General features: G+C 32.2%; 8 protein-coding genes and 1 pseudogene across 12 annotated transcripts; 6 read left to right on the forward strand and 3 right to left on the reverse strand.

Moving 5' to 3' along the window:
• Nucleotides 1-4,601: 4,601 nt before the first annotated feature.
• LOC107931561 (non-specific lipid transfer protein GPI-anchored 16) lies at nt 4,602-6,369 on the reverse strand. Its single transcript, XM_016863484.2, has 4 exons — nt 5,929-6,369; nt 5,777-5,803; nt 5,016-5,081; nt 4,602-4,916 (listed from the first exon to the last, which is right to left on the reverse strand). Exons 1-4 carry the CDS (start codon nt 6,257-6,259, stop codon nt 4,723-4,725), a joined length of 618 nt encoding a protein of 205 aa, XP_016718973.1. The 5' UTR covers nt 6,260-6,369; the 3' UTR covers nt 4,602-4,722.
• Nucleotides 6,370-7,108: 739 nt separating this feature from the next.
• LOC107939463 (non-specific lipid transfer protein GPI-anchored 15) lies at nt 7,109-8,074 on the forward strand. 2 transcript variants are annotated; one of them, XM_041082383.1, is made up of 3 exons: nt 7,109-7,535; nt 7,607-7,711; nt 7,834-8,074. In XM_041082383.1, exons 1-3 carry the CDS (start codon nt 7,223-7,225, stop codon nt 7,947-7,949), a joined length of 534 nt encoding a protein of 177 aa, XP_040938317.1. In that variant the 5' UTR covers nt 7,109-7,222; the 3' UTR covers nt 7,950-8,074. The 2 variants fall into 2 exon arrangements, with proteins under 2 accessions (XP_040938317.1, XP_016728289.1); XM_016872800.2 differs by having other exon boundaries at nt 7,114-7,535; nt 7,828-8,074.
• A 4,539-nt stretch (nt 8,075-12,613) lies between these two features.
• On the forward strand, nt 12,614-13,513 carry LOC107931580 (non-specific lipid transfer protein GPI-anchored 5). 2 transcript variants are annotated; one of them, XM_041082384.1, is made up of 3 exons: nt 12,614-12,981; nt 13,065-13,178; nt 13,276-13,513. In XM_041082384.1, exons 1-3 carry the CDS (start codon nt 12,657-12,659, stop codon nt 13,404-13,406), a joined length of 570 nt encoding a protein of 189 aa, XP_040938318.1. In that variant the 5' UTR covers nt 12,614-12,656; the 3' UTR covers nt 13,407-13,513. The 2 variants fall into 2 exon arrangements, with proteins under 2 accessions (XP_040938318.1, XP_016718991.1); XM_016863502.2 differs by having other exon boundaries at nt 13,068-13,178.
• A 767-nt stretch (nt 13,514-14,280) lies between these two features.
• Nucleotides 14,281-19,422, forward strand: LOC107931570 (tRNA (guanine-N(7)-)-methyltransferase non-catalytic subunit wdr4). Its single transcript, XM_016863492.2, has 10 exons — nt 14,281-14,568; nt 14,915-15,079; nt 15,166-15,346; nt 15,463-15,519; nt 17,434-17,504; nt 17,811-17,889; nt 18,001-18,060; nt 18,355-18,452; nt 18,548-18,608; nt 18,833-19,422. Exons 1-10 carry the CDS (start codon nt 14,372-14,374, stop codon nt 19,220-19,222), a joined length of 1,359 nt encoding a protein of 452 aa, XP_016718981.2. The 5' UTR covers nt 14,281-14,371; the 3' UTR covers nt 19,223-19,422.
• Nucleotides 19,423-21,587: 2,165 nt separating this feature from the next.
• On the forward strand, nt 21,588-23,138 carry LOC107931584 (FCS-Like Zinc finger 8). 2 transcript variants are annotated; one of them, XM_016863516.2, is made up of 2 exons: nt 21,588-22,779; nt 22,858-23,138. In XM_016863516.2, the coding sequence occupies exons 1-2, from the start codon at nt 22,124-22,126 to the stop codon at nt 22,913-22,915; spliced, it is 714 nt and encodes a 237-aa protein (XP_016719005.2). In that variant the 5' UTR covers nt 21,588-22,123; the 3' UTR covers nt 22,916-23,138. The 2 variants fall into 2 exon arrangements, with proteins under 2 accessions (XP_016719005.2, XP_016719013.2); XM_016863524.2 differs by having other exon boundaries at nt 21,598-22,736.
• A 1,382-nt stretch (nt 23,139-24,520) lies between these two features.
• Nucleotides 24,521-27,875, forward strand: LOC107931598 (NF-kappa-B-activating protein). Its single transcript, XM_016863535.2, has 2 exons — nt 24,521-26,381; nt 27,600-27,875. Exon 1 carries the CDS (start codon nt 24,590-24,592, stop codon nt 26,372-26,374), a length of 1,785 nt encoding a protein of 594 aa, XP_016719024.2. The 5' UTR covers nt 24,521-24,589; the 3' UTR covers nt 26,375-26,381; nt 27,600-27,875.
• An 83-nt stretch (nt 27,876-27,958) lies between these two features.
• On the reverse strand, nt 27,959-28,727 carry LOC107931608 (photosystem I reaction center subunit II, chloroplastic-like; annotated as a pseudogene).
• A 2,221-nt stretch (nt 28,728-30,948) lies between these two features.
• Nucleotides 30,949-36,604, reverse strand: LOC121210797 (protein TIME FOR COFFEE). Of its 2 annotated transcripts, none has more exons than XM_041082386.1 (12): nt 36,235-36,604; nt 35,789-36,127; nt 35,529-35,686; nt 35,138-35,420; nt 34,726-35,059; nt 34,582-34,633; nt 34,395-34,481; nt 34,093-34,312; nt 33,912-33,957; nt 33,738-33,804; nt 33,277-33,642; nt 30,949-33,144 (listed from the first exon to the last, which is right to left on the reverse strand). In XM_041082386.1, exons 1-12 carry the CDS (start codon nt 36,317-36,319, stop codon nt 32,611-32,613), a joined length of 2,571 nt encoding a protein of 856 aa, XP_040938320.1. In that variant the 5' UTR covers nt 36,320-36,604; the 3' UTR covers nt 30,949-32,610. The 2 variants fall into 2 exon arrangements, with proteins under 2 accessions (XP_040938320.1, XP_040938319.1); XM_041082385.1 differs by having other exon boundaries at nt 34,395-34,499; nt 36,235-36,593.
• Nucleotides 36,605-54,472: 17,868 nt separating this feature from the next.
• On the forward strand, nt 54,473-56,354 carry LOC107930466 (probable inactive patatin-like protein 9). The gene is made up of 2 exons (XM_016862140.2): nt 54,473-55,711; nt 55,911-56,354. Exons 1-2 carry the CDS (start codon nt 54,782-54,784, stop codon nt 56,124-56,126), a joined length of 1,146 nt encoding a protein of 381 aa, XP_016717629.2. The 5' UTR covers nt 54,473-54,781; the 3' UTR covers nt 56,127-56,354.
• Nucleotides 56,355-70,788: the final 14,434 nt, after the last annotated feature.

Genomic DNA, 70,788 nt, shown 5'->3' on the forward strand with positions numbered 1-70,788 from the left:
CACTTCAATCTAGTGTCGTTACTATGTCAAGCAGCATCAATAAAAAATTACTTTTTTGAAAACCATAATGGTGCCATCAACCAGTCGCATGCCATCGATATTCACTATAGAAAACATCTCATTTTCATAATGAAAATGTTTCCTATACCATTTTTGTATTTAATTATTTTTTAATACTATTTTTATTTTAAAAAAACTCTTCAAATCAAACATTGACAAAAATAAAAAGTCACTTACTCAAGCAACGAAAATCAGTCATTGAAGGCACAAGATTCATAATGTATTTCACATTTCAATGATACAAAGATATCATTCTGATCCCTCCCATGTGATACCCATAGAAATGATTTAAGTACAACCTGATTTAACCTACGAGGAAAAATCAGTGAAAATCTTAGCTCGAAAAGTAAAATAATTAAGAAACAAACACATGTCGTTAGTGAAACTGCTATGGTGAAACCTAGCATTGAAGATGCCACTTGGCAGCCAGAAGAGATGATGAGATCATAATATCCCCACCTCTTTTCAGATAAATTTTGAGGATGAAATTTCTTAAAAGATGGGAGAATTGTAACGATCCAATTTTAGCTGATATCAAAAATTACGGTTTCAGAAGAGAGTTTCATAAACCGAAAATCAGTGAAATCATGAATAGTAAAACCTACGTATTTAATTTGAAAATATATTATTGGACGGTTGAGAAATTAAATCGAGGAAATGAATAATTACAGTAGAGGGACTAAATTGTAATAGTACAATCTTTATTGATTTTTAAATTATGAAATGCTTGATGGATTAATTAGCAATTATGCGAGGGACCTAATGGTTATTTAATCATTATTAGTCATGAGTTAGTGGATGAGAACAAATCATTCCATCCATTTCCACTAACTAGTTTAATATATAATTATAATCATTCATTTGTAATTAATTAAGTTTAATTAATCCCCTAACCTTGAATATAAATATAATGTCAGGGGGAGAGAGAAGAATACTCATCTCCTCCATCATATTGTCATGTTGTACAAAAGAAAGAAAGAAAAAAATTGTTAATTTTTGTAACAACTTTCATCCGACTTGAATGTCGGGTCTGAGCTACCGAATGTTATAACCGTTGTCGGAGCAACTACCATTAAACATACCATAATTATATCATTTAAACAAACATTTATGTCTTAAGCACCTTCATAATATGATATACAACTAAATTCAAACCTTAATTGAGCTTATGAAATCTCTTTTATTAACCCGAGCACGAAATAGGACCAAATTGTAAAGTTTTAAAAATTCAGGACTGATGTCATGACGTCACCTTCTCCATGTCGTGACGTCACCAAACTGTAACACCCTTCACTTATCTCCATCACTGAATTAGGATTACGGGATGCTATAGCACTTAACAAAACAGAATCATGCTATATCAATTCAAAAATTATTAAAATATTCATTAATCATAAGACATTTAGTTAAACATGTTATTCATGCATTTTCAGGGGTTAAATTGAGCTTACGAAAGCTCTAAAACAATCCAAAACTAAACAATGACTAATTTGAAACATTTTAGAAAAGTATGGCAAAAATACAAAACAGGGTCACACAATCGTGTCGCCAAGCCGTGTAACTCACTGTGGTCGTGTGAACCTAATTGCCTTCTAAATCAACATACCACATATCCGTGCCATTTATCCATGTATGGCACACAGCCATGTAACAAGTTGTGTATCAGGCCGTGTGTACCTATAAGAGCCTTTTAGATCAAGTTATACATCCTTAAGATCATTACCCTAGAAACAAGCATTGAATTATACTTCAACCAATTCAAATACATAAAAAATGTGCTAAAACACAACTCAAATCACCCTACCTAAGTGCCTAACCAATGTACCAATATGGCACAATCACAACCAATTCAAAATATACAACCTAACCATTCATACAAGCATATATTTAAACACCAATATGCATTTTATCATAAATACCTCTTAAACCATACCATTCTATCAACTTAAAAACATGCCTAACTTTTACCAAAGTAAACCATACACAAAACTCAATCATACTATTACTTTAGTACCTACCAAAGCTTACCCTATGCATGCAACATCTTATTAACATGATTGCATATATCACAACAATCAACTAACACATATACCCAATATTTCATCCAAGTTTAACCATTTCCAAACAATCTCATAATCTAAGATCAAACATACCATTTCCAAACATGATTTCATCATTTACCATATATGCATACCATAATAATCTTTAAATTCAACCTATTACATGATTACATTAAAATTTCATTACAACTTTGACTTAGAACTTCAAAACCATCAATCCAAGATAACCTATATACATAACATATAGTCATTCAAAACTCAAACAGCAATCAAGAACCATAATACCAGCATTTAAGATTGACCAAAAACAAATCACCTATATACATGCCACAGAACCAAGTTTTAAATGATAGAAAGACTACTAATTCAACACCGGGATAGTGTGAGCTTCTCGACAATCCACCTGACACATTCCGCAAGTTGACACTACAGGGGAAAAGGAAACAAGGGAGTAAGCATTACCAATACTAAGTAAGTTCACAAGTGTTACAACCAAGTAACTTACCTCTAGTTATAATTATACACTACATGCTACTTAACTTCGTAAAGTTCGTCTATCATGGCTAATTAAACATCAAAAAGGTGAGTTCAACATTTATCATACTATAAACTAAATCATAAAACATTTTGATTCACTTAATTCAACATTTCATTATCGTTCATAAAACAAATAATCATTTAATTAATTCACTATCTTAATCATATTATACAATATATTTAATTGCAATACATCCCATTTTAAATTAATGCAAAACATTATTTTTCATTTCATAGTTTAAATTCTCAATCAAATTCATATTAAATCATCTAAACTTCATTCCCATTTCATATCAATTCGTCCCTATACCAAATATATATATCGATTTCTAATTTAATGTCAATTATTACTTAATTTCATAATATTAATTCCAAATCACATTCCATCTCAATTTCCAAATTCATGGTTTCATTGAATATAATCAATCAACGTTCTCAACTCATTCTACAATTTCATATTTTATTTCACATTTCACTTCCATTTCACATCATTTGCCATTTCAAATATCAAATTTTTTTATAAAAAAAATTAAATCCTTCTGATTTTATCAACCTTTCTAAATTTCTAGGTGATCGGAAAATCTAATCAGCTACAATTGATTGTAAAATCTAATAATATCTTAATGTTGTGAAATGAAAATTTGGCATCAATGTATCTACGGCGTGATCTGTATCACTCTAAATTGAAAATCAAGTTGGTCTGTATAACAGTTCTAGTCAAGGGAGAAGAGGATTGAATTAGGCATCTCATTGGAGAAACAGCAAATTGGATTTATATGTGCAAAAATGTTGATCATATATGAGCGGGGATAGCTCTGTTGGGAGAGTGTCAGACTGAAGATCTGAAGGCCATGTTCACCACATTTTTAATTGTTGGTGATTCATGAAGTCAATTCGGAATTGAGTTTTTTTGGGTTATATCTAAGGGTATGAAAACAAATATTTAATTGATTAGTTAATATGATTTTCTCGTTTCGTATTTGATTGACTATTTATTTGTGTCAAATTATAAAATATAAATTCGAAAGTTAAATTATATTTTAATTTTATTTTTAGTTTTAGTTTTAGTTTTTGAAATTTAGAATCTCTATTTCTTGAATTTAAAAATTTAGGTCTAATGTAACAATAAAAATAACATTAAAAATGTTTATGTGGATTAAGAAAAAACCATTGATTTGAACTCATCGTGATAAAATAATTTTTTTGTTAAAATATTGTTCTTAAGAAAAATAAACGTAAACATTTTAATCGAAATAGTTAACAATATTATATATTTAAACTAACTAATAACATTATAAAAATAGAAAGATCAAATTATGTCAAAAAAAATAAAATATGTAAATTAAATTAGAGAGTAAATTGGTCATTTCTGTTAAAAATTTTATCCATCTTTACTATTAAAAACTATTGTATTTGACAAAACAACTAAAAACAGAAACATATAACATATCACATGTACCTCATACTAATATATTTGCACAAGATAATAAAATATTATCTTTGAATAAAATCTATTAATTATTTATAATGATAATTTTTTTATTAAATTTGCTTAATTTTTAACATTATTATCAATTATAAAAGTTAAAAAAAAATTCCTTCATTTATTACTTTGTCCATATCCTTTTGGCAGGCTATGGCAAGTCCCTATTACACTGATTACATGCATCACCATTCTTCACAAGATTGATGAGGGTGGGGTGCATTTGGTTGTGGATATCGATAGAAGAAACCATATTATTTGTTTGATAAATGCATCATGGAGAATTATGTCCCTATTGTCTTAAAATCTTTTTCTTTTTTCTAAGGGGATTGTTGGATAATGTGACAACTCATCATCACCATTGAATCTATTCATATCCCTCCAAGTTAAGTACTTAGGTTGTGCCATAGTGCATGGATTGTTTCCCAAGTAATATTGTTTAATTTGACTAGGCGTTCATGTTCCTTAATGCTAAATATATTTATTTAATGTTGAAGATACAATTCAAATGAATGTCAAATAAACTCACGTACAGAGAAAGGGACTTTAAAACAACAAATAATGCAGAACACAATTTGGACTTTAATTGAACTTGAAAATTGTGGTACCAATCAATAGTGTGAGTACCAATGGAAGGGAAACGTAAGATGGAGTAGATGCCGATGGCTGTAATACTGGTCTAATCCCAGGATTCATTGTGGCCGAGGGAGCTTCTGGTGGCGATGCAGGTGCTAGGTCCAGGGGAGTGTCAGATTCTGGTGTTGAAGCTTTGGAAGCTGTGATGAAACAACAATATTTTCCTTTTAGAAAAATAAATTCCTTGTTTCTTAAAATGTGGGATTATGGTAATGAAAATACTTTGATTAGATATTCACCTTCTGGACTTAAGGGAGATGCGGCTGTTGGTGCCAAAGTTGGTGGAAGTAGAAAGGGAACAGGGCCTGCCAAAAATGCTATTCGGATTAGTTTATGTTAATGTAGCCAATGAATACGTGATTGATTATAGGTGAAAGCATTCGTTGTTAATACACTTCACAATATTGTTTAACCTTATGTGTTACACTCCTCCGGGTGGCTAAGTCCCCAAGCAGTACGAATAGACCACCAAGCATTTCTTTAAAAAAAAATACCCATGAGTAGTACATGCAAATCTTTAGAGGAACTCTTCGTAAGAATCCTTTGCCTTATAACTTACTTAACAAGCAGAACACATTCATTAACTATCATATTATATCTCAACTATTACGATGTACTATTTAAGATGACATAGAACATGTCATAGCGCCACTTTACCTAAGCCTATGACACTAGACCATTTGACTACTTGCCCTTGACTCACCAATAGTGACCCGACATGTTGCGTCTCGAGACAAGGGACGACATGGATATAAGACTCAGGGCCTAAGGTCAAAGCCAAGCAATCTACATCTCCTCTCTTACTACCTAACTCCAAGCACTATCTTCCCCTTCCTATCTCCTACTTTGACCACCCTACTAGACAGCTCTCCGCCCTGTCCTACACAGGGTGAACCACTCATCTTAGTCACCTATCAACATCCTCGTTTGATGCATATTTAAAAAGGGGTATTAGAACATGATCCTGTAAATATGTAGAAGAAAACTTCAAAAACGTTACCTGGAGCTGGTAGAGGAGTGCCAGAAGCTGCAAAATGCAAGAAATGAGGTGTTAGAGAGTCACTGATCTCATTAAAAATTGATGGATTTTATATGAGGCAGACTAATTAGTCGAAGTTATAATATAAAACCAAGAGAAATCAAGCTCTGCACCTTTACACTGCACTGGTACACCACCCATGTTACAAGCTCGAGGCAGACTAAGTGCCAGGGTTCTATTTATGGGCAATTGAAAAGGTACACTAGCAGTAATAATAAGACAAGCACAATCCATGCTAGTACTCATAAGCGACTTCAATGAACTACAACAGCCTTGTGTTGGTGATGATGAGCCATTCCCACTGCTCCCAGTAATAAAATTTAAGCATGGGGTGAAGCTGGAGATCATTGAGGCACTGCAGGCTGTAGAAATCTGTCCATTAACCGAAACCATCGAAAGGGTTGATAGTATTGCAATGAGGTGAAGAACCTTGAAACCTTCCATGACTTTCTCAGTGATTTTGAAAGAGCTTGGAGTAATGGTAAAGCCATGGAATTAGGAAAGATTTATAGTTTGAACCTTTGAGACGGTTCAAGCAGAAAACAGGCAGTTTTGAAGTGGGTTTTGGAGTTCAACTACTTTAAACTAATTTCATCAATGAAGTAATAATTTTTTTTATGATATGATGAAACCAAAGGCAGCTCATGGTAGGTAGTTTTACGTGTTAGTTGTAACTCTTGGATTTTTGCCATTATATTTTTCCTCTTTTTATTATTTTTTAATTATGTTCATCAACAACTCGGTTCATTTTGGCTGCCATAGCAGCCCTTTCTTCCTACCATCACATAAAACAGGGGTAGGCATGTTATCGTCACCAATGGTCAAGCAGTATATGGTCCATTTGAAATGCTTTTTGTTTTAATGGTTAGTAGTATACAAGTAAACCATAACAATCTCCCACAATCTTTCCAAGGTTTCATGAATTAATTTTAAATATGAGTCTTAAATTTAAATTTTAGTTTATATATTTTTAAAATTTTAAAATTTAGGTTGAATTATTAATTTTACTTTAAAATTATTCTATCAAATCTGATAGTGTGATATTTTAAAATTAAAAAAATATATGCAACAAAAATAATAAAATTATAATAAACATGAAAGAAAATTTTTAACAGGATTTCAACCTAGTTTAACTCCATTTTAGTTGAGTTCATTGTAGTTATAGAAGGTTTTTAGAAAGAAAATAGGAAAAATAGATTGGTTTAATTGGTTATGCTTCTGAATAATTAGTAAGAGTTGGTCATCTGAATATACCAAATCCATTTGTTATTTTCCTCACTTTATTATATAACCTTGGTTTGTTTCTTTTTTGTTCACTCAAGAAGTAAACCCCAAGTCTCCAAATCCAATCAAACAATTTGACTTTCGCCAGTGTCTATACGCAGACAAAAGTTGTAACACCAAGCAATGGCTTCAATAGGACTTCAAATGTGTCTAACTCTAGCCCTCATGGGAATGCTATGGGCAGGAGCCAATGCTCAAATCTGCACTCCGGCACTCACCAACTTAACCCCATGCCTTAACTACATTACTGGAAATACGTCCACCCCATCATCTGCTTGCTGCTCGCAGCTGAAGACGGTCGTTCAATCATCTCCTCAATGTGCTTGCTCCATGCTCAGCATGGGGGCTTCATTGGGGATTACTATAAACCAAACCCTTGCTCTAAAACTCCCTGGTTCTTGTCAGGTTCAAAATCCATCACTTAGCCAGTGTAATGGTAAGCTCTTCATTAACTTTTGGTTTATGCTTATATGATTAATACAATACCAACTATATAAATTTTCCCAGGTGGAAAATCTGGAATACGTTCAACTGCACCAGCAGCATCTCCTTCTGGTTCACCATCTGAGGACGCCAGTGCCATTACACCATCGGCATCAGACATTCCTTCAGGTACACACATTTGTATTGTTCTGGTCATCAATTAACTATACCAAGAAAACAAAAGTTCATATATTGTGACATGATTAAGGGACTTGTTTTCATGTTATTGCTTCATAAATATGTAGGAACAGGATCTAAGTCTGTCCCATCGATCGACGTGGGATCGTCGGATGCAAGCATAGCAAAAGCCTCCCTTCATTCAGTTATCTGCCTTATCTTTTTCATTGCAACCGTGGCCAAATTCTGAGTTACAGAGTTGATTGATGGTTGATGTTTTTTTGGGGGGTATGATTATTGTTTTCCAATAAGAAGAGTGTTGCTGTATTACATTGCTTGAATTTGATTAATCAATAAGAATCAATGGAAGGACTCTCCCAGTCTCAGTTTCCTTAATTGTTTCTTGCAAAATATTAGCTTAACTAATCCAAATCAAGTATGGAAGAAGAAAAGCTCTCATCTAACTCAACAGCCAAAACAAAAATAATTACTTTAGTTAAACCATACAATGACAATGTTAATTGAGCAGGTGTACAGACATTTGTTGAAAGTTGGTCAACCATGCAGCATTACGGATAGTCCAAAGTGTAAGCCAAAGTGGCAGACTATCCAAAGTGCAAGCTAAAATGGTAGTCAGTCCCAATGTGACAGACAGTCAAAGTGTAAGCCAAAAAGGTGAACTATTAGCTGGTGAATTATTTGGCAGACTGTCCAAATATGAATAGACTCGCAGACATACAAGATGCGACACACAAGATGCGAGCTATCTTGACACGCGAATTACGATGTGAGCTATCTTGACATGTGAACTACGATGCTGTGAACTGTCCTAAGTTGTCAGCTTATTTAGGGTATTCTCATTTTTGGGATGAATTTTTGTTAAAAAAAATATTTTTCTCTTAAAAGCAACGAAGAATACATATCATTGGGTAACTTTTTTTAACTTTTGGGATAAGCTTTTTTAGAGATGAAAAAGCAATAAATTTTAGCTTTTTCAGCCAAAAAACATTTTTGGCTGTTATTTTACCTTTTTAACCTTACTTTTTGACTTAAAATGTGTTTAATGCTATTATTTTGTGTTTTCTTTCTTGGTTATTTAATATGAGTTTTACAAATGTGTTAAAAGCATTAATTAAAAATAAAAATATTTTTTAAAATAATACAATTGTGCCAATATCTAATTACAAATATTTAATTATTATATTTAAATATTTAAATATAGTTTATATATTCTAATTAAATTTAATAAATAATTAATATTAATTACTTAGAAATATTTAAAATTAATATTATATATTAAAATATTAACAATAAGTTATAATAAATTATTTTTTTATATTTTTACTAAAATATCATAATATTAACTAATTTGAACATTATTTAAATACATATTTGTTACTTTATAATATCATGTCTAAAATGGACATTTTACTTTTCAAAAAAACTTTTTGACAACAATATCAAACACTTAAATTTTTCCAAAGCACTTCTCTAAAGTACTTTTTTACCGCACTTTTCAAAAGCACTTTTCAAAAGCAATGAAAAATTGGCCCTTAGAAAAGTTATTAAATTATTTTATTTAATCTTTAATTTGATAGGTTAATATAATCGATGCTGATTAAACAAAAATTAACTAATGAGTGAATTCATGTATCTAGACTTGTCAACTTACCGTTGATAATTTTTCTTATTTAAAGTTGTACTTTGTAAGCAAAAAGTAGACAAATGAAATAGCAAGTTAGATTTGATTGTTAAATTTATTCATTTTTTTCTTTTCTTTCTCTGTAAAAAAAAACACAACAATTGATATTTACAGTCAATCATCTTTGAGGGCCTTTTTTTAAAAAAAAAAAAGAAAAGAAAAGAAAAAACCACCTCTTTTTACTTGTTTTTTGTAAAAATGTCTTTAGCTAGCTTTACACCTCCTCCACCACCATCTTTTAACAATGAAAACTATCATATTTGGATAGTCAAAATGAAGATCTATCTTCAAGCTTATGATTTATGAGAGATTGTGAATGTGGATATAGAGCCATCACCATTGAGAACTAATCCAAGGTAGCACAGATTAGGCTGCATAGTGATGATCATTCTAAGAAATTCAAGGTGATGTCATGTCTTCAAAATGATGTTTTTAATGTAATATGCATTAGAATTATGACTTGTGAGATTCCAAAGCAAGCTTGGGATAAACTAAAGGAAGAGTTTCAAGGTACAGACAAGACAAGTCGGCAGAAATTATCAACTTGAGGAAGGATTTTGAGAACCTAAAAATGGAGGAGTTTGAAACTGTCAAACAATATTTTAATAGAATCATGGCCATTGTTGATACATGCATGAATGAAATGAAATCTATTAAATTCCATTCATCGAAGATGTCAATTTTCAAATTTGGGAAATTAACAAAATTGCAATGACTTTTTGGATGGAATCCAAATATTTCTAGCTTGAGATGTCTTCATGACATTCGAAGATCTATCTCTTAGCTTTGAAACGCACTTTGAATCACTCGATTTCGAGTTCGGGAGCTTAAATTATGATCGTTTTAATAAAGACTACTCGAACAGGATTTCTGAATGTGATTATGACGAGAAATTTTATTATTTTATTATATAGGAGCCCAATATTATATTTATTAGCTCTTGTTATTTTATTATTTTATTATTTTATTATTTTATTATTTTAAATTTTTAATAATTATTAAGTAGTTTAAGCTATTTAGGAGTTTTATGTCAACAAGAAAGTTTAATTTAAAACTACTCTTATTTAGATTAATTAGAGTTCTAGTATACTTAAGAGTTTTATTTAGCTAGCCTATATATAGGCCTTTACATTGTACACAAATCATACAAATCATTATTATTTAACTTCTCTTTTGAATTAATAAATTATTTTTGAGTTTTTTTTTTAAGAATTTCTCTTAAGTTTCTTTTAGAAGAGTTTTCTTGTCAAGTTTTCTTTCTTAGAGGGGAAATTAGAGCCACTTGTTTTCTTTTCTTCGTCTGTGAAAAAAACCCAACAACATTTCACAAAAACATGATTATATTACCATATTGACCTAATAATGAAACCTTTGAAGTATATTTGAAAACTTAGGGTTAATTTGTATGGCAGTGAAATTAGTTTCGATGATATTGAAAACAATGATAACAGTGAGATTAATTACTATAACAGTAGTAAGATTAAAATTAATAATGTGATATGTGTTTGGATTTAACCGATGAGATAAATTATAATGAGAGGAATAAATTGACCATTGAAAACATTAGAATAATGTTTGTATGTAATGGAATTTATAACATATTTGGAAATTTAACAAATAATTAAAAATATTAAAATTACTAAAATATATGTACGTTATTCATATATATATATATTTAAATATGTTGATTAATTAATATATAATTATATAAAATTTTTATTATTAAAGGAAATAAAAATATTAAAAACATTTATTCAAAATATTAAAAATTAAAATAATTAAAAATTTTAGTTGTAAAAATAAAATACATATTGAATTTGATAATATGATAATGTATTAAATTAATAAAGTTATTTGAAATTTTTAAGTAATAAAAAAAACCTAAATATTTAGGTGCTATTTGATAAAATGAAAAATTAAATGTTAAAAAAGTAAGTATTGAAAATTGACGTAATGAATTTAAGTTTTAAAATTTATTTGATATATTCCTTAAAATTAATTAGACTGTTGGATAAATATAGATATTAAATTATAAAAAAAATTCTACATTTTATTCTTAATTTTTAAATATTTCACTTTATTTTAAACAAAAAATCAAAATTTAAATGTAATTTTTTATAGGATGATATAATATTAAATTAAATTAAATTAATATATTTTTTATTAAGTGATAAGTAACTCTTATTTACTTATTATTTTCTATAGTTTTATTTTAAAAAAATTATCAAATTATTTTAATTTTAAATTATCAAACTTAAAAAATTCATTGCATTGGAGTTTTTTGAAATCTCAACGAGCTTATTTTAAATTATTTATAAAATTTAATTAGAATATATAAACTATATTTTAAATAATTAAATATAATCATTAAATATTTGTAATTAGATATTAACATATTTGTATTATTTTAAAAAAAATTATTTTTAATTAATAATTTTAACATATTTGTAATTAAACATCAAAAGTGTTATAGATACCAACCCCAGTTGAATTTAATATTAAGAAATAAGATTTTGAGATGAAAAAACTATTGTGAGAGCTTTACCTCCTATTAATTAAATAAGTTATTAAAAAATTAAAAAATTAATTCAATTGATTTCTTTAATTCGGTTTCAAGTGACTTAGGGATCAATTAATTTAATCTTTTTTTCTTTGGATCAATTTAATCAATTGAATTAATCAATCCGAGGTTAAAACATTGTAACTCTCTTTTTTATTTAACTTTTTCAAAAGTGTAAAATTTACATTCATCTAAGAAGAAAGCTTTTAAATATGAGTCACATAAAAACCATGAGTTTTTTCTTCTATTTGATATGTTGGGTAACTGGGGAATGGGATTGAGGATTAAGGGATGATCTTAACAAGGTGTCAATAGGCACTCTTCTAAACATTTCCTTTAAAAGTGATATGGTTCTGAAGACATCACTTTTCCCTGGAAAGTGGAAAATTTTTTAACGTCAACCATTCTGGCCAACTGATTCAAGACTTGGGCTACCATGATTTCCCCTTCTGTTTAAGAAACTAAAGCTTAGCTGTTTAAGTAGCAGTGTAAATATATTCCTAGTCTAAAGACTTGCCATGTAAGTATGGTTGAGGTTCTTAAAACTGTTAAACCAAATCACCCTATTTAGAAAAAGTTGGCCACCCGAAATGCAACTAATAGTATGATCTTTTGCCATGAAAGGTGCTATATATGTGCTACCATTCCCTTTTGGGAAGACACAAACATCTCCTTGCTACATACTGAACCTCCAAATGGCTTTAAAAAATGTCGAGTTGGGTCTTGCCCTGGTTTTTGTGACCATGCTTTGTGGTTATAAAGCCATGGCTCAGTCAGGTTGTACCAGCGTGCTCTTGGGTTTAGCCCCGTGTTTAAACTACATTACGTCGAACTCGACGACGACCCCATCATCGACTTGCTGCTCTCAGCTTTCGAGCGTAGTTCAATCGCAGCCTCAGTGTCTTTGCTCGGTGCTCAATGGTGGGGCCTCATCGCTTGGTGTTACCATCAACCAGACTCGAGCCCTGTCACTCCCTGGTGCTTGCAATGTGCAAACACCACCAGTTAGCAGTTGTAACGGTAAGGTCAAGTTTAACATAAAAGTATTCCCGAAGAAAGATAACATAAAATATCTTTGACATTAGTAAATTTCGGTTGTTTAGCAGCTGCCAACGGTCCAGCATCTCCCCCTGTGAGCTCTGCAGTAAGTCCTTCTTCAGCTGATAGTTCTGATGAGACGCCTGACACATCGGTTACATCATCGAGCATTCCTTCAGGTAGATAGAACTTAAAGCTTGTCACATTATATTCATCCGCTTAATCTCTATGCTTTGGTGGTAATGGTATCCTATGAACACATGAAAAAATATGCAGGAACTGGGTCTAAAACAGTCCCTACAACAGAAGGCAGCATATCAAATGGAAGTATCATGGACAAGCCGCTTGCTCTTACTCTTTTCACTCTGTTAATTGCTTCATACGTATCGATTATCGTCTTATATTAAGCATTTTATGTGAACCAGGAGCTTCTTTACCTACTAGTAGACAGTAGCCATTTGTATTCCTGCTTTCTGATGTATGCTTAATGGAAATACGAGACTCCATTGCTATATGACTACAGTTTTGTTCCCATTCACTAAAAGAAATCATTCATGAATGATATAAAATGAAACCCAACCCTAATCAACATGACAACATCACATTCACAAACGATTTATGGATTCTGAAACCTGTAGCCTTCCACCTCTTTCCATCAATACAGTTTTCAATAAAAAATTTTGTACCTTTTGTAATTCTTTTATTCTTTTATGTTTATTAATGCTATTTATTAGAAAATATATTATTTTAGGGTAATTTTAAGTTTTTTTTATTACTAGTTTAAATATTAATTTTTATGTATTTTTTTTGTTTGTTTTAAGTTTAGATAAAATATACAGATAGTCACCCAACTATAAAAAATTTTCAATTTAGGCACCCAAAATAAAAAATTTCCAATTTAAGTTTCACGTTACATAATTCTATCATTTTGGTCATTCCTGTTACACGTTTAGAATTTTAAAAAAAATTAGACCTTTTAATTTGATGAAAGATATTTTTAATTTTTTCCACATATATATTTTTTTACTTTCTGGCTATAAATATTTTTAAAAATAAACTTTGTAAACTATATTCTATAAAAAAAATTGAAAAAACAATTTATATGATGAAGAAATAAAAAAATTTATTTCTCTAAATGACACATCCAAAGAAGAAATTTCAAGATTCATTCTCTTAAAACTTAATTCTAAAAATAGTTTGAAATTTAATATTTTAAAATATTAATATTGTAAAAATCTCCGAAATTTGAAAACTTTGGTCACAGTCGGGCCCAAGAAAAACCAAAAAGCCCAATAACTTGAAATGCCACTGGGAACCTTAAACCGTTTAGCCGGCATTAACTAAAACCCTAAAAAAAACAAGAAACCTTTCAATGGAAGGAGCACAAATGGAGGATTTTCGGATCGAAGAGTGTGAAAATGACAACAATACACACGAAGATTCTCAAATGGAAGAATCTGAGCAAAACAATAAACACATGGAGGTCGCACCCGCCGTTATTTCCGTCCACCCGACCCGGAACTCAGTTGCAGTCGCTGTCGGGTCGGACCTTCGTGTCTTCAATCTCCTGTAAGCCTTTCATCTTCCCTTCTCTTATCTTCCTGCTTTCATATTCAGTTGACTTTTTGCTCACTCAAATAGGTAGCGCTCGAAAAGTTGAATTTTAGAATTTAGAATTTAATTTCAAAATAGTGTAAATTGAGCGGCAGAATAGTTAGCAATATAATATTCACCATAATTTCTCAAATATGTAATATATTGAATCTCAACTAATTTCCCTATAATATATGCATTACACTCTTGCTATTTCTATAATAAAATGAAATCCAAATCCAAATTTTAAAACCTATGTTTCCAAAAGGAACATAAAGAAATGAATATTGTAGTTTTAAAAGAAAATATTGAGCGTTGGCAGAGAAGATTGTGCTGTGATTTTGGTGGATGAGGCAGGCGGGGCTTCACATAATGATTCAATTAGAGGTATTAAATATGGAGCAAATGGGAAACTCTTTGTATCTGCTGGAGATGACAAGCTTGTCAAGGTTTGGTCTACCGAGTCTTGGCGCTGTATTGCTACTGTGTAAGTTCATAAACACTTAACTTTCCTTTTTGGGGGGAAATTTTTGCTTCATTTTAGTGAGGCATTATGAATATGATGTATGACAGGTGTTCTGAGAAGAGAGTGAGTGCAGTTGCTATAAGCAATGATGGTCTTCATGTTTGTTTTGCTGACAAATTTGGAGTGGTTTGGGTAGTGGATCTTCCAGGGGTTGATGAAACTCAAGCTCCTCTTAACAAGAAGGCAGTGCCATTGCTTGCTCATTATTGTAGTATCATTACTAGCCTGGTAATTGATTAGCAATCTTATTCTTGATATCCACCGTTTTTCGTTCTTACCCCTTTAACTGGCTTTAGCATGGTTTGCTTGTTAGTTACCAAATTATTATCCTGTCTTATTTGCAGGAGTTTTCACCTGATGGACATTTTATTGTCAGTGCTGACAGAGATTTTAAAATTCGTGTAAGCATCATGCCTTAACCTTTCTAGTTTCTATAACCATGATAGTTGTTCGCTTGATAAAGCACCAATGTGATATGGACGCTTTAATTGCAATAGGAGTTTTTAGTTTTATTTATTTATTATATCAGGTTTTACTAATAGTTTTAGTTTTACTTATTTTATCTATTATATTAGGTTTTTATTTCCTTCATAAACTCTAAGTTAGTGATTCTATTTTATGTCAATTAGTACTCTTTCCTTTGTCATTAACAGTCTATAAAAGGCTGCCAATATGAAATAAAGAGGTAAGCAATTATTTTATCAGAAGAAACGTTATTTTGAGAGGGGGTTCAGTCAAGGACGAATTTACCTTTTGAGTAACCATAGGTCAAAGCAAGAATTCTTTCTCGTCTAGACCTGTGACTAGATCCTACGCCAAGGCGCATAACAACTTGGTATCAGAGCTAGCTATCGTGGGTGACGAAAAGACTTTGACAGCCAAGCTGGAGGTTTTCATGGAACAAATGGCTACAAGGCAACAAGTATTAGAGGAGCAGAGGGCGATATTATCTCTTTCGGTCCAAAAGATAATGAAAGGAGATTCAGAGAAGAATAATGAAGAATAGGGCAGTAGCGGAGGCAGGAAAAGGAATTTAGACTTGCAACACGGTGGGTGCATGGTGCCACGATACTCTAAGATGGAATTTCCCACTTATGATGGTGTTGGAGATCCTTTAGGGTGGTTGAAAAGATGCGAAAATTTTTTTGGCAATCAACGAACCAACGAAGAAGACAAAGTAAGCTTAGCATCATTCCATCTTTTAGGAGAGGCACAATTGTGGTTTGATCAAATGGAAGAAGAGGATCTTGATTGGAGGCGCTTCAAAGAGTGTCGTCATGTAAGGTTTGATCCACCTATGAGTAATAATCCCTTGGGAGAACTTGCCAACTTGAAACAAACTGGGACTATAGAGGAATATCAACGTCAATTTCAATCACTATTGGCTAGGACTACTGATCTTAAACCTCAACAACAAGTAAATCTCTTTACTGCCGGGGTGATAGAGGAACTTAAAATTGATATTGAGATGCAACAACCAGAAAACCTTGGAGTTGCAATGAATATGGCTCGAACATTGGAACGTAAACAAAATGTCTCTTCCAAACTGTCATCTCGAGCCATCCTGAATTGGCCAACTTCCCAAAACACTGATAGCAATTCAATCATTCCAACAACTAAGAACATTGCAAAGGGAGGGGGACAAACAATAAAACCAATAGGGAACAACGGCAAAATAGGTTCTTCCGCACCATTTATTAAGAGATTGACACGGATAGAAATGGCGGAAAGAAAGGCTAAAGGGCTGTGTTATAATTCTGACGAGTCTTATTCCATGAGACACAAATGTAAAAGGTTATTTTGGATAGAAGTGCCAGATGTTGAAGGCAAGCAAGATGATGATGAGATAGATGATTTTGGATAAGTTCTGAAGTTTATTCTGAATTTGAGCTTGAGGACAAGCTCAATTTCGAGAAGGGGAGTAATGATATGGACGCTTTAATTGCAATAGGAGTTTTTAGTTTTATTTATTTATTATATCAGGTTTTACTAATAGTTTTAGTTTTACTTATTTTATCTATTATATTAGGTTTTTATTTCCTTCATAAACTCTAAGTTAGTAATTCTATTTTATGTCAATTAGGACTCTTTCCTTTGTCATTAACAGTCTATAAAAGGCTGCCAATATGAAATAAAGAGGTAAGCAATTATTTTATCTAAAGAAACGTTATTTTGAGAGGGGGTTCAGTCAAGGACGAATTTGCCTTTTGAGTAACCATAGGTTGAAGCAAGAATTCTTTCTCGTCTAGACCTGTGACTAGATCCTACGCGAAGGCGCATAACACAATGTTACATGTTCACTTTGTTATCGGCAGGTTACAGTGTTTCCCAAGAAGCCATTAGATGGAGCTCATGAGGTTCAAAGCTTTTGTCTTGGTCATACGGAGTGAGTGAGTTTTTACGATTACATGTTTCTGTTGCATAGCTTTGATATTGTACATATTAAACGGTACTATATACCATTACTTGGTTTAAAACACTATCTTTGAAGAAAAACTTGTGCGGAATTAAGAAGCAATAGTATGCTTGAATTTACTTGATTCCTAGTCAAGGACTCGTAGGTTGATTTTCTACCCATTTACTCTTTTGAGTAATCACAATTTACTTAAATGTCCATTTTTTTATCTGAGAATATATAAATCTCTATTTCCATAATCAAAGGTAGGTGCTCATTTAACTTGAATGCGTACAGATTTGTTTCCTGCCTTGCCTTCATTTGCACTCCAGATTCTCCGCAGGGTAGTCTTGTGTCTGGTGGCGGTGATTCCACTGTGAGTATTAAGAATGCTGTTTGAGTAATCTGTGAAGTTGTTTTTTCTTTGTCTTCTTCTAAGTTTTCAAGTTGAAATTTCAGCAAACAATCAACTTGTATTCTTCTTCAGGTTCGCATGTGGGATATTATATCTGGATCCCTCCTTGATACTTGTGCAGTTGGTGCAAAGGTATCTCTCATTACTGATGATGTTTCGGGGAAGGAAAATATCATTCACCTCTGTTGTTCATAGATCCCTTGGTCTCTCTTTCCTTTTCTCTTGCACAAAAAATAACATTTAATGTTTGCATTAACTTAATGCTTTTCCATCTTCCAAAATATATCAAAAATTGTCTAGTTTCACAGTTTTGGGGTGCCATTCATTAGAAGGAAAAATGATTTTTTGAAAGTTTGAGAATACTGTTTCTAATTTTAGTTTTGCTGTTAACCCCTTTATCTTTGTTTTTTTACTTCTTTACTGAAGGCTCAGTTTGAGTCTGATACTACAGAAGGAAACTGTTCAACTGTTACTGACATATGCACAATTCCCGGTTGTACCCTTATTGCAGTAGCCATTCAAAGGTCAGGTTCTGAGTATCCTATATGCTTGTTAGTCTTCTCCTTCAATGGTCCAAACATTCAGTTAATTATCATAACAGTCATTCTGTTCTTTGTAGTCTGCGAGGAATAATGTTGTTGAACTGCGACCTTTCATCTCGGACTCTTTCTGTTATGAGGGTAGAGACTGCAACTTTAACAACAATATACACAAAAGAAAACTTGCATGCCTCGGAAGACCGGTTTCATTACTTTTGCTTGACATCATACTAGCACACATTTTTCTTATCCATCTCAGCTTTGTTATAATATGATACGGATATTCTCTGAATGTATCCGAACTTTCTGGTTTAGTGAAATGCACAGCTAACAATTATTTCCTGGATTACTTCCAATTTTGGCAGGTGGTCTCGATCATTGGGGAGAATTTCGTTCCTACAAGCCTTGGTAGTAGTATATCTGGAGGATTATTATGGATGGTAACAGGTGCCTCCAAGTTGCGAGGTTCTGACGTTTCATCTTTGTCTCGAGTGAAAGTCATCTCTGGTTTTGAGAAAAGCAGTCCCGACGCTTCAGAGCAGGAACCAGCTGTGTTGGTGGATAGTGAAATACCCGGTGGAGCTAAACTGCTAGAGAAGTTGCAGGGAAGCATTTCAGTTGATGAAAAGGTGTTCTTGGCAGCGGCGGATGCTGTAAAAACAGCAATGTGCAATTTGTTAATTAAGAAGCAATATTCTGATGAGAAACGAGAGTTCAGAAAGCGAACAAGAAATGATAGGAAAAGCAAGCAGTGATTCAGTGTATTGATTGACAATGTTGGTACATGTAACATTAGTTATATGGGAATCTCCCAATCTATTTAAGGCATTGCAAAAACTTTCCATTATAGCTTTTTTTGGTTGATGGATGTCTAATCTAACAAATATACATTTTAGTAATAAGTAGGGACATATAGTTATTTTATGGCTTAAATGCAAAATTGATGTGTTTTTTACATTTACCAGTTGGTTTCGTTCGCATGTGACATTTATTTTTAATTAAAGAGTTTACACCAACAGTCATTCAACTTTGAGTTAGGTGACAAAACAATCACTTAGTTAGTTGATAAAACAATCACTCAGGTTTTAATTTAGTCGCTTAACTTTTAAAAAATAACAAAACAGTCATCACTAGTTATTCAAGTTATTCATGCTATAGTATCTTTTTATTATTATTTTGCTTTGAAAAAGTTTTTAAATATATATTATTTTAAATTTATGTATTCTAATATGTAATTAGTTATATTGTAACAAGATTTTAATTTGATATGTTTAATTTTTTGAAGTTAACTTGAACAAATTTCACTCGATTCTACTCAACTTGAATTTCATTTCACTCAAATCGATTCAAAAAAAATAAAATCGAGTTAGTATGATAAAATAGGACTCTTTGACTTGATTTATTGAAAAACTTTTACTTGATTCGATTTAACGGTCATCCCTAGAGTTAATTTTACAGAAAATTACATAAAACCCCAGCTTATAGATAATAGGGATTCCTAACGGATAATTTTCAAAGGGCCCACCTCCTACAGAAATGGGCCCCATTAGACAAAAGACCGAATTATTTTCTTGGATGATGTTTGATGAGAATGTGGGCCTCTGCTTGTCTTGTTCTCTGGACATTTCATGCTTTTGCTTATGCTTTTCATTTTGTGTGTTTTGATGTGAAGTGCAATTTGGGGACTGATAATATTTAAAAAAAAAAATCTTAAATAATATAAATATTTGAATATATCAAAATATGTATACAACACCTTACTTCCCCGTCTTACTCTATCAGAAATCAACATGCAAGTCCATAATACGTATTCGAAATATGAAATAATCTTCTGCATGAACTTTGATCCTTAGTTTTAATTCAACAATAAAGATTCCTAATCAGTTCCAAAACAAGTTAGCAATGTTGTTTTCAAACAACTCCCCCTTTTCTTAGAAAATTCTTATCAATATAAATGTAAAACTCATGTTCTTATAATGAAACTTGACACGTGTTACTAATTTTCAAAACTGCATTTATTAATAACTTACAACAATAGAAAAACATATACAAGAATCTAAAATCTTTACGTAAATTCAATTATAACGAGACATTAATTAACTCTTTTTAAGTTTGGTAATAATTTAAATAATAACCACATTTATATCCCAATAATAGAGAGGGATTAAGATTTAAGAAAGTTACTTTAAAAATAAATGCATAAACATAGGCAAAAACAAAGGCATGTAATAAATTAGTCACACTCCTATTCAACATTTCTTGGATCACCAATCAAATGAATGCTTTCAACATGGTACTCTAAAACCCCTTGATTTAAATTAGATGGAAAGAATTTTTAATTTCTTTCTCATAAAATTCAAATAAAAATTCTATTTGAAAGGTATTTTTTAATTAAAAAAATACTATTAATATCCGGGTTTAATTTCATTATAAGGCTTTAAATTATGGACTAAATTTTAAATTAATTTTTAAATTTCAAAACTTTCTAATTCTTCATTTGGGATTTTAGTTTTAACGAGTAAGAACGAAAATGCATATATTATGTATATAGGGGCGAAGCCCAAAATTTTTTTACCTGTATTTACAAATATGTTCCAGGTGGTACTCAAATTAGCAACTTGAAAATTTAAGCCGACCAAATGAGGACCTAAATGATAGAATACTTTGAAAACTAAATTAGAATTTAGAGACGTATTTGATGTAATTAATCCTTAAAAACCTGCACTTAGAATTTGAATAGGAAACGACAAGAACCACTGCAGTTCTTTTTATATACAACACAGAGAGACAAAAGAAAAAGGAAATTGTTGCAGGCTTTTACTGCAAAGAAGGCCATTAATTATCATGCATAGTTGCATTCACCTCTCCTTCTTTCTCTTTTAAAAAGGCTCTACGCAAGGACAAAACCCTTACCCTTTTAAGCTAAAGGCTTTTTCCTCCTCCTTTCTCACCTTTTCTCTCTCTTTTGCAAAGTTCTGCATATTTTCGTGCCGGTTTTGCAGGGTTAAATCCATGTCAAGAATGAGAGACAGCCCCATTGCCACTAACTGAAACTAAAAGTTCAGAAATAAGGGAGAGAGAGAGAGATGCTTATAATCTTTCCATTTACTTGGTGATGGCTTCCATTTCATAGGAATTGCAAAAAGTTTCTCATTTGAAATAAATTTTAAATTATTCAATATAAATATTAGATTATAAATAAGGTAAAACCACTTATGGTTTCATGATATATATATATAGTAAAATGGCAGAGCAGTGAACAGTTGATCGTGCCTGTTCTTAACCATGTGCTTTGCACGTTGGGGTATTATTATGATGGGTATTGATTCTTGTCATTGTTGAAGGCAGTTTGATCGAAGAAACTGAGGAAAAAATAAAAATAGGAAAACCAAGTCCTTTCTTTTCTTACAGTTCTGTCATGGAGGCTACAAAGATTTAGGAAGCATTTCAATTTCCCATAATTCGAAACTTAAAAATAACTTGCATAGATTTGTGTGTAAGGCTTGAAAGGGATTTGCAGTAAAGTTTTCACCAGAAAAAAGAAAAAGAAAAAAAAAAGGAACAGAGAGGAATTTGCAACTCATGGTGGGGTGTGTGTGTCATTCATTATTTCCAGTTAAATTTTTTTCTTGACTTTTTCCTTATAAGTGATAGTTATGCTGAGGAATAGGTCCAAATCAGTGACCAGCAAGCAAGCTTTAATGGCAACATCACCTTCCCAAAAGAATTTCATTGCCCAAATCCCATCTTTCATTGCAAAAAAGCTCAATGAAACCGAAGCTCTCAACAGCCCCAGTTCTACCCTCGATAACAAATCATCCTTTCACTACAATATAAACCAACCAAAATCCCCAAAACATTCCTCAGCTGTAAAAAATATAGAACCAAAAGGTATCGGCCTTGCCGTCATCGACACACACAAGAGTTGTAAGGTTTTGTTTGGGACAGAACTCAGGGTTCAGATTCCACTAATCCCACCAGATTTTGGGACCAAAACCAAGAATCTTCATACACTATCTCCACCATTTACCTCTCCCAAAACTAGTGTTCATATGAAGGATCCTCCTATGGTCTTCAATGGGTGTTTTCCAGTTAAAGAAATTATGGAGCTATCAGAGGATTATACATGCGTGATATCTCACGGTCCTAACCCCAAGACCACCCATATTTTCCATGACTGCGTCGTGGAGTGCTGTTGTAGTATATCGAATACTCAGCCCAAGTCTGCACCATCAGAGAGTAATAATTTCCTCAGCTTTTGTCACACATGTAAGAAGAATCTTCGACAGAAAATCGACATTTATATTTACGGGTTCGTTTTCCTTGAAATCCAACTTTGATTTAATGCATAAATAATTGGGTCATTGTTGTATCTACTTTGTTAATGCAGAGGTGACAAAGCATTTTGCAGTCAAGAGTGTCGATACCAAGAAATGGTTTTAGATTGAGAAGAGAATTGAGGATTTTCATTTGATAAATTATATTTCAATTACAAAAATGATTGAATTTCATAAACCAAACATCGCCCTGTTCTTGTTTTCTTTGTAGTTTTCAGGGTTTTGTTTTTAATCCTCACAGCCCTGCAGATAGAGACATAAGAGAGGATGAGATAATGTAGACTTAATTAAATATTAATTTTGTTGATGATAAATGATTGAAAATCTTGCCTTTTATCTCTCTTTTTTCTTTATCATCTACCTCAATCATTCTTCATAAATATGAATGAAATTTATTTAATTATTAAAAAAAATCACATAATTTGAAAAAGGGTAGGCTAATTCTTTCACTTATGATTTATTGATCTATGAAGATTGCTAGATTGAAAAAGAAACACGTTCAAAGATATTTTTTTGGGTTTGGATAAGCAGTGTTATGCATTTAGCTTAATTTTAATATGATTCAACCAATTCAATAAAATTTTTAATTTGATTCAACTAGTTTGATGTCTATCTCCAAGCAAATATCATAAACAACCAATCCGATTCGATTCAAGCATCATTGTATTTCACCCTAAACATGACATTACTCCAAAGAAACCGTAATCCCGAAAGACAAAAAAAAATTTGTGCTTTTCATTTCGGGTAAACTACTAAAATAATCACTTTTATTTATCTCAGCTTATATTTTAGTCACTTACGTTATCGCATTGTAACATTTTAGTCAATGAGCCGTTAATTATCGTTAACGGTGTAACGATAAGCTGACGTGGCACGTTAAATTATCATTTCAAACAAAAATTTTAGGTTAATTTTACAACCAGTCTCCATATTTTTTTCGTTTTGAGCAATTTAATTTTTTTCTTTTATATTCTTTTAATTTTCATTTTTTTCTTTATTTTCTATTCTCTTATGATTCTTCTTTTATTTTCTTCCTTTCTCCATTTCTTTTAACGTAATTTTTCTATATTTGTCATTTGTTAAAACTATCACCTATACTTAATTTTTTGAACAATTTAATTTTTTCGAGTGAGGCAAACTTGTGGATTAGCTTTAACAAATGGAAAACATAAAAAAACTACACTAAAAGAAATGAAGAAGGGAGGAAAACAGAGAGAGAAACAGAAGAGAACGAAAAATAAAGAGGAAAAAAAAGAAAGTTAAAAGAATATAAAAGAAAACAATTAAATTGCTCAAAAAAAAGTATAGGGACCAATTGTAGAATTAAACCTAAAATTTTTGTTTGAAATGGTAATTTAACATGCCACGTTACACCGTTAACAGTAATTAACGGCTCAGTGACTAAAATGTTACAATATGATAGCATAATATTTTAAACATAAGTGACTAAAATATAACCAGTGGCAAACAAAAATGACTATTTTAATAGTCTATTCTTTATTTAAAATATGTGGTAATCCTGGTTAGTAGCTCCTTTTGAATAGTAATAAAGAAGGGTTCATTAATGGGGCTATGGGCCCATATCGAGCCTGCTTTTATAAGAATTGGGCTAGTCTGCTTTCTTTGGGTTGCTTCCAGTTCAGATGTTCGGCTCATTTACAAGGTCGGTTAGGCTTGGCCTACTATTATATATTCTTTATTTTAGGTTAATTATAAATTTTTGAATGAACATTATTATACGATGATCTGATCTCTTTCGAAAAATTTGCGAAAAAACGAATTCTGATGGGCCGCCTGACATCCACGGTCGAAATTTCGGAACGGAGACGCCAATCTGATCGGGAAAACGGCCGGTACACATCTGAATCCGATGGTTCCCCCGATTACCGCCGCCGTCGCCGTAGCCCTAGCTACGAAGCCTATGAACGCGACCACCAGAGCCGCAAAGGTAGCCAACAGCGTGACCCTTCTGGTTCATCTGAATACAGGAACCCTAGAAGACGAAGCCCTGTCGAAAGTCCTGAAAGAAGACGGCGTTTTGACGGCCAAAATGGTCGCTACGCATCCGAATCGGATGATTCTGTTGATTACCGCCGTCGTCGCCGCAGTCCCAGTTACGACGTCTACGACCGCGACCAACCTCGAAACCACCACCTTTCGGAGTCGCCTGGAGACGAAAATCCTAGAAGGCGGAACCCTGCACATGACGGAACCCTAAACTCTCTGCCCAAGAAATTCGGCAAGAGTCGCAGCTATCTGGACCGGGATTATCGGAACGGAAAACATTCAGAGTCCGAATCGGACGAGGAGTTGAAAGGATTGAACTTTGAAGAGTATAGGAGGCTGAAGAGACAGAAGATGAGAAAGGCCTTGAGATTCTGTATTTGGGAGAATACGCCGAGTCCGCCGAGGAATGATGGCGATGATTTGGAGGATAAAGGTGATGAAATTTCGGAGAAGTACGGTGAGGATAACGGGGATGGGAAGAGCGACTCAGATAAAGAAAGGGAGAAGACAAGCAATAAGAGAATCAAATCCAAGTCTGAGTCTGAAAATTCTGGAAGTAGCGAATCAGAGAGCGAGTCAGAAACTGAATCAGATGATTCAAGGTCTCGGAGGAGGAAGAAGGGGTCGAGTTCTAAAATTAAAAGTAGGAAAAGCAAACGTAGGAGTAGGAAAACATCGTCGTACAGTGATAGCGAATCTGATGAGAGCGAGTGTGAATCTGATGATGAGGAAGATAGCAAGCAGAGAAGGAAGTCGAGGAGAAAGGGGAGTAGGCGAAATAGGAATAGCAAGAAAAGCAGTACAAGGAAAAGAAGCAGGAAGAAGAGTAGGTATAGTGATTCCAATGAGAGCGCAAGTGAAAGGGAAACTGATGAATCTGATGAATCTGATGTGAGTAAATCTTCTGATGATCGTGTCAAGTCAAAGAAGCGGAAAAGCTCTTCAAATTCGAGGTCTAGGAAGAGTAAGAAAAGGAGAGGATCAGAAACTGATAGCCAAGCTTCAGATTCTGATAAGAGCTCGGATTCTGGAGTTGATGCCAAGAGTAAAACAATGGTAGATGAGCCTAAGATAGCTGAAATTAATGCTGCTGAGGCTCTTATGTTTAAAGAAATGATAGAGGCTCAGAAGAAACCTGCATTGGATAATGAGCCTATGGTTGGCCCAGCACCATTGCCAAGAGCTGAGGGACATATAAGTTATGGTGGTGCTTTGAGGCCTGGTGAAGGTGATGCCATTGCACAATATGTTCAACAGGGTAAGCGTATCCCACGAAGAGGTGAAGTCGGTCTTTCTGCTGAGGAGATTCAGAAGTTCGAGAGCCTTGGGTTTGTGATGAGTGGTAGCAGACATCAGAGAATGAATGCCATTCGTATTAGGAAAGAAAACCAGGTTTACAGTGCAGAGGACAAGAGGGCATTGGCTATGTTTAACTATGAAGAGAAAGCAAAACGTGAGCACAAGGTTATGGCTGATTTGCAACGGCTGGTGCAGCGTCATATTGGGCAGGATGTTGGTCCTACTCACAACCCTTTTGCTGGAAAGGATGGGGCTGATGCTTGAATCTCATGTATGTTCAATTATTTATATGCTGTTTGCACGATTAATTTATTGCTAATTTGTTTGTGTATTTGCAATGAAAGCATTATCTTGATTTTGGGTGTATGTGTTAAAGAGGCAGCATTTTTTATATTGTCTTTCAAATATGGAATAGAAGAAAATTTGTGGTATGTTGGCACAATTTGCATTGTTATCAACTTCCTTTCCCTTATTTGGTGTTAATTAGCGGTACATAAATTGAGAATATTATTGTAAGTTGGTCTCGGTGGAGGCCTAAGGTGACAAAGAGAAACACTTAATGGATCGATTTATGGTATCCTGGACTTCATGGTGATTGACTGTTCAGTTTACGATAATAATATACATGGACAACAAAATCCCAAGTTACCTCTTATCCCGACATTTCCAGAAGCTGGAAAAAGGTTCTTGGTTGTATATTTAAAGTTTTGATTGAAGCTTGTCATAGATTCAACTTCAGGTCCAAATGATGGACATCTTTCAAGTGTCTAAGCTTTAGGGGATAAAAGCTTGGATTTTGTTATGGGAACTTAAATTGTTTGCCATGTCTTGGAACTCATTGGAGCATATCAAGTTTTTCAATGTTAATAGATGGATAGGCTTGGTTGAGTTGGCTTTTGAGGATTTTAACAGGTTAATTAGGTTAACTCTCCTCTTAATCCAATAGCTTGGTTAAATTCTATATCTAGTTTATTTTAAAGATTTCATACTTTAGATCTGACTTATATCTGACCCGGTGGTTAAGTTACAGTTGATGATTAATGATGTGCATTGTGGTAGTTTTGGAAGCAGAATAGGCATCTTGCTTCTGCTCGTCATGTCCATAGGATGTCTAGAATGTGTTCTCTTTTTTAGTACTTACTGATACATTCATGTAGTGTTTATGGAATCCCAGCTCTGGTTGTTGTTACTATGGTTTGTGGTTTCTGCTGAACTTGTTGAACATTGGAGAAAGATTGAGTGCAATAACCTTAAGAATAATTTTTAGGAATGTTTTTAGAGGTAACAAGAAGAACGAGAGCTTGTAGCATGATCTTCAGCCTGTTTAGGGAGTTTTTTTTTTTTAATGAAGGGACTTCGAACTACAGTAGAACATGCTCTACATAAAAGGAAATGGTTCTGATAGCATTTGAAAAGAGTTTCTAAGATTATTAGTTTATGTTCTATTGAAAAGGAGACTTGACGTTAAACATATTACTTGCTCATGCAGATTCTTGAGCTTGCCATCTGAATTTGGCCAAACCGCGTCATCTGAGGCGCTGGAGTCAATAATGGAGATTGTGACCGTACACGGATCAATGGACAAGTTCATCCAGGCATCCGTCCCCGGATGTTTGAATCTATGTATTGTATGCATGTAGCTGATGAATGGCATAGCAGGCACCAACAGTGAAAACTAGACTGTTATTTGCTTGTTTTTGTGAACAACTTTTATTGCAAAATATGATGTCAATACGATTATTAAAGAAATCATTTGAGTAGAAAATGTACGTAAAAGCCTCTCTTTTTTTCTCTTTGGTCTGCATCTGTTTTGCTTGGGTCTCTTTGTTCAGTTGTTAGGCATCTATGTCTTACGTAATTCACTTGTTACCTAAAAAGTTGATGAACGGTTTACATAAATGCAGTATAAAAAATACAGGAGGGAGAAAAGTAGATATAATCACATAAATCATGGTTACATCATTTCATCTTCCATCTTACAAATCATAAACTTGTTTCCCAGTGAACTTAACTTCAATTGGACTGACATTCTTCCCAATAGACCTGAAATTCTGGCCCACTCCTTGACGACCTGGGTTCACTTTCTCAGGGTAAACCCCATCTTTGGGGTGAAGGTATTGAACCTCACCATTAGGGAAAACCCTGTAAAATTGGTACTTGATCTTGTACTTAGACCTCAGCCTAGTACCCAGAGCCAAACACTGCTCTTTCCTCGCCAACTTGAGCAAGTTAGGTCCTTGCCTCATGATGGCCGCCCCACCAGTCGGCATCTCAAATATTTGTTCTTTGGGTGAATCCCATGTGATGACGTAGAATTCTTCGACTTGAGCCTTTCTAAGCAGTCCTCCAGTGCTTCCTCCGAAGATGGGTGATGGGGTGTTGGGGTCCAATTCTGGAGGGGTGAAACCAACCGGAGCTTCCTTTGTGGCGGCAGCAGATGATGCTTCCTCATCAGCAGCTGCAGCTCTAATGGTTCTTTGAGCCACGGAGAAGTTGAGGGACTTGGAAGAGGTAGCAAAGGAAAATGATGAGGCTGGTTTCCATGGGGCCAAAGATTTTGGGGTGGTGATTGTGGGGTGAAGAGACCTGCTTGAGTTGCCATGGCCATGTAGATGATTGATGTTAGGGCTGCAGTTGATGAGTTCTTTTTGTTGATTTTTAGGGGGGGGAGGGGGGGGATTAGAGATTTATGTGATTGATGATAAAAAAGAAAATGAATTTTGATGGGTGGATGGTGTTTGGATAAGATGATATTTACTTGGACCAATAGGATGATTGATTTTGATGCTTGCTCTCACCCAAGCCTAGTTCTCTCTTCTCCTAATATCCTCTACATTTATTTGGATATCTCATAATCTTCTAAAGGAATTCCTAGATACAACACATTTTATAGGCAAAACATTAACAAGGTCTCTTTCGGAACATGCATTGAACCTACGAAGTTCCCCATAAGTTACCATTTGCCAAGCTAAACATTCATGCATTTACCAATACCCAACTTAATCTAATGCTCCATTTTGCAGTTATGGGTAAATTTGTTTAGGGGCAGGGTGAGCCTTGGCATCAGCATCCATGGAAATCACTTCAGATTTTGCTATTAGTTATTGTATTATAGGTAAGTTATGGATTTAATCTTTATATTTTAATATGAATTCAATTTTGACCCAAATAGTAATTGTTAAATCCGCTTAGTTAAATTTTATCATTTCAAAATTCTTATGTGGCAAACATATAATTATTTTGTAATGTCACGTTAACCAACTATTTTCACATAATACTCACAAAAAAGTTAGATAATTATAAATTTTAAAAAAGTTTAGACTAATATTGATTAAATTGGAGAGCAAAAATTAAATCCACAAATTATGCATAATACATGAAGAAATTACTTTATGGACCCTTCCCACCACATCATCTATGGTCCTTTTCTTTTCAATTATTTAATAACGTTTGAGCAAATTTTTTCATGTCATTGATACATAATTTTGGCAATTTTTTTACCTCAAACTTAGAACCCAAAACCCAGAATCATAGATCTCAAACTCGAACCTTAGACCCTAAAACTCAAATTTGAATTGAACTTTGAATCCCGAATCCGAAGGGTTCATGTTCGGGTTTGGGGTTCAAGGTTTGGTGTTCGAGATTCTAAGTTTTGGGTTTAGGGTTTTATGTTAGAGTTTAAAACCCTGAACTCATAACCCTAAACTCAAATTGAATCCAAACATAGACCTTGAGCCTTCAACCCCGAATCCGACATGTTTGGGTTTGGGTTGGAGGTTCAAGGTTAAATGTTTAGAGGAAAAAATTTATCAAAATTATGTATCAATGATAGGAAAACAATTATTGAAATGTCATTAGATAATTGGAAAGGGCCTATGGATGATGTGGTGAAAATGGTCCATAAAATAATATCTCTATTTTATGATTGATAGCAAAAATTGACATATCAAATTTAATTTGTACTATTGGATCAAAACTAAAATTTTAAAATTCAAAAAATATATATAATAACAGGATTTTTTTTTCTTTTTATTGCAATTTTCCACATCTTCCAACTAAAATTTATTCTCAGGGTTAAATTATTTTTTAGGTGTAAATTTGGCAACTTTTTCTCACGTTGAGACCTGAATTTTTTTTTATTCAAGTTAATCTTTGAACTTGGCGGTTATTCACACATTAGGGACTAAACTCTTTTATCCTAGTTAGTTCTTAAACTTACAATTGTTCCCACATTGAAATCTCAACTTTGTTTTGTTCAAATTAGCCCATGAACTTGCTATTTGTTCCCATATTAAAGCCTGAACTAGAAATTATTCTCACATTGAGGTATGAACTTCTTTTGTCCAAATGAATCTTGAACTTGATAATTGTTCTTGAACTAGGTAATTATTTCCATATTAAGGCTTAATTTTACCAATAGTCTTAAAAGAGACTGAAACATTTGGCAGGATCATATTCCTCAGTGTCCAAAAAATGGTACATACTGCGGGAACCTTTAATTATTGGATACCTTCCTCCTTTCTTTTTCTGTCCTTAACAATGAACTATTGGCAGATACTACAACAAACTAACCCCATATGACAGTATACCCTGCTTTTCCCAATTATTTAAGGAACCTTCCCTGAAAATGAACTATCATGTCCAAATAATTCTAAAGTGGTAGTGTAATTGTAAAGCAACAAAAGAATACAAAAAAAAAGGGCCAAATAATATTCAGTTGCTTCCACTTCTTACCTTTGAGAATTTTTTGGTTCTGCTTTTTTTTGAACTTCAGGCACATCCCCACAACTCCACCCACAATCAATAACAACAAAATCAATGGCAAATTGAACAAAGCATAAGGTTAATGTTTTTCAAATAAAATAGTAACCAAATTAAGAACATCGTTTTTCTCAGCAAATGATTAAGCTATTTACACTGTCAGCATCACCTTTAACCAATCAAATAAATTTGACCCCATTTTAACACCCCCACAAACCATACTTTTAATAGGGCAACCCAAAGCAAAAAAATTATCCAAAACATGGTATTGGTTGGTCCCCTACTTTGGTTCTTACTTCAAAACGGCATGGTTTAATAACAGCCCTTTTCTAATAGTATCCTCTCTTCTTTAAGAGCTATGACCCCCCCCAGGCCTTTAAGCCAATGTGATTGTGATGCTTGGTACCAGCAGGAGTTGTACCCAAATCTTATCTTCTAATCTTTATTCAATTCATAAGCTCCTTTGGTTTTACACCTCTGCTGAATCTGTCAGACAATTAATATCTTTAGTTCCTCAGGCATACATGAAGAGCTCTGGTCCCCTCAAAAACCTCGTCCCTTGAAAATTCCATGGGGGTCTCCTGTAATAACAAGGCATCTGCTGTAGAAAAGGTGGCTGGTGCATGTGCTCAAAGATTGAAGGCACGTTTCTTCCACAAACCAGAGACGATTTTTGGCGATTACGAGCAGAAGAAATCTGTGTCCCGTTGTGATGGCAGTGTAGGAACTGATGAAACCAACTGTGTTGCTTGTTGAGCTTGTTCTCGAGTTGCCACAGCTACGTGAAACCAAACAATCATAGGCGATGCAGACTGGCTGCTGTAGGTATTTCTTGTGCCTTAGGCGATAACACGGACTTGGTATTTACCCCAAACGATATTTGTGTTTGGCCTTGTGGAGGCCTCAATGGTTGCTGGGGAAAAGTTTTAACATTGGTAGCAGGGGAAGCTGGGGTTCTAGCTGAGTTTTTCCATGGGGTTGATTGTGCAGCAGGGTTGCTTTGGGGAACAGTTTGCGTGTATATGGTAGCATTGCTAGAAAATTTAGCAGCAATCGAAGATGCAGGCATGGTGTTGGTTGTCTGAATTTTGCTTCGAGAAGCTGTAGCAGGTTGCTGATGATGTTGTTGCACCATGTGCTGCTTCTGAAGTTGAAGCAGCTGTTGATGGGAATTTGATGAATTAGCAACAACGGGAGGACTTATGGCTACTGTAGTGGAGGTAATGGAGCACGGAGTCCAGTTTCCCGTGACGGTAGAGGATACAAAATTCAAAGATCTAGCTGAATTGTCAAAAAAATATGTCTGACCATTTGTTGTATGCGACTTCCCTGAACTTGCCTTTTTTCCATCATCCTTACTGGTCGAACTAGATCCACTCTTCCCATCAGATATTTGGTGATTCTTCTGCTGTGCAACTTGTGGTGCAGGTGCAACTTGGTATCCTTGCCGAGCCAACTCAGGTAGGCTATGCAAAAATGCAGGTTTTTGTGCCATAGATGAGAAGTTAAGATTTGAAGCTTTGTTGTTTCCAGTGGACGCAAATGACATGGCAAATGCTTGAGTAGGGACAAGATCAACTCCGCCTCCACCAACTGATGCAGAGGGTACGAAGGCAAAGTTGAGCGGCTGATGAGGAAGAGGTGGGTTCTGGGAATGAACTTTTTTCTGGGAGTTCGCAATTGGACGCTCTCCACTCATCTCCTGCTCCATTTTACGAGATTGATTGGATGAAAGAACATTATGCTCCTGAAGCTGCTGCGAATGCATGCTTGTTGAGCTCAAAAATTGTTGCCACAAACTTGTCCACCCCGTGGTTGCTGACTTTCTGGTTGCTTGTGGGATGACGATGAACCACTTGATGGGACTGTATTTTGATAAGCTGGTTGAACCAGAGGCTGAGAGCGAGCTTGCTGCTGTTGAAGTTGAGGATGGAACATCTGAGAAGAATGGAAAGGCCCATTAAAGAAAGGCAACGACTGACTGGGGGTTCCTCCTCTAATTGCTGATGGGTTTCCGACCGGTGCAGAGATAGAAAAGGATAACCATTGTTCTGTAATATAGTCAAGTACGGAGCCTGGTTAGCAGCCAAATTTGGGTAATTAAAGCTCACAGCTCCTGCTACTCCTGGTAACACTGTAGAGCTAGTCGAAATTCCAAGTGTTGAATTATCAGTCAAGGATGCTTTGCCAGTTGAGGTAGCAGAATTAGAAGGGCCAGATGGATTTGCAGTTGTTTGATACTGACTCAAAGGGAATATGAAAGCAGGGCCATGCTGCAACATCACAGAAAACAAGACTTAGAAAAAAAAAAACTTCTGAAACAAAATGATTGAAAATGAATAAAAGAAACAAAAAAAAATGAAGTAGCAAGAAAGCTTCATTAACTTTAAAAAGCATAAACATACCTTCAAGGTACCAGTAGATACCGGTTGGGAAGCCTGTTGAACCACAACCTGCTTCTTCTTTGTCGCATCCTTTGAGCATTCAGAGATTTTATCTTTCCTGGTAAGACTAGGAAAGCTTGCCGCAACCTTACTTTTCTCCAAGGTAGGGCTTAGACTCACTAATGGATTTCCAAGAATCAAAGTTTCTGCAGGTGGTGCCACATTGAGATTGCTGGGCTTGCCCCCAGAAAGAGAAACAGAACCACTCTGTGGTGGCAAAAAATGGTTCATTTTTGCATACTGCTGGTGTGATTGTATGTTTTGAGCAATGTAGTGATGCATGACACATCTTTTAGGCCGAGGTTGGGAAAGCAAGAAACGAAAGGGCTGCATATTTTCAATAGAAAATAGTTAATTAAAAGCCAAGAAAAATCCAGAGCCATTTGAACCTTAGACCTAGAAAGGAAATCAGTAATTCATACCTGCAATGCCATGGATGATCCGACACTTGCATCCATAGGCAGAAATGTCTGGAAGGGAGGCATATACCTGTTATAAAAAGTAAAAGTCAAACTCCTTAGAAACAATATGATATAATTCCGCAACCCCATTTAACAAAAAAAATGCAGGTCCGGAACAAAGTCTTGGTAGCTTACCCCAGTGGTGGCAGACCATTTGGCACAGGCACTGAACTAGATGAAGCTGAATTAAGAGAAGAGAATCAGTTAGTAAACTTCATCAATTCATAGTTCAAGCAAACCAAGAGAGCTAAAGTTAACAAATAAAACTCATTAAGCAGCACAGAGAGTCAAAACCTGAAACATATTAAAAATTTACCTGTTTGCATCACTTTAGAAATGCCAACTTCAGATAGCTGTGGCTTTTGACCTAGCTCAAATGTACAACAATCACTAGCAGCTTGATCCGGCTTCTCCAAATTAAGGTTCAACAACTCTCGTTTCTCATTAGTTGTATCCATCTTCTTGCCTTTACTATCTTCTGCTTTCATTTCTTTCTCCACAACCTTTGCTTCATCCTTGACCAAGGTCTCCACCTTCTGCATGAAAATGAGAAAATAATATGTTTAATCCATGAACAAAAATCAGAAGGAGAAATCAGTAGAGCCGAAATGCACTCACCCATTCTGCATCCTGAAACTTGTAATTAGGATTGGACATTATATCCGCACAGCCATCCTTTACTGGAGATGATGCCATAGGAGGAGCCTGTTGGAAAAGGTGGCACTACTCATTATTCCTTCTTCAGTAATTTGGACAGCAAAATACCAACCCAAGTAATCTAATTTTGACAGAAGGAGATTCTCACCATCAAATCGATCTCTTCAAGCTGGCTTTCCACAATTGTCATTGCTGATACTCTATCGATGTCCCCGCCATTTAAAAGAAATAAGATATCTTGAGAGCATTAATTAAAGGAGATAGAAAGAAAGCAAGATTCTTTGATACTTACGGTTCGGTCATGGTGGGATTAAGATAATCAACACCCAAATTAGCAGATTCCTTTTTGGTCGTAACTGATTTTTCCTTGGTCACAGCTCTATCTACAGAATTCGGTTCTTCTACAGCAGATGGTTTCGGATCTCCTTGCTTAATCAACATTGCATTCTCCCATGACTCCATTACCACTGGTGCAGTTTTTGCAACGCCATTATCAGAAATTGCAGCATTAAGTCCCAAAATTTGACCCTTTTTTGGTGAAAAAATTCCCATTTCTGCCTGCTGTTCATTCTCAACTTTCAGTGGAGTTGGAGAATCCACAACTTCAATTTTGATCTTGTTTGAGGCTACAAATGCCAATAATGAAAACAAATAAAGAAAAAGAATACCATATGGCAAAAGGATTTAATGATAAAAGTAGTTACCAAGGCCAGTTAATGGATCCTTTAAAACTGTTGTCTGGGATTGGCTGAGTGCAGAGCTTGCAATCTGAGGAGAAGAAGAGGTCTTAATATCCGTAGAGAAAACATTCGCATCTTCAGATTCAAGCTTTGAAGAAGGGTTTCCAGCGCTATCTTCCTTCTTGGAGCTATGCGATTGCTTCATCAATCCGTAAAGAACCTCTGCAATTTCAATCTCAATATCCTCTTGAGCTGAGCTCGAAGACTTGGTCGCCTTTGGAAGCCGAGTCTTGGGTCGATTCGTCTTCTGCAACATTTCGTGGGAAAAACAAAAGACCCAAAAACAGCTAATCCTCTCAATTTCGTCAAACATTAAAAAAGGAGAAAAGAGGGTAGAAAAGGCCCATAAGCTGACCATCTTCTTCCTGACTGAACCATTTGATGAAGACGGTGAAACACGGTCAGACTCAACGCTCCGACGAGCCGGTGACACCGAACCTCGCAGATGGTTTTGTTCATCGACGAAACCACCATTTCCAGCCACCCAATTCTCATGTGACCTTTTCACTGAAGCTGAAAAAGAAAAAGAATACCAAGAGTAAAGAAAAAAAGGAAATCAGCTCCATCTTTTATATATAAAAACATAAATAATTAAATAACCAACAATTTTGATACCTGAGCGAGCTTTTCTGGGAACCGGAAAACTCATCATCATTTCATCGGTGGCCTTCAAATGAGTCGCCTGCCCAGAAATTCTAGCAGAAGGTGAGATTTTACGGCTACTGAGCTGCTTCTGCTGCTGCTCGGTTTCGTTTTCTTCTTCTTCTTCTTCTTCTTCACCACCTGAACTCTCCTCCGTACTTTCTTCTCCGTCTTCTCTCTTATCGCTTTCACGTAAAACCACCTTATTCGACCGCCTACGCTTGCTCCGATTCGACAAATCTCGCTCTCTATCTCTCTTGCTCGTTCTCTCTCTTAACCTCGCCGTTTCTTGCATCTCCATCTCTCCATCTTCTGCAAAACCCAACCAAAAAAATATATATCAATCAATCAAACTCCAAAAAAAAAACCTTCACACAGAGATAAAATGAAATAAAAAAGTCTGAAATCAGGTGACTGACGGATATTATTATTCCGTTGACGACGTTTATGCAACCCGTTTGACTGAGCTATGTTCGATCTTCTTCCTTCTCTATTTCTCTCCATTATAGAACTTCTATTTCAATTAAACCTCAAAAACAAACAATATTCCAACGACAATACCCCGCCGTTAAACAATCCGCCATAATTTCCGGCGAAAAACAACTGTTTCAAAACCTCAAGCTTCAAACTTCTTTTAAAGTAAAAAGAAATGAACACATAAAAAAGAGTTCACCGTTTTCTCTTTTCGTCTTTATTTCCTCCTCTGCGATAGCTTAAAAAATATCTCTCTCTCTTTTCCTTTGAACTTATCTCTCTTTTTTTAATGGGAAATATTAACCAGACACTGATATTTTAATTTTTAAAAAAGTTAAATATTATTTTTAATGGGAAATATTAACCAGACACTGATATTTTAATTTTTTAAAAAGTTAAATATTATTTATTTAATTTCAAACATTATGAAAAATATTATTAACTAACTTTAAACGGCCAGCTGTGAACCAATTTGTACCCCTTTTTTAATGTTGTTGGTCATTTCACTCGCGTCAAAGTGGAAACCTACTTCAGGAGCCGGTATTGAATTCTGACGCTCCAGATTTTTACTTCTCAGAAATGGCTTGATCTTCACCGTTCGATATTTGGACAGATGTGGCATTCTAGATGCCTACGTGACAGATACGTCACTTTCCTGATGGAATATGGTAAATGACTACTAACTTGCCACGTTTCAGGCGTTATAAATTCAATTTATATTCCACAAAATATCATAAATATTTTTATTTAAAAAAACCTATTCATAAATATTTCACGAGATTATTTATGCACAATTATACGTAATTATACATGTGACTTTTAGATACATGCTATTCAAAATTTATTTTTTTATTTTTTTTATTAACAGACCTAGGAGTTTAGCAAGGGCTTATATCCTCTTAAAATAAAAAAATTTTATTAATATTTTTATAATTTATAAATTTTAAATTAATAATTATAAATTTATATTTTATCACTCAAAGATAATAAAAATTTAATTTAATTATTTAAAAATTATTAAAATAATAAAATTATATTTTTATAATTTAATTTTAGATCTCAAAAAAAAATTCTGACTCTGCTAATACTAGTAAAATTTAACCAAAAGTTTTTTCATTTTACACCTATGTGTCAGTTTTAATTAATAATTAAATTCAATAAAATATAAAAAAATAATGTTGTTAATAAACAAATAATCATTAATTTAGTTTGGCGTTTCTACGTAACCAATCTATCTCCCTTTTTTATCTTTTTGTGGGGCCGGAACAAGCGGGGGGGCTCACCTAGTCACCTTCTTCAATTTTCTCAATCACTCTCTACGCCACGCATTCGTTTGGCGCGTGAGTAAACACATGTGAAGGAAAAAAGGATTCGCATTTTAACCAGGTGGATCCCACTTCAGAAAGTACACTTGTCAACTTCCCATTCGCTGATCCACTTAAATGAAATATCGTTCTTTTTCCCCTACCGTACAGTGGAGGGAAATAAAAAGTAGCAGATTAGTCACGTGGTAATTGGTGGGGTCCAAAATGACCGCTCGGTCGGACAAATTCTTTTTCTAATGGGACCTACAAGGAAATTGAGGATGGAGATTTATTGTCCGACGCCGATGGGGAAATGTCATCCATTGGATCGGAATCCTACGTGGCTTTAACTTGGTTGTCACGAACTAGATTTATTATTAGAAAATAAAGCGAGTCAGACCTGGAACCGAGATTCAACAACCACCGTCGAATCCGACGGTCAATAATGTTTTGGCAGCAGAGAGGGCTGAAATCGTGCGAGAATGGCGGGTACCCGTGGGGCTTTTTACTGACGTGGCATATATGCATGACGTTACCAAAAATAAAGCGGTAATAACAGATACCAGGAATTTAGATATTTACATATATTTGAATATGCTTTTTCGGATGGAAGTATTTTGGCTTAATATATAATTTGGCCCTCCAACTTGTGCATTTGTACTTAGTAAGTCTTTAAATTTTTTCTTTTTTTATTTAATTGGTCTCTAAACTTGTATTTCTCCAACTAAATTGATATCTTCACACTAGCACCTTTAATTGTGCTGATGTGATACTATTAACCAATTCAATGTACCACGTGGTAGCCTCTCAATGAATCACATGACAAATATAAAAATATAAATTATGCTCGCCACGTGGCATTTTAAGAAACCATTACATGGCACCACCAGATTGACTAAAAATGCTATGCCAATACAAACTAATAGTGTTAGTGTGAAGCGACCAAATTGGTTGACGAAATACAAGTTAATGGATCAACTAAGTCCAACAAAATTTAAAGATCAATTAGGTATAAATGGACACGTTCACGAGATAAATTATATATTATCACTAAATTCTATTACATTTATGGTAGAGGTAAAAAACATAATTATTTAATAAATATATTTTATAATAATTAATATATAGTGAATATGTATTTATTTGAAAGAAAATATTTGATACATTGTTAGTAAAGTTTTTAAAGTCTATAAATAAAGTTAGGATGGAGCCAAGTCTGTTATAATATATAGTAAAATATTAAAAAATTAATATATAAAAGAAATGTTACATATGGAAATTAATATATACGAGTCTGTTATAGAATTACAATTTTTCAATTTTGGAAGCTAGGTCCCCTACTTACCCCTTGTATCCGCCCCTTATCATATGCATTTATTTTTTAGATTTTATGTAAATGATAAAAATATCCTTGAATAATGTTTACTGTTTTGTTAAAATAATGAACTTTTAATAATTTAACGATTGAGTTGGGACTCGGTTGAATCAACCATTTATTTTACTTGCAGAATAAACATATTTTTTTTTAATTTTATACTTTTAAATGTGTGTGTTTAACCTTTTATGTGTTTGATTATTCATTTATTCCTTTCTAATTTAATGAAATTATCTTTTCGGCAATAAATGTGGAATGTAAAATTATGGGTAGAGTATTGGTATCAGATTTTTTCATAACCCTCGATAAATCATCAAAAAAACAACCATTTCATGCATGGGTCAAATTTCTAACATGAACCATAACTTGAAATAGTGTAACACCCCCTACCCGTATCCGTCGTCAGAATAGAGTACGAGGCATTACTGAGGAGTACAAAAACACTTACAGATAATTTAAATATATTTTCATAACAACTTGTCTCGATTTCATACTATTTCATATTTAAGTTTTACTCACCAAAGTATTTGAAATATCATCTTTATGCAAATAGCACACATGAGGTACATAATTCCATAATTAAGAATGAACACATTTATCAAACATATTCCACATTCATATATCGATGTCTCACATTTCCATATATCAATAACCGTCATTTTTCTTGTTTTTCATATAATTATATGTAACCATTGATAAGCATGCAATTCACTGTTTCTTTCTGTCAATCACAATTTCAAATGACAAATTCGTGTGAATGAGCTCAACCTCATTATGTGTTTAAATTATGTCACTTTGATTAGCATACTCATTATTTACTAACATATTCTGTCAAACACGATCTCTGAATGACAAAATCACATAATTGAGCTCAATAATAATAATGATAACATTGCTTACATTTCTTTTTCCACATGTTACATTTACGACTTAGCAACTTGTCCATTCAAGGAACAGCTTACGGGTTTGACTACATTGTGATCTGAAGCCCGAAGTCTAACTGAAGCACATAAGTGCTAAACAGAAGCCCGAAGGCTAACTGAAGCACATAAGTGCTAAACGGAAGCCCGAAGGCTAACTGAAGCACACCAGAGCTGAACTGAAACCCCAAAAGGGTTAACTGAAACTCATATGAGTTAACGGAAGGTCGTAAAAGCTAAACAGAAAGCAAACATGAGAATGTGCAACAAATGCTGAATCTCGGTTTACTTGGGTAATTTACCGTCAATTCATCTTTTTCACTGAAAGATTGTACTTATTTCCTGCGTTCCGTTCCTCTGAAATTCTCAGTTCAATTTCATAACTTTTGTACATAATTTACTTATTTTCAACAATTAACATACATAAATATTAATCACCATTCATAAAATAATATTGAAATTTAATAATATTAACAAATGGTCACTAAATTTAGTTATATAAACTCACAAGTTCGATTTTTGTATTATGGCGATAATCATAATTTCATAATAAATATTCCAAATAAAACATTATATCGTTTCTAATTCAAAACTTATCGATTATAATCGGGCATGTGATCAATTTATACGCGAGTCATTCATATATTTTTGGTTGGGCCAATTAATACAGTTTATTCATTGAAGTCTCCCTTGTTCTGCTATCTGACAGTTCCGACCCTTCTTCACTAAAAATTAATTATCTCCTTGTACAGGATTCGAATGATGTTCTCATTTGTTTCTCTTGAAAATAGACTCATTCAGGATTTTAAACATATAAATTTAAGCCCCTAATTATTTTTATCCAATTTTTGATGATTTTACAAAGTCAGAACACGGGAACCCAAAATCATTCTGAACTTGTCTCACAAAATTTATCATATCTCATGATTTACTATTCCATTGCTTACATTATTTATTCTATAAGAAACTAGACTCAATTAGCTTTAATTTCATATTTTATTCATCCTCTAATTCCATTTCTACAATTTTTGGTGATTTTTCAAAGTTAGACTACTGTTGTTGTCCAAAACAGTTTTAGTGCAAAATGTTGATTTCCATTTTACCCCAAATTTCACAATTCATACAATTCAGTCCTTGCTCAATTAACCCCTCAATTAAGATAATTTTCTCAATTAATACTTTTCCTAAACATTATAAGTTATTTCATAACTATTGAAATTCAGAATTTCCACATAAAACTCTAACTTCAAACTCTTTTACAATTAGGTCCCAAACATTAACTTTTTATTCAATTCTTACAATAAAATCAACATATAAACAATTTCAAGCTCTAATTCCATGCCAAATCATCATATACTTCCAGCACATATGTATAGAAACTTTCAATTTCTTTCATAGAATCAAAAACTATTGAATTCAACAAGTGGACCTAGTTGTAAAAGTCACAAAAATACAAAAATTTCAAGAAATAATCAAGAATTGAACTTACTTGGAGTAAAAATATGAAAAACCAGCTTAATAGAACTCCTCCATGGCGTTTTTCTGATGAGAATGCAGAAAAATAAAGAAAAATCTGGATAATTCCACTTTAGTCCTAGCTTTATTAAGTAAATATTTGCAATTTTCCATTTTTGTCCTTAATTCTCCTTATTTTCTTGTTGATTTCATGCCCTTTCCGTCCAGCCCAAATAGACCTTGGGTCTATTTTCCTTTTAAACCCTCTTTCTTTTATCAATTAGGCTATTTAATCATTTCCCATAATTTTGCATTTGATACAATTTAGTCCTTTTTGTTCAATTAACTATTAGAACTTTAAAATTTCTTGACGAAACTTTAGTACTAACATATTAACACTCCATAAATATTTATAAAAATATTTATGGCTCGATTTAAAATTCTTGAGGTCTCGATACCTCGTTTTCGGTTCTAATTATTTTAATATTTATTTTTAGTACACTATTCACTATTTCAAATTTTTTTCTAGCTTCACATTTAATTTATACTCACTAAATTAATAATATTTCCTACTCATTTGTCGGATTTAGTGATCTCGAATCACTGTTCCGACACCACTGAAAATTAGGCTGTTGCAAATAGGGGCAGAAATAGAGAGAACGTGTTACGAGGATCTCAAAAATACGAAGAATGTTAAAAACGGGGCTAAAGAGCACTTACTATTGAGCTTGAAAATGTTGAAAACCCTACCTATGTAGACCCTTCAATTTTCGGCAGTCATGAAGAAGAACATGGTTGAATTTTGCTTCCTTTTTCCCTTTTTATTAATTTTATTACCAAATGACCAAAATGCACTTCCTTACTAACTTTTCAAAATTTTTCATGTATGCCCATTTTTGTCTAAAAACTTAGAATTAAGAAAATTGCTATCTAAGGACTATTAATTAATAATCCATTGCATTTTCACACTAATTACTTCTAGAACCCAAGTTTTGCAATTTATTCAATTTGGTCCCTAATTCCCGATTGGACACCTTATACTTAGAATTTCTTCATGAAACTATAAAACATGCTTATTTTCATATTCTAAACCTCATAACAATCATAAAACATATAATTTTACATCGGATTTGTGGTCTCAAAACTACTATTCCGACTAAGCGCATTTTTGGGATGTTACAGATTTAATTCACTTGACTAGAATATAAGATTTTAGTGTTTAGTTGACTAAATGTAAAATTACCTAAAAACACATATTTATTAAATTGTCCTTGTTGTGTAATTTTTTCTAATAAATTTAGCTTCTTTCATATTTTTAATCTTAATTTACCTAAATTATGATTTTATTTTATTTTATTACAGTTTATATATCAATAAGTAATATAAAAATCAATTTATAAATCATAATTAAAATAATAATAAATAACTCTTTATAGTAGATATGATAATTATAACTTTAAATTATAGCATATATTGTTTAATTATTAACTTTTGTTTTAAACCAAGCTTTAAAAAAATTATAATTTTAATTAAAATAATAAAAATAAGTAGTAAATTGATTCAAAATTTAAGATTCTACTTGTAATTTAAGATTACTCAAAGAATTGATGATATTGAAATTATAGCATATATTACAATATCTTGATACTATTTGAGAAAGCGAGATACTAAAATCACCAAAAAATATTGAGAATCCAAACAAATAAAATATTGATTTGAAATGTGAGATAACATACAATCATCTAAGATAGCATAAACCAAATACCAAAATTACTGGTCATAATAAATTGTTTAAGGTTTTAAAACAGAATTATTAATGTACACACAAATTTCAAGTCAAAATTTGACTTTGAAAATTTGGAGTTAAATTTTATTGGTAACTTAGAAAAAAAAAGTTTACAATCTTTGGAATTTTATTGAATGCAAAGAAAAATATTTTTTGATTCTTCTCTCTCATTTGACTTTGATCTAAGGGTCGTCTAACTTGATATTGAATGAATATAGATTATTTCAAGTGTCACATTGACTTGCTCTTACAATGGGTTTGGACCTCATTTCTTTAGTTGACACATATTGATAAGAGATTTTCTTTAAAACCGACTTTTGTCTTCTTTTTTACAGTTGAACTGAATCAAAATACGCCTTTTCTTTAGAACTTGTATGCTGTTATTGAACTCGTGAATGTGTAGACTGACTTAGAAACCTCTTTTTATAGTGCAAAATATATGAATAAAAGAAAATTCTTGTAAAAGTTAATTGCTTCATTTGATCTAATCTGATGAACAAGAGAAAGTTATTGTAAAAGATAACTGCTTCATTTGATTGTTTTACTATAAATCAAATTAATTAATTTATTATTTAATTATTTTATTTTTAATTAGTGATATTATATTTTTATTATTTATCTCTCAATTAATTTAAATTAATTAGAGAAAAAATATAACCCAAATAAAATATCATCATTTTTACTAGGGATAAATCTCAAAATTATACATGAACTTTGATTTAATGTGCAATTATACACATGAATTTTAATTTGGTGCAATTATATACTTGAAACTTTAATTATGGTTCAAATGTATACTTGAAACTTTAATTTTAATTTAATCATACACGTTTAAAAAAATAAATATATCGAATTATTTTTATATTGAATAAATATAATTATTTATGTATGAAATATATAAACATAAAACGATATTATATCAATAATTTTATTAATAATTTACAAAAAAAATTGATTAAATCAAAATTTTATGTATACAATTATACATTAAACTATAATTTATGTATAATTTTAATATTATCTATTTTTATCATGATAATTTTGACTTTAACCCATGGTAATTTTGACTTATACTGTAATTCATCCAAAGAAATTTCTTTGTCTACAGTTAATTTGAATTCAAATTTTATAAAAAAAAAATTTACCTGCATGTCACTCTTCGCCATGTGTTCAAATGAATCTAGCGAATCCAATTAATGTCGAAAGTGATGTGCACTGTACTCGCGTTGTGACAGGCAGGATTGTTAAGGTAGGAAGAAGTGTGTGTGTAGCATGGCGAGTATAGAAAAGGAAGCGAGTGGGAGACAATAAGATGTGAAAATACACGTGTAAATAGGGCAGGATCCGAAAAAAGCAATCACGACAGTGAGCGTGGGGGCTGTGATTGCCTCGTTGTTCTTTGGTTCCAAACCGCTACTGGCCTCGGATCTCGTTATTGCCACATTAGCTTTAAATTAATAATATAAAGCCTAAAAGGCTTTATATTATTAGAAGAATAGTTTCGAGCTCAAATATATATCGTAAAATTATTATTAAAAAATTAATATTATAATTTATTAAATACTAATTCAATATTTAAAATATTTAAAATTTATTAAAAAAGTTATGTGTTTTTTTTAATAATTTTAATGCCGCCAACACTTACCAACTTACATATGGAATATTTAAAGAAATAAATACTCCGTTACTTTATGTTTACTAAATATACAAATTTTAACACATAATCTATTTTATGCCCATTTTAGTCCTTCAAACTAGACTTACTCATGGGTGTTCGTCCGAAAAATAGAAATGTTTGGGTTTAGACAAAAAAGAAAACCCGTTTAAATCCAAATTTTGTTTGCTCAGAGGCTATCGATGACTTGTCCAACCGATTTTCTAGACTAATTTCTGAAGTTCCAGAAAATACAAGGACCAAAATGTAAAAAAATGAAGGTAGAGAAGTAGGTTGATAAATAAAAAGGATGAGACATAATGCAGCTTTGTTTATTTTATTAAATAAAATAAATACGAAAAAAAAAGAAGAAATAATAATAAAATAAAAAGCAATCTTAGTACACCAGAATCGTTTATTCTATATGGGTTTGCACGCTAGCCCTGTTTAAACTATTCCCACCTTTTAATTTTAAGTTTATTTTATTAGTAATAAAAAAAACAATAAAAGCATGTTTCTTTGGCTTTTTCCAATACTTTGTGTTTCTAAAACTAATACTAAACCCTAGATAAAGATATCCATCTTCTTTCCACTACCCCCAACATTAATTAAACCAAGTTTACGTCTCATCCTTAACCTTGTAGCTACTTTTTTAATTAACCTTTAATCCCATGTGATTACTATTCTAATTTTGACTTAAACCTTGCTTTTTTCTCATATTTTATTTACATGCACAATTAAATATAATAAAAAACATTGCTTGATAGAGACAAGTGCTTTTGAATCCATTTTAAAATTCTAATTATTATTATTTTTTATATATCACGATTAAAATTAGTTAAATTAGTCAGATCATTAATTTTCGATTTGATTTAATTGGTTATAACCTATTCTTTTTTATTGTTCTAAATCGACGTACATACCAGTTAATTTCTAGTCTAACTAATCTAATCGACCAGTTTGATTCAGTTTCAACAGCCTTGCCTGAACGCCTTCTCTTAATTGCTAATGGAATAGAACAAATATTAATCCTTTCTCCGAAAGAATCTGCCGATAAAGGGGTATTTCCATGGGTTTACCTTGGTATTGTGTTCATACTGGTTGCTCGCTTTCTGTTCATATAATGCATACGGCTCTGGTTGCTGGTTGTTGGTTGGGTTGACAAGATATGTTTGTTATACCCTTCATGACTCGTTTAGGAATAACCAATTCATGGGGCGATTAGAGTATTACAGGGAGACTATAACAAATTCGGGTATTTAGGGATGAAAATTTCCTCACTTTTTTTTTTACAATTATTTATTAAATTGAAAACTAGATTTGTTTAAATATAAAACTCATTATTTCAAAAAAAAAAGAATAAAATATTGAAAGTGGGTAAACAGACAAAAGTGGAAAACATAAATTTTATTTTGTTAATACGGTGTTCCATAATAAAGTGGCCCTCAAAGGGAGGTTTCGGGAAGGTACATAACATGGTCAAACAACCAATTTCTAAACTAATCATCTTACATTAATTTATTATTATTAAACCCTACCCTATTCTATTCTTTTGGATTGCTTTCTTTTAGTGGGTCTCTAATTTTTAAATTTTAAAAAAAAATTTACGAGTTTGAGGTTTTAGATTTTAGTTCGTATTTCAGTTCGTATTATTTGAATTTATATTTATTTTAAGTAATATTAAACGAAAATCGAACTGAATTAATATCAGATTTAAGTAATAACTGAATCGAATTAAATAAAATCGAATAGAATATTAGTATCTGAATTAAAAGGGAAATGTTTAATTTAATTGTGGGAAGAGAAACGATGTTTGAACCGGCAAACATGACCTAATGGTTTTGGCAAAGTAAACAAGTCAATGTCTTTTTCTATGTTTCTTATTTTTTAATTTGGGTCCCAAACCATTTTTAAAAAATATATATACTGATTCCAATGACCATTTTTCTATTTTATTATTTACAACAAACAACTTTTAATAAATTAGTGTATTTGATGTATATTGTTCGGATACTTAATCGGGACAAGAAAAACTCAAGTACCAAATCGAACATTGAAGTTAAACTTAAGTATTTGTATGGGTCAAACAAATTTGAAAAAAAAATTGTGTACCAAATTGAACATTCAAACCAAATATAGGTACCAAATAGATACTAAAATGGTTTTCCTCAAAGTATCAACACATCAACCTGTTAATCAAATAGTTTCGCACCATGTAGTATGTATGAAACATGTGTGTACTTATCACGCAAACTTTTTGAATCTAACGTGTAAAAAAAAAAAGAAGAAGCAGCCCTTCTAAAATTTAATGACATTACTTGTTCTTTAACACACTATAATCCAAATTATCCATATAGTAAGAACACACATATTTTAAAGATATTATACATCATATCTGAACTAGTATTTAACACCTAAAAACAGAAGGATTTGATTGATATAATACAGATATTTTGAGAACATAATCAGAATGTTATAAATTTTAAGGATTGGTTTAGGATCCAAGTCATAGTTTGAGTAAGGGTGAGCGTTTGATTGAGTTGAGTCGAGTGAAATTGTTCGAGTTAAATTAAAAAATTAAACATGTCAAATTAAAATATTATTATAGTATAACTAATTCGATGTTGAATCACGTAAATTTGAAACCATATATATTTGAAAAAAATTCAATGCAAAAAAAAAACAACTAAGATACTTTATTATGATAAACTTAAATAATTAATTAACTTATTTAAGTCTTCAAAATAATTATTTAAAAAATAAATAAATTTTAGAATTTTCATAAATATTTAGAATTTTTCGTAATTTTTGTTGAGAGGGACCAAAGGGGTATTTATACTAATCTGTTATTCGAATTGTAAAATTCAACTCGACTTAAACTAGAAACTTGAATTATTTATTCAAGTTAACTTGAAATACTTAAAATTCGAACTTTTTTCGAATAAAATCGAATTTTATTCACCCGAGTACGTTTAGTGAAATTAACCCATTGGGATGGAGTTAGAAAATAAGAATTGGCAACCGAGTATTAATTATTGGGAAAACTTAAAAATTGCTTTGTAAGTTTTGAAAGAACTGATTTGGTTTTAACTTAAGAAATCATTTATACATTGATAAGGGTAGGTGTAAACCGTTGGATGGTAGGCCATGGGATCAGCCGACCAGCCCCAGGGACCTTATTAAGTCCAAGTCCACTTTCTATATGAACGTCACTTAAAAGCAACGAGTGATGATGCCATTTAAAACATCACTCTTTTTCTTTTTCTTTTTATGAAAAAGAAAAATAAAGCACAAATTTGTTGGATACAAATTCAAAAGCATATGTATTTGAGTTTTACATAAATAACCCCTTCCCAGTCCACTCGAACTTACGTCATTTTACATTTATAATAATGCTTATGTTAATCGAGTTAAAACTCAATCGACGATTCGGGTTTTCCATTTGAATCAATTTAAATTGTGAATTTGATATAAACCCAATGTGAATACTATGATATTAAATGATTTAAAATAAGAAAAGAACAAGAAAAGAGGAAAAGGGGATATGATTTTGCAAAATATGTAGTAAAGAAAAGCAAGTAATCTTCTTTTTAGGGGTTCTTTTTTTTGGGGGGGGGAGGGAATCCCATCTAGTTGGACCATGAAATGAATAAAGAAATACTGAAAGAAACTATCTTGGATTAAAAGGAACCTATGCTAGTGGGTCCATGCAATGGGATAGATACTAATACTTACTGGTTTATTTTTTAAAGGGAAAAAGTTCCCATCTTCACTACTCGTCGGAAGTTTCCATGAATTGTTCATCCAAGTAGCTGCTTCAACTTTGATTGTTAGAACATGCTAGGGACAAAAAACCTTTTGAGATCCTTATGACATGTAATATGCGAAAATATTTGATAAATCGTAAGTAGATTGACAGAACAATATAATTGATACGATATTTACATCTTAAAATATTAATTTTAATTAAAAAGAAAATTAGGTGGCTTTTTAATATGGCATAAGACCAGGTGGTGATAGAAGAAGAAAAGTGAGTAGGGGAAATGCACCATCGCTCTCTTTGAGAAGGAAAGTCAAGTAGGGCTGCAACTCCTATCTATTCGACATCTGAATTATTTTATGAAGCAACATGTAGCATTGTCAAACTGGGTTATGTAGGATGGTCCACATATTTCCTCCTTTACACGTCAAACGCAGAACAAAGGTATGGAATATTTGGCTAGTTTTACACCGCATCCCACACAGTCGTTTGTGATGAGGTTTTCTCATTTCTGTGGCTTTTATTGCAGGGTCTATGTTTGTTTGTTTTTAACCACCCACCCAAACAAAAAGGTTTTGGCAGATTGAGTTTTTAATTCAATTGATATGGGTATTATTGTAAATACAGGAGAACGTGAGTTCGAGTGAGCTGAAGCGCATTATCCTAATATTTATGCCTTAAAAAAAGATAATGAATAATTCAAAATATTATATTCGAAAACAAAAAGATACGATCAAAACATATAATAAAACTATTAAAAAAAAGAAAAGAGTTTTTGAACCAACATGTCCCAACCCCTCCCACCTTTAGAAATGTTGGTATGAGGCCAAGCTCAGACTGGACTGGGACCACTACCTCCAAGCTTTTTCTTGCTAATATATTTGTTCCAAAATATAGATAGAGATGAGGCTTTCAATATTCAAAGCCTGAGACCGATTGGACTTGGCCCAACCTAAGGATGAATTTAAAAAATTGCTTTAAAGGGTTGGAGATGAATCAAAAAACAATTGGGATTAAATTACAATTTTATTATTATTCAAACATATAATTTCAAAAAAAAATTAAGGGACTAAATGGAAATTTTACCATTTTTGGGGTCCCATTTGTCTTTGTCCGGCCCAACCTTAATATATTCTTATTTTCTTTTATACATCATGTAATTTACATCCTATGAAAATTAAATATATAATATTATAATATAAATATTAAAAGAATATGTTCAGTTTATAAATTTAACACAAAAAATTTAACAACAATACATATAATTAATAATTAATAAATATATAATTATATTTAAAAAATGTTGTACTATATTTTCAATTGGTCCTTGGTACCTAAAGTACACTCAAATTCTCAATTTGGTACCTAAAGTATTGTTCGATATATTTTTTAACCCCTTTTTTACAAACGTTAACAATTATTTTTACACCCAATCACAAAGTGCCACGTGATGTTTTTATGTAAAAAAAAAACAAATATTTTCTTTTATAGTAAATGTATATACACATTTAAGAAAATACAAATTTGAAAATAAATATATAAAAAAATAAAAATATATATAATCTAAAAAACCATATAAATTATAAAAATAAATTTCGTTTATTTTGAAGATGTCTTATTTTTTCCAAGAGTTTTTATTACATATATAATAAATAAATATTTTCCTAGTGTTTTTATACTAATAACCAAATGAGACATTAATGTTTAAAAAATTATCATTTACTTAGATTTAATATTTTTAAAGTTTTTATGATTTTGTAAATGAAATATTTTATCTGAAATTAAATTACAGTTGATGAAAATAAATTTAAAATTATTTTTTATACAATAAATATTTAATTCTGTTACAATTTGGACTTAATTAATTCTTTTTAATAATATAGGGACTAAATTGAAAATGAGTTTTGTTGAGAGGTACTACCAAAGGGCTGAAGTTTAGAATCCAAATGGGTAGCCCGTGGGCAACAACTAATTAATATTGACTGTTGGAGCGAGTTGGGTCCAGCTCTCTTAACCCACAAGGATTCCATCCTTTCTTGATTTTGATAATCCCCTTTAATATCTTCTTATTTTTTTCGATATAAGTTGTTGTTCTCTTCGTAAATTAGGAATTGAGTTTCTATATTTTTGTATTTTAAAATTTTAGTCCCTATACTTTTTTAAATCTAGAAATTTAAGTTTAATTGTTACCATTGTTAATATTATTTTATTAATTTTAGGTTCATTATAACACCAATTTTTTTTATATGGCTAACAAGTGCTTACTTTTTTTTTTTAATTTCAAAACATCGCGCCAAAAAATTTAACAAATTTTTTTAAATAGTATTAACAATTGAACTTGAGTTTTGAAATCTTAAAAATAAAAAGATTAGATTCTTGAAAATAAGAATACAATAACTAAATTCCAAATTTGTGAAAAGTACAGGGACTTATAGAGAATTTAAAGAAAATGTTAAATATTCATTTATTCTGGGTAAATTCAACCAATATCACCCCAATTATTAACGTGTTTTTGTTTTGGTCACTTAACTTCAAGGTTTCTCATACTGGGGTTTGGTTTTTCTTTTGTCCAAGTTAAGCCCTGAAATTGACAAATGTTCCTACATTAGGACTTGAACTTTTTTTTATTCGAGTGAGTTCTTGAATATCCTAAAGTTCAACCCCAATGTGGGAACAATTATCAAGTTTAGGGTCTGAGCCAAAAAAAAGTTCAAACCCAAAGAACAATTGTCAATTTTAAATGGATTTAAATGAGCTATTTATAAATATAAACAAATTTGGTTGAAATTTAAAACTTACATTTCAGGCCTAGAAGATTAGTATATATATATGGAATGATTCCATGATTTAATCATGACAATTGAAAAAGGCCCCCTTTATGTTTTTGGCCCAATATTACCAACAAAATCATTGCAGGTTCTTCCCGTACAAAGCATGAAACAATTCATTGATATTGTATTGATGGCCCCTTTGAAATTGCATATTCTAAAATTTGCAGGCAATGGTGAGGGAAGTGTTTTGGCTTCCCCAAGCTCAGCTACATATTCCATGGGAAAATGTTGGAAACCTCCTTTTCTTATAATAACTACTTGCTACATAAATATGTTTGTTTGTTAATATGTATTCCACATCAATGCACTGCCCAAATCTCTGCTTTTCATTTATACATATAATTATAACCACAAGGTTGAAGAGAGAGAATTTTTCAGAACAAGTCTTTGAAATGTCGTATGCTTGAAGCTGACGAATACTTAAACCTGTTAATATTATCCCCGATTGAAGTTTTGTCTCCCGATTCTTTGGAGGAGTCAAAGTGCTTTGAGAGATTGGTTAAGGCGATGGTTTATCTAGATTGACTGTGCGCGATGAACAATTACCTACTAAATACTAAGTGGCACATAGTTACCCGTAAGCCTATGTTTGGATAGTCAAAATTTATAAAGGAAATCCTTTCTTCGGTTAAATTGGGGAAAAGAAAGTGAGGATTTTCAACTCCCTTCCGTTATAAAGTAATCCCCTTTCGCTTACTTTACTTAGCTTTCCCTCATTTTTTCCCAATCCAAACGCGTTGTAAATGTCTTATATGTTATAAGGCACGAGCTCAAACTTTGCCAAACACAAACGCTTATATTTTCTTGATAGATGATCATGTGCCACGCATAATTTATCTTGACGATATGCTTCTACTTTGATAAACTCACTACCTCTTGTAACAATTTCAAGCATTTGAGTTCTGATCAAGTTCGATAGAACAAACTTGATCGAAAGAGTCAACCTCCCCTTAATAATTAATTAGTTAAAATTGAATTAACTATAAAATTCAATGCTTATAAATAATTAGCCCTATTAAAAATATTGCAACTTCAAATAGTTATTCAAGTCAATGTTAAGAGTGATTAATTCAATTAGAAGTTAGTAAAGCATTTAACTAAACCAAATAACCTACAAAGAAGAGTGAACAAAAACAGGTTACTTACATGTAATTTTGTCTGTTTCCTCATTTTAGGTAATTATTATTATTATAAATGGTTTGATTAGCATAGTTTAACTTCAATCCAGCCTCGGCAAACAAAATTCCAACCTATTGAGTCGGGTTTTTTTTAGGAGAAATCTTTGATTGGATCTTCAAACAATGAAAGTATTACATGAAGGGTGTTTATAGTCGAATTTTGTCTCCCTCCTCTATGAATCCTTTTAAGCTCTCTTCAAAGTAAAAGACAAAAATTCAAAGCTAAAATCGAGTATAGACATCTCACCATTAGCAAGGAATAACAATGTAAATAAAAAAGAATAAATTTTTAAAAAAAAATGATTAAGAGTAATTATATTTTTTCTTAAATAATAATCAAAAATTAAAGTTTTGAAAATTCAAAACAAACAAAATTTGAAACTGAAATGGCGATGATATCGATAGCATTAAATCCAAGCCATTAAACTCTTAAAAAAAAATAAAAATTAATGAGCTGCTTCAACTGTGTTTCTACATTGATTCGATTTTAAAATTAAAAATTAAGAAAATTCTGTTTGTTTCACATGGGATAATATCAAAGGTAAATAGTTTAAAATCAATATATATATATTTACGGTCTAATATTATTAAATATTTCCCTAAAATAATCAACTCGACATTAATAAATTCATTCAATATCAGCTCAATTAATGAAATTATTAAGTTATCGTTACATATTTTAAATAAATTATATAATTATGATAGTATTTTTATATTTTTTCATATTAAAAGAAATTAATGAAAAAAATCGCAAATGTTGATATTTAAACTCATGTCATTGACATCTACACAATTTATTTTATCGCTTTAACAAAGCTTTATTTTGATATCTCGATGCTTTCCAATGTTATTATATAAATTGTTTCACCCACATTGTTTGTATATTTATTGAGCTAGTGTCATAAGTAAACTCCGATACCAGCTCAAGAAAAATGGCAATACCATCAGGAGCGAAGCCAGAAAATTTTTTAGGAGGTCGAAATTAAATTGTAATTTTTACGATCGTAAAATGTAAATTTTAAAGAATTAAATCAAATTTTTATCATTTTTAAGGGGTCAAAGTGTAGTTTTACCTTTACTAATTTAAAATTTTAAATGGCCAAAATAAAAAATTTTCCATTTTAGGGGACCAGACCGTTACTAGCCCCCCTAGATTTGCCCCTAAATACCATAATAAATATCATAGCGTATTTACTATTTTAAATTTGATTTATTTACCTACTGAAATTTTATTTTACTCACAATTTAATCTATTTTTATTTTATTTTTGACACATTGCATACGTGTTACTGTTATTAATTTCAAACCTTACATTCCATTAATTATTGTATGTTGTTTTTAAACATACGTGTGCACGTGTGATAAAATTTTTAATATTAGAGAATGTCATTGATTTAAAATAGTGTCACAAGTTAACTTAATATTAATTTTTTTTATATTTAGATTTTTAATATTGAATCTTCCTTTCACTAACGTGATAACTTTGTGACGTGCTATAAAAAAACGACAACATCATGATGAACAAAACACAATTATTATTCATTAGTAGTATATATTTATCTATTTTTTTTTTCACTCACAATTTTAACCAACTTTTCATTTAATTTCATACCTATTGTATGTTACTGTTAGTTTCAAACCGTACGGTTTATTTTTTATTGTATATTATTTTTAAATGCATACTTCCATATTTGTTGTTTCTACTATCATGGGCATGTGATAAGATTTTTAATAAATTAATAAAATAAGGAAAAAGGTAAAACAGATTTGACAAAAGCATTAAAGAAAGGAGGGAAGCGGAAGCCGAGCCGAAGTTGGCGCTTCGCTTAACCCGATAAGAACACGTGCGAGGACAGTCCAAACACGTACGACTCTCTCACCACCACTGGGAAAGTAAACTCTCAGTAAAACATACACAAAATAATTAAATAAATAAATAAAACGACAAAAATGGAAAGAACAATCGAAGAAGCCGTGCAGCACTCAGCATATATAAAGAGAACCAGCAGCACGGAGCTAAAGCCCAAACAAACGGTCCTATTTCCCCTATTCATATATCCTCTTCACTCGTCCCTTCGCTCACCCCCGTTTCTAACTCAACTCAGTGCTCACACACATAACTGATAAATCACTGTTTGGAGTCAGAGAGATAGTGAAACATTGTATTTCTTGCTTATCGTCACCATTAATGCTAATTGGTGACCGAAAGGAAAACTAATTTGTTCTAAAATGGAGCAAAGTAAGGCAACTTTCGAGATCTTCACGAAACTGGAGCAGAAATGGCTATCTCACTGTGAACCTACTAAGAAGATTCGAATCCTTAGTATCGATGGTGGTGGAACGACTGGCATTGTCGCTGCTGCTGCTCTTATCCATCTTGAAGACCAGATCCGACTCAAAACCAGTGATCCTTATGCTCAAATTGCTGATTTCTTCGATATGATCGCCGGCACTGGCGTCGGTGCTATCCTTGCTGCTATGCTTTCTGCCGACGATGGAACTGGCCATCCACTTTTCACTGCTAGAGAAGCTGTTAAGTTTATCACGCTGAACAACTCTCGGCTCTTTAGAGTCAATAAGCTCGCCGGAGTTCTTCACCGTCGGAAAAAATTCTCCGGTAAGAGCATGGATAAGGTGCTGAAGGAAATGTTTAGGAGAGAAGACGGAACGGTTTTGACACTGAAGGACACGTGTAAGCCTCTCCTGGTTCCTTGCTTTGACCTCAACAGTTCAGCACCCTTTGTTTTCTCTCGCGCCGACGCTTCCGAATCACCTAGCTTCAACTTCGAGCTTTGGAAAGTGTGCCGCGCCACGTCAGCCACTCCAAGCCTCTTCAAACCTTTCCGATTGTCATCCATCGACGGCAAGACATCGTGCTACTCCGTGGACGGCGGTCTGGTCATGAACAACCCTACCGCCGCCGCGGTAACGCACGTGCTCCATAACAAGAGAGATTTCCCTTCCGTTAACGGCGTTGAGGATTTGATGGTTTTGTCTTTAGGCAACGGTCCGTCGTGCGGAAGGTCGAAGGTCGGTAGTAACGGCGAATGCTCCACTTCTTCCGTCGTTGACATTGTGCTTGACGGTGTCTCGGAGACGGTGGACCAGATGTTGGGGAACGCTTTCTGTTGGAACCGTACTAACTATGTTCGAATTCAGGTATACATATCAACCTTTTCTTCCTCTACTCCCTTCGATGCTCTGTTTGGTTCTTAATGAAACTTTTTAATCCATTGTTAAACAACGTAAATTTTCCTCAGGTTTCTCGGTAGCCAAACAGATTTAAACGATTTTTTTTAAAAATTTTGGATTTAATATTTGACTCACCACACCACATTTGACGGTTTGTAACGTGCAGGCAAACGGACTGGGGAGTGGAAGGATGAGAATGGAGGAGGTACTGAAGGAAAGAGGGGTCGAGTCGTTACCGTTTGGCGGGAAGAGATTACTGACGGAGACTAACGGAAATAGAATTGAAAGCTTTGTGCAACGCCTTGTTGCTTCCGGGAAAACCAGCCTCCCCCCAAGTCCCTGCAAGGAATCAGCCGTCAGCCCACTAGCAAACGGCCGTTAGCTACTCATTTTAAATATTTGTTCTCCTCTGTTTTCTTCTTTTCACCCACTCCTTTTGGTTTTCCTCTTTTAACCCTCATTTTGTAAGTTGTAATATGGAACAAACCTCCTCAAGATCTACTTTTTAACTGCCCTACTTTGGAGAAAAAAATAGCTGCTACTTAGTCAAATGTACTGAAGTATTGAGTTAATGATGATTTAAATGAATGACACGTCACTATATTACCAATTTAAAGTTTCTTTCCTTTAAATACTATAAATTTCAAAATATATAATTATAAATACTAATTAATTCATTGACTCAATTCAAAGTCTTACCGAGGTGTTGATTCAAAGAGTGAAAAAAATCGGTTGATATTGTCAATCCATAAAATCGATAGATTAATTAGTTGAATTAAATTTTATAATTTTATTTAATATTTATTTATTTGCTTTAAACTGATCGACTGAAAATCAATGATCTAACTAGTTTAACTGCCAATTCGATTTCAAAAACATTGTATATAATTAATTTTAATCGTTACTTGTATAATAAAGAAAAAAACTTGTTTATTACGTATGTATTAAAATCATTACTTAGTTGGTGTAATTTAATTTTTTACATTATTTTCTTGAAAAAGAAAAACACTCACACATTGTTGAAGAATTTATGTGTTATGAACAAAAATATCACATTCACAATATAATAATATAAATGATATATAAAAATAGTCACTATAAGATAGTTTTCATGTTGCCAAATAGCCATTTAAAAAATGAACCAAATGTGAAGTGCAAATGATGAGAATTATGAGGTGGTCCTCTAGGCAAGATGGATTCATAGTTATTAGTTTAGGAAGGGAGTCCATAAGAAGTTAAAAATGAGTGTTGTTCCATCACATCCCTACTTTCAAGTTATAAACAAGTTTCAAATTAAGGACCACCCCCATATCTTTCTCTAATGGCTAAACAACAAATCATGAATTAATAATAATATTAATAATTCTACCCGAAAATTCTTATATATCTCAGTACGGGTTGATTCGGTTTATTGAGTATTCATTAATATTTTGATAAATTAAGAAATGGTTTTGTTAGGAATGTCATAACTTTTGTTATTGTAATTGATTTGGTTGAGTATTAGGACGAAAGGAATACGAATTGAGAATAGACCTTTGAGGACGGTGTGAAAGGATATTTCTAAAATTATAAGATAGTCTAATAGTAAAACTGGTGGAAATATACTACTGCAAAACAAAATTTGTCATAATCGGTGTAATCATGTAATGGACATTGCCCCTCAAAGTTAACACAGTACTTTAATATTCATACACCCGAATAAAGAATGTGGAACACTATTGACATTGCTCTTCTCAAAAGGAATAGAAACCAAACAACAAAAATAGTTGATTGGAAATCTGATTAGAAAATGAATAGGAAGAAAACTGACGAAATTCCACACTAAGTTTAATTCCCAAAAAAAATTAGAAGGATCACAAACGATTTTACTTAAAACTCACTTTCTTAAACAGAATTTTCCTGTAATTTCGCAAAATATTATAATTTAAAAATTTATAATTTCTAATTTCGACTTTACCTCTAAGTAAGGATGATGGTAACACAAAAAACGAAGTGTCGAAGACAAATAAAAAACTTATTGAACAACTCCTTGTATGAAAAAACTTCATTCTGATTTGAAACGAAAACTAGCAAAAGATGAATAATACTTTTTAGTGATTGACTTGTATGTAGGAAATATTTGGCCCTCTATGACATTAATGACATGCCTTGACCAACATATACATACAATTGGCTAGAGCAAGTGGTCTACTAAAATTTCAGCAATTTAGCTAAAAGGTTGAAATAAGTAAATAAAGGAATTGAAAATTTTAGCTAGAATCCAGATGCATACAGCTGAGCTACCAAATTTCATCACAACTATGGAAAAATAGGTTGGAAGTTGAAGCAGAAAGGACGAGGACGAACTAGCAAACAAAACCCAATTGGGATGCCAAATGGGTCCAGCATTAAATACAAAAACTTCTGTTTTCCCTTTTAACCAATCCATTATTTCCCAGATCTCAACCCTTTTCTTTTCTGTAGTTGTGGATGCAAACACAAGAATAGACCTTGAAAAGGAATCAAATCCTCTTACTGTTACATAATATCTTTCATACACTGTAAAATCATTAACAAAAAGGGGGCAATTTTTTCACTGAATCATTTCATTTATAGCATGTTCCTCTGAAAATTTTCTTGTTCTACTTTTGGTAGGTAAGTTTGGTGGGTGATGATTTGCAGGCATCTACTCTCTCTCTCTCTCTCTCTCTCCCTTCTCCCCCACTTGCGTTGCATGCGTTGGCATTAGATGAGATGAGACAATCCCACTATTCACTCACTTATATTACAATATTCTACAAGGATGGAATTAAGAATTCATAGTTTGATTGGATTGGATAAGTACAATTATAAGTCCAGTTGTTATATTTACGATTATCATTTCATTGGAGGTCTTGTTTTGGTTTTATGTACAATTACATGCATATTTTGAGATACAATTCACACATATTCAATGAAAATAAATCGATATCAATCATATACTACAAGCTAGTATTCATTATGCCACAAACCCACAACATGAATTATGCGGTGAACGAGTACGGTCAATAGATCAAACGGCAACTCGCCTTCTATATCGATTTATCTCAATTTTTAAAGATTTTTAGGGTTTAACTACGCAAAAATTAAAAGGTAAAAATAATCATTCTGAGTATGAAAAAAAGAACAATGGGTGCCTGAAGTTAGAACACCTCATTTTTATTATGTTTCCGTTTATGTTACAATGCTACTTATAATGTCATATAAATTTATGTCATGAGCTACAAATTTTTTTGTGACATAAATGTACTTACGATAATGAGAATGACATTAAAAATTTATTAGTAAAACAACACATTTCAACATTCCTTACTAATAAATTTTTGAATTAGCAACACAAACAACTTTTTTTAATCTTTTTTTTGTGATAATTCTTGCACTAACATTAAGTGTGTAATACCCTAAATCCGGTTTAGACGTTATGGCCGAATATAGAAAAGTTACCTCGACATGTTTGAAAAACCAATTTAAAATCCAACTTAGAAATCACGTGATCAAAAATCTTAAACTTTAGCTAACCTCATATAAGTCAATGTAATTCCTCAAAATCCGGTCATAACATTTGGGCCGAGTTTTGGGTGTTACACACCAATAATAATAATAAATGGTAATATCCAATCAACTAGTTGATTTTGATAACTTATCAAAGCCGCACAATGCATGAGACTAAAAATATATTTCCACTTTGCATACATAAGGACTTGAACACAATACTAAGGATAAGCTAAAGCCTTACCATTGAGCCAACTAGCACATTCTTGTTAAACTTGCGCGAGAATTAAATTTAAGTCAAACGTTCAAATTTAAAGATAGAGACAAAAATAATAAAAATTCAAGGTAAATGATTTGAATACAAGACCTTAAACACTCATATATAACACTTCACCATTGAACCAAATCAATTCACCTTACAAAAATTTCACAATCCTTAAACCAAACACAAGACGTGCCCTCTTTTGGTTTCACCAACTTAATTTCTACTAACTTGATTTTTGGGATGTGACAAAGTGACACAATCCCGTGATGTTTCATAAAATAGTTATGTAAAATATAAAAAAATAACAACAAAGAGTGACAATTTATTGTGTTTGTCATGTTAAACTTATTTTTTTGTGACAAAAGTAATGCGTCACTTTCTATGTATTATAAATATAACAGAATCAAATTATCACAAATAAAGCCTACTAATAATAATGTCATAAAGAAGGAAAAAATTCCTAAAATATAAAATAATATAAATTCATCACTAATAAGAATTTACATTGGTGATGATAAAAAAATCATCACAATTTTGTCAAGACGTCACAAAAACATTTTCCACCAATTTTTTTGAGTTAAATTTTGGCTCCAAACATATAGTGACGAAAACTTAAGACCTTTTTTGAATTTTTCATCTAAGATATACAATCAATCATTAAACATTAAGATTATTTATTTTCGTCACATTTGTAATATATTTTATGACATTATTTTAAGCATTGTACTAAAAATTTGTCACTAATTAACAAATTTATTGCGATATCAAACTTGATTTACACAATATAAAACTCATATCAAAATTCTCGAAATCTCAACTTATCATTAAGCTAAATATTGTTTGAAAACTCTTAATTCAATATTGAAAAGATAACTATCAAACTTTCTAAAAGAAGAAAAAGGAAAGAAAGAATTTCCAAGCATTACCATTAGTGCATGTGAAATGCTAATGATTAGGATTGAAGCAAAGAAAAATATCAAGTATTTGTACTAAAACACATATGAAAGTGTTTGCTTTTAGCTTTTATATATACAAGAAAACCTCCAAACTAACCCAATTTAAAAATGAAAACCAAAACAAACAAGAGGCCACTAAGAACTATGTGAAAAGAAAGAGTAGATTCCACCCTAGGGAAGCTCCACTTAAGATTGACATGTATTAATCTTGTTGAGATTTTTTTTTTCTTGGACAATTGTTAACAGTATGGTTATGGCTATAAATTAAGGTTGAAAAAGCTTTTGAGTAGCTAGCATCTCTCTTATTGTTAGTAGGCTTTTTCATCACACACTTAAATTATTTGGTTTATCCAATGGGCATGGGGTGCTTATTTTAAGGGGCACTTAAGAGTTTGTTTTATTCTTTTAGTAAAGCAAGATTCCACCACCCTTTTTATTTCTCTATAAAGATAAGCTTAATAAACTAGTTTTCTTCTACCAAAAGAGAGATTTAGTGGAAGGTACATAACATCATGAAAAAGGATAAGGGAATCACGGGTGTTAGGTTTCTAGCCTTGGCTTGCTAAGCAACAATTATTTATATAATAATTCGTAGTTCGACCACCTTATAAAAAAACAAAGAAATAACGATGAAGTGTTTATTTTATAGAATCATTTCGATATTTATAATTATTTTTCTCAATAATGTTACTTTCAAGAAAAGGATATAACGTAATTTATCATTACGTTTAACATTGGTTGATTATACAACTATTTATAAAATATGACATTTTATAAGTTTGGGTTTAAACTATACCATCTACGATGTTGTTGTTTTTTTTTTTCTTATCATAAAGTGGAAGAAAATGGTTGGTGAGCAATCCTATTCAAGTGATGAAAACCACATAATATAAGAAATTCCAACATGATTAAGAGAAAAGCTATTTTCAAGTGTAGAATATGAAGGAGAGGAAGAGTGGTGTAAGGTTCAAGTGATGCATTTTTTTTTTTGTGTGTGTGTGGGGAGACAATCAAAGACCACCCCACATTAAGACTCAAATTATATAGTGTTCATTAGGAATATTTGTCCATTTCCAACTCAAAACAAAAAATGTTTCTTTCATGTACACACTTTTGCTATATAATGACCAAAGCAATAAAAAGAACATTTTAATAAGTGCCCCTCCCAAGCACCCAATAGTAGACGAAGCCAAAAAGGTTATTGAAAGATAATGATATTAGAAAATGCTTGCAAAATGCTTCAAGCTAACAACCCTAATTGGCTTATAATTAGTTGATATTATACATACATTCTTATCCCTTTATTTAGGGAATTTGCCTATTAAAGTATTGGTTCAATCATAATTGTTACTAAAAGCTTGTGAATACCATTCATTTGCCTAGGTAGGGTACACACTCAAAAGGTGAGGACCATACATGCCCATCTCTCTTTCCTTTTGGGTGCTATTGGAAATCACTCAATTAGGTGGATAATGAATGACAAAATGTATTTTTACCTCATTGTTACCCAAAAAAGGTAATGGAGTTCAATGAAAATAATGCTAAGAGTATAAACAAAATTAAATTTATTGGTTCAACTTTTTTATTGGTTGTGAAGTTTGGTAATCACTCGATCTCCATCACTTTAACTTAACTCGATGTATTTAAACGATTGTTTGTTGGGATCAGCATGCCATTTTGTCATTATTATGTCAATGTTCACCAAATACTTTTTAAGATTACTTTAGTTAATTGAGTCTTAATTCGATTGGTATGAGTACTGTTGCCAATGTAGGAGGACTTGAGTTTGAGTATGCTGAAGCACATTATTCTCCTATTTATGGATTACGGAGGGGTTATGGGTTGATTTTTTAATGCCTTTTTACAAATATCGCTTTCTAGACACTTTTTTTTTTGTATTTATAGAAATAGATTGGATTTTGATTGAATTGATATCATGAGTTAATTAAATATTAATTAAGTTGAAGAAATTATTTAAAAATATTTTTATACACCAAATAAATTATAGTTTTTTTTTCTAATATATTCGATAAAAAGCTCACATAAGATGATATTTGAACCCGTGACATCAACTTCCTTAAAATCTCAATTTTATCACTTTAACAAAGACTTTAATTTGATTTTTTTCCCTTATAAATTTCAATATTTTTACATAAAAAAACTTCAACTCAATACCAACCAATGATTGATGAAAGCTTTACTATACGTTACTACTCAACTTATGACTCAATTGTTAAATAAATCTTTTATTGTTCATCAAATATTACTTTTAAACACACATCTATATTTTAAATATACGGTTCCCACAAATATACATCAAAGGCGAAGTCAGAAAATTGCTTTAGGGACAAAGATGAATCATAAATTTTGGAGAAGCAAGATGCAAATTTACCATTATATTAAATTATATTTTTTAAAATTTTAAAAGGAGTACAAAACAAATTTTACTATTTTTGAGGAAGCCCAAAGCCACTACTTACCTCTATCTCTCCTGATATACGCATATGATACAATTACTAATTTTTCGATTTTTCTCGTATATTTAAGCAAAAACAAAAGTCCATATTAATATTTTTTTCAGTGCACCTTTATTGTTTAGTTGATATCATAGACCAACTTTAATGTATTAGAGTCGTAAGAAATTCCAATTCTTTTACCAAAATTAACCTAAGTTAATTAATGGACTTCCAAAGCCATTCATGCATATAGATTTTGCACAAAAAGTGTGCTGTCGTGATCAGCCATAGATTCGACCTGATTTGGGTTACACGCCATCTTAAATCCAGCCTCCTTACCGATACATAGGTTGGTTTCAACTTTATCTTATTTAAAAAGGAATAATTTTAGTCGCAATTTTTCCCATTGTCAAATTTTAAATATAGGAAGATGTTATTATATATTCGTACATACAGAAATTATTTTATGCACCTTTCTTACCACACTATTTATAGTCCTTTTCAATTATTTAATAACGTTTCAACAACAAAAAATTTTATGTCATTGACACATAATTTTGATAAATTTTTTATCCCGAATCAAATATTTAAACCCTGAATTTAGAATCTCAAATTCTAAACTCAAAACCTAGAACCTTAAACTTGTAACCTCGAACCCTGAATCTAAACCTTAAACTTTGAATCTTATATCTCGATTCCAAACCCTAAACCTCGAGATTCAGGGTTCAAGATTTAAGTTTTATGATTCAATGTAAAATAATTATCAAAATTATGTACCAATGACATGGAAAAAATTGCACAAAAATTACTAATTTTTTTTAAAAATTGTTGCACAAAAGTAAAAAATATTAAGTTATGAAGAGAAAAAAAAACAAAATGATTAGAATTTGTAAAAGAATAAAAGATGTTTGTTTATAATTTAAAAATTAATTATTTTAAGTAATTTAATTAAAGTTAAATTAAGTTGGAGAAGATATTAGATATAGATGAGTGTATAATAATACTTTTTTATCTTTAAATTTTAATGATGTGGCATTATTTTATTGGTTCGTAAAAATATTTTTTTAGGATAATCCTAATAGAATTTATTCTCTTTAAATTTTAATGATGTGGCACTATTTTATTGGTGCATAAAAACTATACTTTTTAAGATCATCCGAATATAATTTATTCCCTATTTAAAATACATTCAATTTCAAATATATTTAAAATTGATTAGGGTGGAATTCTTAAATGAAATATAAAATTTTCTCAATCATTTTTTATAAAATTTAAACCAGAAATTTTATTACCAGATATCAAAATTATTACTCATCAACATAACAAAAAATGGTTAAATCAAATTTTTTGGTCTTAACTTAGTAATTTTTATTATATTGGGGTTTGAATTTTTTTTATCAAAGTTAGGCATTGAACTTGACGATTGTTCTCAAATTAGGGTTTGAACTTTTCTTGTTCAAGTTAATTCTTAAAAACCCTAAAATTTAGGCCTCAATATGGGAATAATCACTAGGTTCAGAGACTAACATGAACAAAAAAAAAGTTCAAGCCGAATAATTGCCTAGTCCAAATCCCAATGTGGGAACAAATGCAAAGTTCATTGCTTAACTTAGACAGAAGAAAAATTCAAACCCCAATATGAAAAAAAGTAATCAAGTTTAGGCTTCAAATAATGATAAAAGATGGTGGATGAAAAACTTATACATCGCACCAACACTTATCCCTTAATGAATCTATAGAATGCGATGAATTAATTACTAGATATAATCTAATTATGATTATTTAAGTAAATTTAGCTTACATTAATATTGACTCAATTCTTTGAATATTCTAAAAAAGCTATCTACTCTGAAGCATAGTGATCTGGTAAATAGTTCAATATATTATAATTTAATAGGTCAACTTGAATTATAAATATAAGATAATAAAGAGTTTAAAATTGCTTAGAACTTTATCTGCCAGATAAGTTTAAATATGAACTGTTGATATAATTCAATCTAAGTAAATAAATTGAGGTGTTTGAAGCGAATTCTCCATATGAGGATTTACAATTTGCTCTATAATGCTGATTTTTTTAAGCGAATTCTCTACCTAAAGCTACATCGTTTTCTTGAGGATAAGGCACATTACATTTCTTTGAGATTCTTAACTTTGAGGGTTCAGATTGACTTAAACAAACAATTTAAAACATTTTAAGACCACACTGCTTACTCTAATTAAAAGCTTGACTTAGGTAAGCAATTTGAAGCAAATTATTAGCATAAGATTCACAAAGTTTACTCAGGTAAAGAGTGTTTAGTCTAAGTTAGACAAAAAATTAGAAGTGAACTCTTTGCTTAAGGCCACATAGTAAGTACAATCCAATTTAATCAAGGTAATAAATTCCGTGACCAACATTCACTTCAACATATTCAACAACCATCACTGCCAAAAAGAAGAAAGAGAGAGAGAGAGAGAAGGTGATAGATGCAAAGGGCTACCACAGTCACTGCGGTCCACAAATAAATACATTAAATTAATTTCTCATTTCTACTAGCTCACATTTTTTTTCATCTTTTGATTATTGCTGTACAATTATGGTACACCAGCAGCTCTACATTAATATATAGTTTGTTTGTAGTTACTGTGTTGCAGCCTTGCAAGAATAAATATAACACCTTCCATTAATTAATTTAGTACAGAAGTAAGATGACAATTAACAGAGTGAATTACATGTTTTCTGAAATGACAGTGCAATACATTTAATTATCAATGTCTGAAATGCTTTGTAGTTTCATATCAGTTTCAGTCTGCAAACAAATTTTATTCGAACGAGAGTTTTACTTGAATATCATTCTCAATATTTAGATTCAAACATTGGGCAACAACATCTTTGCCCACTGCTTGCATTACTCCCAAAACATCATCTCACTGTGTTTTAGCAGATAGCACACAGATTCTCTATTCATATCAGATGCAACAACTAGGATGAGTGAGTGAGTGAGTGAGTGAGTGAGTGAGACAAGGCAACATGTTGAGACTTGAACGCAATGGGCACACTTGGGAGACGATGACAAAAAGAAAGATCAGCTGGGTAGCTGGCTATTGTTGAATAGTCAACATATGCAAACAAAACAAATTATGTAAAATAAGAAGCCAAGTTTTTTGTAACACTCTTTTGAAGGAGATAAATAGAGGGGAAACACAATGCCCCCATTGCACCCACATCTGTTAAGCACACGTGTGTTACTCCATGAGATGTGTGAGTCTTAATGTACTTTGTAATAAACGATTATACATATAGATCATGATAAGATCTTGTCTCCTTGGCTTTACTTCTCATTTTTGTCTTCTTCTTCCTACACAATAACGACAAAATTAATTTGGTTAAAATATGAACTAATTTTTATAATTTGTACTTGAAAAACATATTAAAACTATCTGTAGTTTTTATTGTTGTTAGTATTTTTTTGTTAAAATTTATCAATTGAATATATTGATCAGGTTATTCATATATGGTGTAGCTTACAAAATTGTCAAAATAAAACTAAATCAGTTGATTGAACTAAAAATTAAAAGTTCAACTAGTGACATATAAACCGGAATTAACTTAACCTTTTTGAGTTGGTAAAAAATCAAAAATTGAAAACAAGAAAAATCGATTAAAAAAAGATTTTGTTATTATTAGCAAAATTTTGTGTCACATCCCAAAAACCAGATTAGTAGAAATTGTGTTAGTAAAATTAGGAGTTGTCACATCTTGTTTTTGCATTAAAGTTGTAAAAATTTTGTCAAGTGATTTAATTTAGTTTAGTGGTTAAGTATGTTGCTTATATATGAGAGGTTTTAGGTTCAAATCTTTTCCCTGTCTTCAAACTTATAGCTTATATATTATTTTCACTCAAGTAATAACATAATGAGTCCCTATGCGTGTAAATGGGAACGTTTAGTGTTTGGGGTCGAATTAGTGGCTTAAATTTAGTGTTCCATTACTGAAATTGCTTGTTTTGATTGTTGATTTAGGCGTGAGAATCCTCGCAGTTATGATTGCATAAAAAAATGATCAGGTGTGTGACTCGATCTCATAAAAACGACGAACAATAGAAAGTCGAAAAACCCACTGTCTATTGTTTCTTCCTCGTGGCTACAGTAAATTAGCAACTATGCTCATTTTCTTTATTTCATCTAAAGACTTTCTTTCTCCATTTTGTGATTTTGTCTTGTCGTGGTTCTATATTTGGTGTTGGTGGTGCGTATTGTAAAGATTTGGTAAGGCTTGTATATTTCCTTGTTAGTATGCCATTATTTCGTTGCAATAAGGTAGGTTTTAATCTAATTGATTTGGTTCTGTTAGGGGAAGTTTGTGAGAAGCACGGATTGTCGATGACGAATTAGGGGACTCGTAAGGTTGCTATTCTGATTGGGTAAGTGAATTAATATGTTGTGTTAGTGGTTGTTTATTGTCGTTGAGGCCTAATGTTTAGTGTTTCGGGTCGAATTAGCGGCTTAGATTTAGTGTTCTGTTGCTAAAATTGCTTGTTTTGATTGTTGATTTAGTGTGGGAATCCTCGTTGTTATGATTGCATCAGAAAATGATCAAGTGTGTGACTCGATCTCGTAAATACACCAAACAGTAGAAAGCTGAAAAATCCATTGTCAATTTCGCACAACCATTTGTCAAACCGTGTGAGCCACACAGTCGTGACTCAGACCGTGTGGGCCACACGGGCTGGATTATTTGGGTCGTGTGGGTCATACATGCATGTGTTAGGTCGTGTGCCAAAATGTGTAGGCCATACAAACTGAGCCAATTGGGGTGTGTGGGCCCGTTTTTCCCAAATTTTGGTTAGGGCCGTATTTGAAGTGCAATTCAAGATTAGTCACCTTGTAGGTTCTATAATGCTATATATTTGTGATATGAGTATGAAAACTAATAACCTGCTACTATTTATGCAATCTTTAAATGCATGATTTATATTCTGATTAGTTAAGTATATACGAGTACTAATAAGGTATGTTTTTGTTCAATTCCCATTGCATGTGACATTGTGGTATTTATTATTTAAGTCATTTGTAAATACTAAAATCTGATATATTTGTTCTGGAAAGCATGAAACCTCATGCCTACTGATTTTTTATAAATATACAATTGCATGTTCAACATGCTTATTGTTTTGATTCTGTGTTTGCATGTCATGTCACATTGCATGGGGTTGGGTTAATATGGTAAGGAGGAAGATCTAGCAGTTTAATAATCTGCACTATCTGGTGGTATAATAACATTTCTTTTCTGGTAGTTTGACTGCAATATAGTGGCTTGACCACATATATCTGATCTAACAGTTTAACTTAAAATTGATAGGTCATCATTTTCAAGAAACCCATGATGACTTAATTGGTGTATTTTTGGATGGACGAGTTTTAGGGAACTCTTCATTGGTGTGTAATGGAGTTGGGTAGGAAATTTTCTAAAAAATCTGCATTTTATTTTTTCGAAAATGTTTTGCTTTGTTATTATTTATTTGTGTCATTGTTTGAGTTTAGTTACACACTAAGCTATATAGCTCACTCCGACAAATTAGAATTGGGCGGTGTCTGGGAACTCAAGTTGGCTTCTCACATAAAATGGTTTGTTTTTTTTTAATAATTGAATTTTCTACACTTCTGGTTTTGGACTAATTTTCGGATTTAAATTTTGGTTTTGGGTTTTGTGATGGTTTTTGTTATTTCCTTATAAATTTTCGCATGACTTCTGCCAATTAAATATAAATGTTTGGTTTCCAAAATTAAACAAATTAAGGTTTTTCCATTGCAAATATAAAATAGGTTTTACGAAAGTTAAATTACATAAGTTTGAGAATATGCACATTTAGCAAAATTATATGTTTTCACTTTTCGATATCACGAGTTTCAAATATCAACTCTGAAATTTTTGCTACAAAATTTAGTTCTTTTCGTAAATAAATAATATGTAAGAGTATTGTCAAAAGTAATATTTTTTAATCACATTATTTCTAAAACTAGATTTTGATTTATGGTTTTTTTAACAAACCAATGTAATTTCTCCATATTCGACCATAACGTCTAGGCCAGGTTTAGGGTGTTACATTTTATTTTATTTTATTTTGGGTGAAATATATACAAAGATCTATTATAGTGGATTAATTACTATGAAATCCATTATAAACCTATAGTTGAAATTAAGAACGCGAAAAAGCAACACCAAGCCACCATTGATCAGAGAGAGAGAGAGATCGATTGCGATTGTAGAAAAGAATACACATATTTTCTCTCTTTTCGAAATCGATTGAACAATTTTTATATATTTTTTAAGTGATTAACACATGAGGTTCAATCAGTTCGACTTCCAATTCGCTTCTTAGAAAATTGGTGGCATATGATTAATAGAAAATAGATGTGCCAAGTTGACAATTTTTTAGGGTAACCACTAATAATGTTAATAGTTGCACAAAGATTTTCAAATAAAAAAAAAAGAAAAAGATTTAATTTTTAACTTTTAAAGAATAAAAATGTTATCAAAATGCAAAAATGGATAGCATATTTTACCTGAATTGAATTACCGTTCATATATTAACTGCATGTACTTTTATTTTAGCATAATGATTTATTTGGCTCTTCAACTTTACAAAAAAATTATTTTAGTCATCCATTTAATTTTTCATCTCTTTTAGCCATTAAACTTGCATTATTTGACAAATCACCCCAAAATAGATAGAAAATTTAATGTCTGTTAATTTTGCTGATATGGAATATACGTGGGTTGCCACATAGATACCATGCCAGCAAGTAATTACTTTTTTTTAATTTAAAAATTAAAAATAATTTTTTTAACTTTAAAAATTAAGTAATTGTTGATGAGAGATACAAGTGGACTGCCACATGGATGCCACGTCAACAAAGTTAACCGACATTAATTTTTTCATTCATTTCGGAGTGATTTGATAAACAATGTAAATTTAAAAACTAAAAAAAGTAAAAATTAAATAAAGGGTTAAAATGATTTTTTTTTAAGTTAATACAACCAAATGGCTGATTATTCCTTTTAGTTTCCCCAAGAGACTTCCATTTTCTTCCTATGCAATGATGGATGGCATTAATTTCTGATGGTGGGATTCATTTCATAAGCAAAGCATGCTCTTTGGATCTTTTAATAACCCATTTTGGCTTCTCACCAATTAATGGTGTACAAGCCCAATTATGCCTGGCCCAAACTAAATTACCCAAGCCCAATTTACATCAAACCCTAGCCCAAATAATAAGCCCATTTGCTTAAGATTTTTCAGCAACCCTAGCCTCCTTCAGCCTCAGCCGCCGCATGCCTTTTCTGCCGCGTGCGCCACCACCACTCAGGGCACCAACCACCGGCCTCACATGCCTCTGACACACCTGCAAAGAGAGGAACACGCGAGCAGTAAAAAAAAACAAGAAAAAATGACAAATAAAAGAAACAAATAGCAAAACGACAAGAAAAATGGATGTAAAATATTGTAATCCGGCTTTAAAAAGCGAAAAAGGATATCCCTTCTCTGGGGTACGCACACTGAAAATACAAGGCAGAACAGAAACTTCGAAGGTTTTCAATCTTTCATTAGATATTTTCGTTTCTTGTTTCTTTCATTTTTATTTTATTTCTAAACACAAATCTTTTAAATAAAAAGAAAGAGGAATAAACTTACCTGAGTGGTCCTACGCTCTACCGTCGCCAAGGGTGTTTCACCGGCACCAAGGGCCTCAAAACCTTTCAAGGTTTGGTCTCGGCTTTGGCGGGTGCGTCGGTTTGGTAAAAGGACCAAAGCGTCCTCTTTTATTTGTTTTTTGCCACGAACAAGGGCTAAAAGGGCCATTTAGCACCTCTCC

This window comes from Gossypium hirsutum, chromosome A12 (assembly GCF_007990345.1).
Source record: "Gossypium hirsutum isolate 1008001.06 chromosome A12, Gossypium_hirsutum_v2.1, whole genome shotgun sequence".
Classification (NCBI taxonomy): Eukaryota; Viridiplantae; Streptophyta; class Magnoliopsida; order Malvales; family Malvaceae; genus Gossypium; species Gossypium hirsutum.

Coding starts and splice junctions, on each gene's coding strand:
- LOC107931570 (XM_016863492.2), top strand. CDS start 14,372: ATGGAAGGAGCACAAATGGAGGATTTTCGGATCGAAGAGTGTGAAAAT. Junction 14,569..14,914: donor CTTCGTGTCTTCAATCTCCT/GTAAGCCTTTCA, acceptor GAGCGTTGGCAG/AGAAGATTGTGCTGTGATTT. Junction 17,505..17,810: donor TTTTGTCTTGGTCATACGGA/GTGAGTGAGTTT, acceptor GAATGCGTACAG/ATTTGTTTCCTGCCTTGCCT.
- LOC107939463 (XM_016872800.2), top strand. CDS start 7,223: ATGGCTTCAATAGGACTTCAAATGTGTCTAACTCTAGCCCTCATGGGA. Junction 7,536..7,606: donor ATCACTTAGCCAGTGTAATG/GTAAGCTCTTCA, acceptor AAATTTTCCCAG/GTGGAAAATCTGGAATACGT. Junction 7,712..7,827: donor GGCATCAGACATTCCTTCAG/GTACACACATTT, acceptor ATAAATATGTAG/GAACAGGATCTAAGTCTGTC.
- LOC107931598 (XM_016863535.2), top strand. CDS start 24,590: ATGGGCCGCCTGACATCCACGGTCGAAATTTCGGAACGGAGACGCCAA.
- LOC121210797 (XM_041082385.1), bottom strand. CDS start 36,319: ATGGAGAGAAATAGAGAAGGAAGAAGATCGAACATAGCTCAGTCAAAC. Junction 34,313..34,394: donor AGTTTCAGGATGCAGAATGG/GTGAGTGCATTT, acceptor ATTTTCATGCAG/AAGGTGGAGACCTTGGTCAA. Junction 33,145..33,276: donor TATCTACTGGTACCTTGAAG/GTATGTTTATGC, acceptor GTGATGTTGCAG/CATGGCCCTGCTTTCATATT.
- LOC107930466 (XM_016862140.2), top strand. CDS start 54,782: ATGGAGCAAAGTAAGGCAACTTTCGAGATCTTCACGAAACTGGAGCAG. Junction 55,712..55,910: donor CTAACTATGTTCGAATTCAG/GTATACATATCA, acceptor TGTAACGTGCAG/GCAAACGGACTGGGGAGTGG.
- LOC107931580 (XM_041082384.1), top strand. CDS start 12,657: ATGGCTTTAAAAAATGTCGAGTTGGGTCTTGCCCTGGTTTTTGTGACC. Junction 12,982..13,064: donor ACCAGTTAGCAGTTGTAACG/GTAAGGTCAAGT, acceptor TCGGTTGTTTAG/CAGCTGCCAACGGTCCAGCA. Junction 13,179..13,275: donor ATCATCGAGCATTCCTTCAG/GTAGATAGAACT, acceptor AAAAATATGCAG/GAACTGGGTCTAAAACAGTC.
- LOC107931584 (XM_016863516.2), top strand. CDS start 22,124: ATGCTGAGGAATAGGTCCAAATCAGTGACCAGCAAGCAAGCTTTAATG. Junction 22,780..22,857: donor ATCGACATTTATATTTACGG/GTTCGTTTTCCT, acceptor TTGTTAATGCAG/AGGTGACAAAGCATTTTGCA.
- LOC107931561 (XM_016863484.2), bottom strand. CDS start 6,259: ATGGAAGGTTTCAAGGTTCTTCACCTCATTGCAATACTATCAACCCTT. Junction 5,804..5,928: donor TGTACCAGTGCAGTGTAAAG/GTGCAGAGCTTG, acceptor TGCATTTTGCAG/CTTCTGGCACTCCTCTACCA. Junction 4,917..5,015: donor ATCTCCCTTAAGTCCAGAAG/GTGAATATCTAA, acceptor GTTTCATCACAG/CTTCCAAAGCTTCAACACCA.